At 64.8% G+C, this 59,884-nt stretch overlaps 5 protein-coding genes across 6 annotated transcripts; 3 read left to right on the top strand and 2 right to left on the bottom strand.

Moving 5' to 3' along the window:
- Nucleotides 1-2,434: 2,434 nt before the first annotated feature.
- On the top strand, nt 2,435-27,714 carry COL1A1 (collagen type I alpha 1 chain). The gene is given in 60 exon segments (XM_086631012.1): nt 2,435-2,613; nt 12,682-12,764; nt 14,299-14,493; nt 14,657-14,691; nt 14,782-14,797; nt 14,800-14,816; nt 14,901-14,993; nt 15,080-15,148; nt 16,012-16,056; nt 16,346-16,399; nt 16,605-16,629; nt 16,632-16,657; nt 16,788-16,840; nt 17,033-17,087; nt 17,198-17,260; nt 17,349-17,393; nt 17,639-17,692; nt 17,801-17,829; nt 17,831-17,843; nt 18,017-18,070; nt 18,363-18,461; nt 18,552-18,596; nt 18,677-18,775; nt 19,016-19,069; nt 19,160-19,261; nt 19,529-19,585; nt 19,745-19,843; nt 20,031-20,061; nt 20,064-20,083; nt 20,164-20,262; nt 20,528-20,581; nt 20,931-20,971; nt 21,074-21,140; nt 21,239-21,264; nt 21,266-21,290; nt 21,579-21,623; nt 21,725-21,823; nt 22,069-22,176; nt 22,531-22,638; nt 22,763-22,816; nt 22,924-22,977; nt 23,081-23,192; nt 23,290-23,342; nt 23,698-23,754; nt 23,945-24,106; nt 24,267-24,374; nt 24,505-24,562; nt 24,565-24,611; nt 24,832-24,885; nt 24,979-25,090; nt 25,269-25,321; nt 25,440-25,547; nt 25,648-25,657; nt 25,660-25,700; nt 25,859-25,966; nt 26,053-26,335; nt 26,978-27,125; nt 27,127-27,166; nt 27,248-27,494; nt 27,572-27,714. Coding segments are annotated over 60 exon segments (4,533 nt in total).
- Nucleotides 27,715-31,163: 3,449 nt separating this feature from the next.
- SGCA (sarcoglycan alpha) lies at nt 31,164-34,489 on the bottom strand. The gene is given in 12 exon segments (XM_086631011.1): nt 31,164-31,347; nt 32,064-32,090; nt 32,244-32,343; nt 32,346-32,445; nt 32,523-32,685; nt 32,777-32,849; nt 32,852-32,973; nt 33,057-33,111; nt 33,114-33,129; nt 33,298-33,437; nt 33,864-34,016; nt 34,450-34,489. Coding segments are annotated over 12 exon segments (1,173 nt in total).
- A 2,057-nt stretch (nt 34,490-36,546) lies between these two features.
- PPP1R9B (protein phosphatase 1 regulatory subunit 9B) lies at nt 36,547-45,137 on the top strand. The gene is given in 19 exon segments (XM_086631009.1): nt 36,547-36,574; nt 36,577-36,770; nt 36,772-37,833; nt 40,657-40,789; nt 40,915-40,970; nt 40,973-41,028; nt 41,181-41,305; nt 41,751-41,828; nt 41,831-41,886; nt 42,022-42,082; nt 42,085-42,143; nt 42,145-42,174; nt 42,245-42,298; nt 42,703-42,738; nt 42,740-42,797; nt 42,800-42,932; nt 43,684-43,726; nt 43,728-43,779; nt 45,082-45,137. Coding segments are annotated over 19 exon segments (2,370 nt in total).
- Nucleotides 45,138-48,536: 3,399 nt separating this feature from the next.
- On the top strand, nt 48,537-53,354 carry SAMD14 (sterile alpha motif domain containing 14). The gene is given in 9 exon segments (XM_086631023.1): nt 48,537-48,576; nt 49,988-50,145; nt 50,666-50,752; nt 50,754-50,770; nt 51,154-51,228; nt 51,280-51,460; nt 52,176-52,289; nt 52,362-52,517; nt 53,199-53,354. Coding segments are annotated over 9 exon segments (984 nt in total).
- Nucleotides 53,355-54,715: 1,361 nt separating this feature from the next.
- Nucleotides 54,716-59,605, bottom strand: PDK2 (pyruvate dehydrogenase kinase 2). Of its 2 annotated transcripts, XM_086631008.1 has the most exons (10): nt 59,469-59,605; nt 57,948-58,019; nt 57,506-57,690; nt 56,690-56,779; nt 56,279-56,356; nt 56,106-56,182; nt 55,907-56,005; nt 55,673-55,780; nt 54,970-55,083; nt 54,716-54,883 (listed from the first exon to the last, which is right to left on the bottom strand). In XM_086631008.1, exons 1-10 carry the CDS (start codon nt 59,534-59,536, stop codon nt 54,743-54,745), a joined length of 1,032 nt encoding a protein of 343 aa, XP_086487134.1. In that variant the 5' UTR covers nt 59,537-59,605; the 3' UTR covers nt 54,716-54,742. The 2 variants fall into 2 exon arrangements, with proteins under 2 accessions (XP_086487134.1, XP_086487133.1); XM_086631007.1 differs by lacking the exon at nt 55,673-55,780 and having other exon boundaries at nt 59,469-59,576.
- Between the last annotated feature and the right edge of the window lie 279 nt (nt 59,606-59,884).

The raw sequence follows: 59,884 nt of genomic DNA, 5'->3' as shown, positions 1-59,884 counted from the left end.
GTGGGTGGGGGGGGTTGGCACTGGGCAGCCAGACACCGGTGCCACCCTGGCACAGCCACGCCAGGGTGGGACACGCCACCATCCCCGCCAAAGCCTCACGGTGCCACGAGGCCGAAGGAGCGGGGTTGGCCTCTGGGCCCCCCGCTCGCCTCCCGCGCTCCCCCCGCGCGCTCCGGGTTGACTTGGCGGCGCTGCCGGCGCTCGCAGACACGCAGTTGCGTAAGCGGCTCCGCCGAGGGCCCCCCGAAAACGTGAGAACCGGCTCCGGCCGCGGCGGGAGCCTCCCACCGGGACACGGCCAGGGCCTCGCTCACCACGGCCGGCGGTGGGCACAGCCAGCGTGCCTCAGTTTCCCCAGTGGGGCGGGAGGGGTAGCGAGACGTTGCCGTGAACACGGATGCGCCCGGCCGCGTGTCCCTGTCCCCTCCCTGGGAATTGTCATGCCATCGGGCGTGCGCACACGCCGTGCTCACCAGCCCCGCGCGCCAGCACACGCGGGCACACGCGTGTGCCCGAGATCCCCTGAACGCACCCAGCTGCCGCACCCCAGGGACAGAGCCACTGCAGAGGGGATGGCACGTGTCTCCGGCCCTACCCCTGCACCCCGACCCTCTCCGCACCCCCCGCCTGGCCCCGAGCCCCCCTTCCCCGCCGCGGCCCCTCTCCCCTCCCTCGCCCAGCCGTCTCCCTGCCAGCTCCGCTGTTTGAAGCTATTTTTTCCACAGCTCCTGCCAAGAGCCGCTAATGAGAAACAAACGGGCTCCTCCGACCGCTCCTGCTCCCGGCCCACACACCTCCCGCTGCCCGTCGGACAGGGACGGGGCACCAGCCTCCCTCGGGAACCACTGTCCTGCCCATCTGGCACCGTCCTGGGGCAACGCCAGCCTTCCCAGATGGGGACATCCCAGGGCATCTCCATATAGCCCGTGTGCCACCTGCCCTGGGCATCTCCATCCTTCCCAAACAGCTGTCAGCCCTGGGCATCTGCACGCTGCCCACCTGGCACCATCCCTGGGCATCTCCATTGTGTCCAGCCACCTCTGTCGTGTCCATGTGCCACCAGCCCTGGGCATCTCCATCCTTCTCAACCAGCCACCATCGCTGGGCATCTTCATCCTGCTCATCCAGTATCATCCCTGGGCATCTCCATCCTGCCCACATGTCACCATCCCTGGACATGCCCATCCTGCTCAAGTGCTGCCATCCTGTGTCCAGCCACCATCCTTGGGCATCTCCGTCCAAGTTCCATCACCCCTGGGCATCTCTGTCCTGCTCATCCAGTGTTATCCCTGGGCATCTCCATCCTGCTCATCCAGTGTTATCCCTGGGCATCTCCATCCTGCCCACTTGCCACCATCCCTGGGCATCTCCATCCTGCTCATCCAGCATTATCCCTGGGCATCTCCATGCTGCCCACCTGGTACAATCCCTGGGCATCTCCATTGTGTCCAGCCACCATCCTTGGACATCTCCATCCTGCCCACATGCCACCATCTCCGGGCATCTCCATCCCACTGCAGCACAGAGATGGGCCAAAGAAGGGTCCCACCAGCACCCTGAGCACCCCATGGCCCCACAGCAGCCCCCTCCGCTGGGTCCATCCCCACGGGGCCGTGGCTGTGGGCTGGCACGGGATTGAGCCGGGCACACGAGCGATGCAGGACAGAGCGAAGCAAGAGGGAGTCCCGCGCTGTCCCCCCCGCGCCGGGTCCCCCGGCCCTCCCGGCTGCCGCGGGCTCAGCTGGAGCCGCAGCCAAGCCTGTGCTGTTCCAGTTGGCCCCAGCTCGGCCTCGAGTTATCTGCAGCTCCGCGGCCGGTCACATTTTCCACTGAGCCGTGTTTGTGTTCGGAAGGCGGCGGGAGGAGGGGAGGGAGCGCAGGAGAAGGGCAGGGACCCCCCCGGGCTCATGCCGTGGGGAGGGGGGACGGGAGGGGGAAGGTGCATTTATGGAGACGGGGAAGGGAGCGGGACTGGCACCCAGGGAGGGAGCGTTGTCCGGGGATGGAAGCGGCAACCAGGGATGGGAGCGGTACGGGGGGATGAAGCAGTAGCTGGGATGGGAGTGGTACTCAGGGATGGGAATGGTACCCAGGGATGGGGACATTACCTGGGGAGGGGAGCATGACCTGGGCGTGGGAGGGCAGTCTGGGGGTGGAAGCATTGCTCTGGGATGGGAGAGGTACCCAGGGGTGGGAATGGTACCCAGGGATGGGAGTGGTACCCCTGGATGGGAGGAGTACCCAGGGATGGGAATGATACCCAGGGATGAGAGTGGTACCCTGGGATGGGAGTGGTACCCAGCGATGGGAGCATCACAGAGAGCGCAGGCGTCACGTGAGCTGAGCCCTTCTGCTCCCCTCGGTCACGGCGGAGGCTCCCGGGGCAGCTCTCCTCGAAGCTTCCTCCTCATCCTCAGCCCATCCGAGGACGTAAATGCCCCCGTTCGGGGCTCACCCCACAGCCACGGCCGCGGGGCCGGCACAGTTCCTCGAGCGAGCGAGCGGCGGCCAGGCGCGGGCTCGGCTGGCGCGTGCCGTGCGCGCCGGAGGGGACGTCACCGGGGCCGGATCCTCGCCCCGCTTCCTCGAAGGAGCCGGCCGCCGCCTGCCAGGGTGACGCTGGCGGCTCGGGGCTGACCTGGTTTTTCTCCTCCAGCCTTTTTCTCGCTCCGGAGTCCCTCCGGCCAGGCCTGGCCCTGGCGCAGAGCGAGCGCCGAGCGCGCCGACGGCTTCCTGTGGGGGTGGAGGAATTTGGCACGAGGCCGGCGGGGCTGGGAGCCGGACACCGCGCGCCACCCGCCAGCACGGCCCACCCAGCACCGCCAGCCCCCGGCACCGGCCACGATCGGCTCCGGCACCGCCACTGGGGATGGACCCCGGCGTTGGGTGCCCCCCATGGCGACGGAGATGGCAAGGGGTGGCACATGCGGGGTCTGCTGCATGCGCAGCCTCGAGCGTGCGCGGGCATGACACGGGCGTGTGAATCTGGCTGGTGGTGCCTGGCACACGCGTGTGCAGGCACAGGGGTTGCACACACTGGTTTGCACACAGAGTGGTTGCACGCGCAGGGGTTGCACGCGCAGGGGTTACGTGCACAGGGGTTGCACATGCAGGGATTGCATGCACAAGGGTTGCACGTGGTGGAGTTGCACACGTCGGGGTTGCACACACAGCAGTTGCATGCACAGTGATTGCACACACAGGGATTGCGTGCACAAGGGTTGCATGTGCCGAGGTTGCACACACAGGTTTTGCACGCGCAGGGGTTGCACGTGCAGGGGTTATAGGTGCAGGAGTTGCACACACAGGTCTGCACGTGCAGGGCTCGCATACACAACCCCCCAGCCCCTCTTCATCCCCTTCCCCCAGGCCCTGCGGTGACCGAGACCAAAATGTCCCGCTCAGCCCGGGGGGGTCACAGACATGACACCCCCCCTGCCCCCAGACCTGTGTCCCTTTGGGATGTCACCAGGGGAGTGCACTAATGGATCGGGGCCCTCGCTGGGACCCCGTGGTGCTGGAGCATCCCAGGTAGGGGGGGATGGGGACCCTTGTCCCGCCCCACTGCCCCGGGGACTCCCAGAGAAGCCCCAGAGCTTTGGGAGATGCTTTTCTCCACTCTCAGCTCAGCTGATCCAGCCCCAGCGCCAAGAGCAGCGAGGACCTGGTGTGGCACGGGGCCTGGCGGTGGCACACCTGGGGACCTGGCACCTGTGCCAGGCCCAGGCTGGCCAGTGACAGCACGGAGGAGCAGCAGTGTCCCACCATCGTCACCTGCCATGGTCTCCAGGGAGATCCAGGACATGGCAGTGGCTCCAGCTGCCCCCGCGGCTCCGACTGGGAAGCTCTTGGGAGCAGAGACACTGGCTTTCCCAGTCAGACACGCTCCGTGGCCCATGGGACACGAGATTTGAGGCTGGAGGACTAGGGGGGCCATGGGTGCTCAAGCCCCTATTAGACATCAGAGAATCCCCACATGGCAGCAGGGGCTTCAGTGGGTGCACTGTGGGACCGTCCCCATCCCCCCCAGCCTGGCAGGGTGAACGCTCGGGGAGCTCAGCCCGGGTCAGTGCCCAACCGGCTGCTGGCAGCAAACTGGGACGGGAGCTGGGGGCTGTTCCAGCTGGAAGCACCCAGGGTGCTGCCGGAGGCAGGGCTGGGGTGATGGGGGCCCCGGGGGAGGTGTGAGCGGGGCAAGGTGGGGGGGGTGGCTGTGGAGAGAGGGTGATGGAGGGGATGGATGGAGCCGGTGGTGGAGGCACCGATGGAGGAGAGGGGACGGATGGAGCAGAGAGAGGGAGGGAGGAAGAGTGCGTGGGCATGGGGGGAGGGACGGAGAGAGGAATAAATAAAAAAAGGAATGGACATGCAGTAGGATGGATGGAGGGATGGACGGATGGAGGGATGGTGGACGACAGACGGGCAGCAGCGTCCTGGCCAAGGGGGACATTTAACCACGTGGCATCATCAGACCCGAAAAGCAAAAATCCGCCCTCGGTTTTACCGCAAACTCCTTTTATTCCCCCTCTTCCCCCAACCCCCCTCCCTTCTGCAGGGCACCACTGGTTTGCCCCCCCCACCCTATGGGTGCCTCGGCCAGCAGTGATGTCCCAGGTTTGCAGGGCCTGACATCCCCGGCCGGTGCCCACAGGACACACCCGCTCCCCGCCGTGCCCATGGGCAGGGGAGGGCGATGCTCTTTAATCTCGTCCCGACCTGTGTCGGGGACCCAACAGCACCCGCAGAGCCAGGACCGGCTGCCCCAGCGTGTCCTGCCCTGCAGCTGGTGGCACCATCCTGTGCTGGCACTGGGGATGGGCACAGCCCAGGCAGATGGAGCAGGGGAGTGGGCTCTGCCCATGGCACGACTCAGGGTACAGCCCCAGCGCTGCCCGCGCTGCGTCCCCAAGGGCTGCCCTGGCACCACAGGGCACATCCCAGCCTGTGACACCATGTGGCAAATCCCAGCCTTACCTGTGGCACCATGGGGCACGTCCCCAGCCCATGACACCACAGGACACATCCCAGCCCAGCCCATGGCACTATGTTGCACATCACAGCCTGTGGCACCATGGGGCATGTCCCCAGCCCGTGGCATAGCATGGCAGATCTTGGTCCTGCCCATGGCACCACTGGGAACATCCCAGCCTTGCCCATGGCACCATGGGGCACATTCCAGCCTGTGGCATCACAGGGCACATTCAGCCCTGTCTGTGGCACAGCATGGCACATCCCAGCCCTGCCCGTGGCACATCCCAGCCCAGCCCATGGCACAGTGTGGCACATCCCAGCCCTGCCCATGGCACCACGAGGCACATTCAGCCCTGTCTGTGGCACAGTGTGGCACATCCCAGCCATGCCCATGGCACATCATGGCACATCCCAGCCCTTGGCACAGCGTGGCACATCCCCAGCCCTGTCCAGGCTCCTGCCAGCACCTTGGGGTGATGCCCGGGCGGGTGGGCCCTGTGCAGCCCCCTGCCCAGGGGTGAGCAGGGTGGCGACCAGCCCAGTCTGGGGGCTGGGGGACCCTCCCTGGGCCCCCTCCCCGCTGCTGGCACAGCCGCCGGGCCCCCCCTCTGCCTGCCGACGTGGAGGCTGTGCCGGAGACGTGTCAGCGGTGGGGTGGGAGCCAAGGGCATCGCCTGCGCCTGCCCCCACTTTCGGGGGGGGTGCGGGGTGTGAAGGCCGTCAGCAGCCGCCCCGCCAAGGGAGGAGGCACCGCTCGCTGCGGGCCAAGGGAATGTGCCGGGCACCGGAGCCGCTCGCCGGGTCCCCACCGGCCGTCACCCCCGTCCCCATGTGGGGACACGTCTGGTCCAGTTAGGGCTCGTGGTGCGGGGCCGTGGTGGGTGGGCTGGGGTGGGGGCACCCTCCTGGCACCCCCACTGCTGCCTCTCCCGGGGGTCCGCACCAAAGCGGGGGGATCGCGGCGCTGGGCTCAGCCCGGGACGTGGCACTGGACGGGGATTCCGTGGGCTCGGCCGCGGCCCCTCGCACCCCGCCGTGCCTCAGTTTCCCCTCCCAGGCGGCTGCACACGTGTGCATGGGCAGGGACGGGACGGGGCCGGCGGCGGGGGTTTTTTGGGGGGAGGGGAAGTACTTTTTTTTACTTTTTTTGGCCTTGCCCCATTTTTCGTCCCTTTGAAATACTTTTGTCGGGTGGCCCCGCCCCCTCCCGCGCAGGCCCCGCCCACACGAGACGACCACACCCCTTCCCTTCCCCCCCCTCTTCCCCCCCCCCATGACCCCCCTCTATATTTCCACGATGGCCGGATCCTGCTGCCAAAACGGCCGGGCCCGGCCCCGGCGGCTGGAGATGGGACGTGGCGGGGAGGGACGGGGGGGCCGGGGGATGGGGGGGGGGCAGTGGGGATGCGGGGACACGATGGGAATGGGGGGGACACTGTAGGGATGGGGGACACTGGGGTGTGGGGACACATTATGGAGGTGGGGGGACACTGGAGTGGGGAAGACACTGTGGGGGTTGGGGGGACACCGTGGGGGTGGGCGACACGGCAGGAAGGGACACCTTGGGGAGGGGACGGACAGGACAGGACGGGGGGGCCCATGGGGGGCAGCAGGCTGTGAGGGAAGAGTTAACCCCTCCTTGTCCATCCTGATCCCCGGGCAGGGAACTGGGATGAACTGGGGAGAGCAGGGAGGGAGGGGTTGGGAGGAAGGTGCTGACATGGGGTTGGGTGGGGGGAGGAGGAGGAGGAGGAAGAGCCGAGGCTCGGCTGGAGCATCGGTGCTGCTCGGGCCGACGCCAGCTGGAGGGACTCGTGTGGGGGCGGCAGGGCTGGGGGGAGCGGGCTGGGGGCACCGACCCCGGCCTGAGCCCGGCCTTCCGCGGGGGGCGGACGGATCCTGCCCCCGCAGCCGGGCCAGGCCTCCCCCCTGTACTTCAGGACCCCCAGCTTTGGGGACCCCCCAGCACCTCTAGCACCGTCCTGGAGAGGGGAGTGCCCATGAGTGGGGCTGGGGCGGGGAGTAGAGGGTTGGGGGACCCCCTGGGCTGCGGGACCTCAGAATGCTGATGTCCTGGCACCTCCTGGGGACACCCACTGTCCCCACCCCACCTGCCCAGCTGTTTGCCCCTCCTTCCGTCCATTCTCCACCGTTGCACCTCCTGCCTGTACGGCTGGAGGACCCCAGCCCCAAATCTGAACTGCATCGCTCCAATGAGATAAAGCACCCAACCACACCCCACCAGCCCCCCACCAACCCACCAACCCCCAACCTCAACCACCTGACTACCCCAGCTCGATAACCTCAGCCCAACAAGCTTGACCCAACAGCCTCAACCACCATCCCAATAACCCCAACCCCAACAACCCCAACAACTCCAACCCCAGCCCATCAACCCCAACCCAACAACCCAACAGCCCCAACCTCAACCCAACAGCCTCAACCAGTGCCTGACTCCACACTGGGAATGAGCTCCCCCCCACCCCCAGAACCATCAGCGACGGGGGTCTTGGTGCCAGACATGCCCGATGTCCTTTGGGAACCAGAGACCTGCCATCCCTCCTGCCAGTGGGGACATCCCACAGCTCTGTCCCCCCAAAACCATCCAACCTTCAGCCCCATGAATGCCGGGCCTCCCCCATCCCTCTTGGGGGGCTCCTGGGTCTTCGCAACCCCCCTCCCAAAACATTATGGGCACCCCAGGGTGCCCCCCACATGCCGAGGGTGGCGGAGGGTGCGAGGTGGGTGCCGGCAGCCCCACGTCCCGGCCACGTGGCACCGGAGCCACCGTCGCAGCCAGGCCCCGGGCACCCGCCCAGCCCGCGGTGGATGAGCTCACTCGGAGGAGCCGCACCGGGAGAAATCCCAGCCAGGCTCCGGTGCCGGCCGGGAGTGTGGGGAGCCCCCGACACCCCGTCCCCATCCCTATCCCCATCCCTGTTCCCGTCCCCGTCCCTGTCCTTGTCCCCAGGGAAAATGGACCCAGCAGCCCCTGGGGATGCTTTTCCTGGGGGGTGCAGTGATAAGAGGGATGGGGATCCCCCCAAAAAGGGACTTGGGGGGCTGTGGGGAGGTGGGGTGCCGAGGGTCACCCCCTTTCCCCCCCCTCGAATCCCTCCCAGTCCCAGGGTGCAGCTGGGACAGGTCTGGGGAGCATCTCCCATCCCCAGGCTGTCCTGGGGGGTTGGGGGGGAGCCGTGGGCAGGAGCAGCGAATTCTTCAATGAAACCGAAAAGGAGAAAAAGGGGGAAAAAAAAAAGAATTTAAAAAAAAATAGAGCGAGAAGGGAACTGGCAACGGAAAATGTTCGGTGTGGAGCTCGGCCCTCAGAGTTTCCATCACGGCTCGGCGAGCCCTGGCGGCGGGGGCCCGGGCTGGGCTGCGGCTCCCTGCCTGCGAACCCCCCCAAAAACCCCCAGCCCCCCCAAAGCCCCCCTGATCCTGGGGGTCGTCCATCTCCATCCCCAGCTCCGCTCCGGACCCCAGCCCTGGGATTTGGAGATGCAGATGGGGTGGGATGAGCCCCCCAGGAGGGACCCATCCCTGGATTTGGGGGTGCAGATGGGGTGGGATGAGCCCCCCAGGAGGCACCTGGAATTTGGGGATGCAGATGGAGTGGGATGAGCCCCCTGGGAGGGATCCAGCCCTGGGATTTGGGGGTGCAGATGGGGTGGGATGAGCCCACCAGGAGACACCTGGACCCTGGGGTTTAGGGGTACAGATGGAGTGGGATGAGCCCCCCAGAAGGGACCCATCCCTGGATTTGGGGGCGCAGATGGGGTGGGATGAGTCCCCCAGGAGGCACCTGGGATTTGGGGGTGCAGATGGTGTGTGATGAGCCCCCCAGGAGGGACCCAGCCCTGGGAGGGGGCAAATCCAAAACCCCAATCGCCTTCCCGGTCCCATCCCACACAGCAGAACCCCCACACTGCCGAGTGGGACGTGTTTGTCCGCTCCACGTCCCCCTCTTCAAGCTGGGGGTCCCCACGTCACCCTCCATGGGGACACGAACGTCCCATTCCGGCCCCCCCCAGCAGCCGGTGCCCCCGCCGAGCAGCGGCGTGGCCTTGGCAGCCTGAAGGGCAATTAAACCATTTGCCCCCCCCTCTCCGAGCGGCTGGAAATAGCCGGGGCAGCCGGTGCCCGTGATTACGGGGTGTTTGCCCGGGTTGCCACAATTGAGGGTGCCGAGGGCTGGGTGGCCACCAGGAATAGCCGGGGCGGTGCCGGGCTGCGGGCTGCGGCCAGGGGAAACTGAGGCACTCGGCTCCCACCACGTCCCCATGGAGGTGGGAGGGCGGTGAAAAAGGGGGAGTGGGGTCTTTGGGGTTCGAGGGGGTGTTTGGGGTTCAAACGAGGTGTTTGGGGTTCAAACAAGGAGTTTTGGGTACAAACGGGGTGTTTTGGGGTTCGAACGAGGTGTTTGGGGTTCAAACGAGGAGTTTGGGGAAAAATGGGGTGTTTGGGTTCAAGCATGGTGGGGTGATGGGGAAATCCTCCCCCTCCTCCCCCTCCTCCCCCTAAAGGGGCTTTTTGGTGTTGGGGTGTTGGGTCACAGCTGGGTTTGGGGACACCTGGGTCCCTTGGGAGCAGAGTTGGGGTCTGGGGAGGGTCCTGCAGTGGGGTCAGACCTCTCCGTGGGGTCAAACACCTGCGTGCCACCAGCTGCCACCGGACCCCACCAGCTACTGAGCTGGGGAGAGGGGGCACACAGTGGGGGGACCGATGGGGACTGATGGGACCGGAGCTGGGGGTGCAGAATGGGGGGGAGGAACAGGTTGGGGGGGGATCCCCCCAGTGTGGGGCTGGATCCTGGTGCTGCCGAGTGGAGAATGGGGGAAGGGGGGAGAAAAAAAAGGTGGGGGGGGGAGGAGAGAAAAAACTGGGAATTAATCCGATCCATGTGTCTGCTGCCGAGGGGAGTTAACTCACACCAGATGCCGGCGTCTGCTCCAGCTCCTCTGCAGGCAAACAACCCCCAGCCCCCTCCCCCCCCAGCCCCCCGCCCAGCAGCTCGGGGTTTCAGTAGGTCCTACCTAAATGGGATGGGGGCGGCCAGAGGGTGAGGGGGGGCCTGGCTGCCCTCCCCTGCCCTTATTCCCCCCTCCCCGGTCCCATGGGGTAATCCCTGCCTTGGATGAGATCATTGACTTTTGGGGTATCCACCACCTTTTTGGGGGTGACTACTGAGGTTTTGGGGTGACTACTGAGTTTTTTGGGTGATTACGGAGTATTTTGGGTGATCACTGAGTTTTTGGGGCGATTGCTGATTTTTAGGGGCAATCAGTGAGATTTTGGGGGGTTCCCACCCCACCAGCTGCAGGGCCAGTCGACACCAGTGAAACCAGTCCGGAGGGTGCAGGAAAGGGTGTCAGAGAACCCCCCATCCTAAAAGGCTGGGGCTGGCAGGAGGTGGCTGTGGGGGACAACCCGCCCTGGCCCAACATCTCCGAGGAGCAGGAGGGTCCCAGGAGGGTCCCACCACGCCGGGCAGGACCCACCACCCCGGGCATCCCCTAGCCCGCACCCACAGGAGCTGGCCCAGGCCTACACTTGGCACCTCCCATTATGCTTCCGAGGATCCTAATAACTTTTCCAGGCTTTTTTTTTTAAAAAAAAAAAAAAAAAAAATTACATTATTATTTATATATTTATTTATTTAAAAAGAAAGTGGGATTTCTTCCCTTTCCCCTCCCAGCCCCCAACCCTTGCACCGAACCCTCCTGCATTCCTGGGGCGGGCGCCGGGGCTGATGAGTGGCATCGTCCCGTCCCCCCCCCTCCTTTTTCCTTCTTTTTCCTTCTTTTTTTTTTCCCCTCCCTCTCCATGCATATATAAAAGAAAAAAAAACCCTTAAAAAAAAAAAACTTAAGAAAAAAAAAACCTAAAAAAAAAAAAAAACCCAATGACATTCTTTCTTTTCTGTCATCCTCCAAAAATTAAAGACACATCTTCAGGCTGGAGCCTGGCCAGAGGTTTTCGAGTGGCCGAGGAGGGATTGGAGGAGCCTTCGCCTGCAACGTGTCCTCGGCTGCATGGATACAGCTGCTCCCCCGCGCGCGCACGCGTGTTCTCGGCTGCATGCGTGTGCACGCGTGTGCGTGTGCGCCGACAGCTCCTCCCGGGCTGGGGTTTTTTTTTTGCTTTGCGTTTCATTGCAGGCTGGAAAAAGAAATTAAATATCTTAAAAAAAAAAAAAAGAAATTAAATATCTAAAAAAAAAAAACAAAACCTAAAAAAAAAAAAAAACAAAACCTAAAAAAAAAAAAAAAAAAAAGCCCTGGAGAGGTCACCGGCGCGAAGCAGTTTGGTTTTTTAATTTTTGCTCTATCGACGGTGTCTCTCCCCCCCCCCCCGTTTTTTTCATTGTTAAATTGTATTGATTTAGCTTTTCCTGAAAAAAAAAAAAAAAAAAAAAAGAAGGATCTTGGTGGGAGCTCCCACTCCAACGTGGTTTCCCGCTGCAGCGAAGCCCAGTGCTCCCAGTGCTCCCAGTGCTGAGCCTGCAAGTCCTCAGCGAGGGAGGGGGGCTGCGAGCAGAGGTTGCGAGGGCTTGCACCCAGCTCTTTGCTCCCCCCCATCCCAACAAGCCCCAGTCCCATTTCTCCCTCTTTCCCTAAAAAATCACCCCTGAAAAGAGGGGGTGACCCCCTCTCAGGGGCACAATTACTTTTATGGGGCTCCTTCCCCCTCCCCCACTCCATCCCGGAGCCTCCAGGCGGCCGCCCCGGCCCTGGTAAATACGTCTTATTTTTTTTTTGGCATGTAATTACACCCTCCCCAAATTGCACGGTAGTCGTGGATTATTGTCCAGGAGCTTTTGCTTTTTTCCAACCAACGTGGCTCCTGCAAATGTGGAAACGGTGGTGGAGGAGTGCCAGGGTGGGGAGAGAGGGGAGCGGGACGTCGGGGAGGGAGAGGGCTGGGGGAAAGAAAGGGAAAAGATGGAAAGAAAGGGGGGAAAAAAATAAAAAATAAAAGGAGTGTTTTTTGGGGTGTTTTGGGGGGTGTCTGTGGTTTCGGGGTGGGTGCTCTGGATGGCCTTGACCTTTGCATGGTGCTGGAAGGGTTTGGGCACCAGGGTCTTTAGGGGGAGGTGGGGGGTGTTGGGGAGCTCCGGGTGCAGGGGATAGGTGGGAGGGTCGGGGGTTGCAGGCAGGAGACCCCCGACCCCCCAGCGCGACAACCCAGCGTCGCGTGGCACTGGGGTCCTGAAGCGCCACGTGCCACATCGCCTGTCCCCACCCTGCCCAGCGCATCCAGCCCCCCGACCACCTCAGCATATGCAAATCCCCCCCAAACCCCCCAAAAAACCCCACACATCCCCCCCAAACCCCCATCCCATCCCCACCCCCACCCCTCCCAGCCCCTCAGCGGGACGACACGCGTGTCCGCTGTCGGTGTATGCGTGTACACAAACGGATGGACGAGGGGGGGGGGCGATGGAAGCGGGGGGTGGGGGGTGTTGGGGTGCCCCCGACTCGCTGGGTGCTGCTGATGGCCGAGGGGCCGTCCAAAATTCCCTGCATGCGCCGTGTCCCACCTCTTCGGGCCCGGCGCACGTGTATATAAGGGGAGGCGAAGGATAGGGCAAGGGCAGTAGGAAGTTTCTGCTGGGGTCTGGATTGGAGTTCCAGAGTCGGATCGGCCCGTATGACCCCAACCTAAGACCACAAGAAGACCCAAAGAGTCTACATGTCTAATATTTAGACATGTTAGCTTTGTGGATTCTCGGTTACTGCTGTTGATAGCAGCGACTGTACTACTCACCCACGGGCAAGGAGAAGAAGACAGTAAGTAGCCGCCATCGGTCCATGGTCCTCCGATGGTCCTCACCGCCGGTGGGACGCGGGGTGGGGTGGTGAGGGGGTCTGGGTTGGTGCCAGGGTCTGGGTGGCATCTTGATGCTTCGGTCCTATTAGGGAAGGTAAAGAGGTGGTTGGGTGGTGGAGAAAGGGGGAAAAATATGATATTTAGGGGAAATTAATTAGGGAGGGGGAAGGAAAAAAAAAAAGGGAGGGAAAAAGTTAAGGGTGGGTGGGGGATTTTGGGGGTGAAGGGGGTTTGAGTGGGGTCTAAGCTGGTGTGGAGGGATGGGGACAGTGCCAAGAGCGGGGGAGGGAGGGGAGGGCTAGGAGGAGGCAGTGGGGAAGGGGAGGAGGAGGAGGATGAGGAGGAGGAAGGAAAAGGGGGAAAAGAGCAAGGGAGAGAGTGGAGAAGGGGGGAGAGGAGGGGAGAAGGGGGGAGATCTGCGAAAGCCATCAGGAAAGAATTAGAGAAGTCTCGGATGATTCATAAGGAAAATGTTTCGGCAGCCCGTAAAGTCGGGCTGGGCCAGACGGCCCCCTCGGCCACCCGGGACGGGGACGCTGCCCCACAGCCTCCCCACGGGCTGCGGCGGGGACGGGGCACGGCCGGGTACCCCCCCCCCCAGCACCCCTCTCCCCACCGCCGCGTCCCCCCCTGCACCCCGCTGGGCTGCCCGCAGCCATGGGGACCCGGGGGCCCTGGGACGGAGCCAGGTCTGGGGTCCCCGTTGCGTTTTGCCCCATTTTCTCATTTAGGGGGGGCGGTGTACTTTTTAATGCTTTTTAATTTTTAAAAATTATTTTTCATTATTTTTCATTTTGCGTTTGACGATATCCATTCTGCCTTTTGCATTTCGCCTTTTGCCTTTTTTAGGAGGGGGGCCACAATACACACCCCAGGCCAGGCCATCCCCTTGCTCCCCCTTCCCAGAGACACCCCCCCCGCCCCGGGGCCCTGGCACCCCGCCCTCCCCTCCCCTCCCGTCCGCCAGCCCCCGCCTGCCTCCAGCCTCCGGATTCCCATTCCCAGCCCCATCTGGCCCCATCCAGCCCCGTCCCGCAGCCGCCTGGATCTAATTTCAGTCTCAACACTGGGGCCAAGCCCCCCCTCCGGCTCCTCCATCCCATCCCATCCCATCCTCATCCCATCCCCATCCCCTCCATCCCCATCCCCATCCCCATCCCCATCCCCATTCCGGTCCCCATGCCCCGGTGCCAGCCTGCACCGCTTGCCCCCGTGAGCCCCCTGCCCGCCGCGGGGGTATTTGCCTTGGCCCCATCCGCCGCGGGACGTAGCAAGCGGCTGGAGGGTTTTTTTTTTGTTTAAAAATTCCAGCGTATGTGGGAAGAGTTTATTGTGGTGCTTTTCCCGTGTCACCGCGATGGGTTGATGAGAAACAGATGAAGGGAGAAACGCGAGAGGGGGGATGAAGGAGGGGATGGAGGGGAAGGAGAAGGGCCATGGTTTAGGGGCGGGGGGGGGCGCACCCTGACGCTTCCCCCCGCCCTTCCCTCCCAGTTCAGACTGGAAGCTGCGTCCAGGATGGCTTAACGTACAGCGACAAGGATGTCTGGAAGCCCGAACCGTGCCAGATCTGCGTCTGCGACAGCGGCAACATCCTCTGCGACGAGGTGATCTGCGAGGACACCTCCGACTGCCCCAACGCCGAGATCCCCTTCGGGGAGTGCTGCCCCATCTGTCCCGACACCGACGGTACCGTCTCATCCCGCACCCCCACTTTGCTCGCCCCCCCGGTTCCTCATCCCGGTGTGGGCTGGTGCCCGTCCCCTGGGGGGCGGGGCTGTGGGGTGGGTGCGGGGTCGGGGGCGTGGTGGGTGACGCCCGGCTCCCCTGACCCCCGTCCTTTCTCCCGCAGCCTCCCCTGTCTACCCAGAAAGCGCTGGAGTAGAGGTAAGGGTCCCCCCCAAGCCCCCCTGACATCCCCCCCCTCAATTTTTGGCAAACACCTTTTCTAACCACCCGTTTCGTCTCTCCCGACAGGGTCCTAAGGGTGACACCGCCCCAAAGGAGACAGGGTGGGTATGACCCCCACAGATCCCTCTCCCGCCCTGCCAAGACCCTCACCCTGCTGGGGCTCACCCTCCTCCTCTCTCTCGCAGGGACTCCCCGGCCCCCCTGGCAGAGATGGCATCCCTGGACAGCCTGGCCTCCCGGGACCCCCAGGCCCTCCAGGTCCTCCAGGCCTCGGCGGAGTGAGTACGGGGGGGTCCCCGGTGGTGCAGACCCCCACAAGGGTGCCTGCACTCCGCTTATCCCCCCCTCTCCCTCCTGCCCGCAGAACTTCGCTCCTCAAATGTCTTATGGCTACGACGAGAAAGCTGGTGGGATGGCCGTGCCTGGCCCCATGGTGAGCACTGGGGGGCATGGGTCCCCCGGGGTGGGGGGACACCAGGGGACACAGGTGGGGGGGTGAAGCCAGGCAAGGTACTGGGAGCATTTCCTGTGTGGCGGTGCTGAGGGTGCTGTGGAGTGATGGGAGGTGGGAGGGATGGGGAGGGACATCCTGGGGCAATGGGGACAGGGATGGGGCTGACCCAGTGGCAATGGGGACAGGGATGGGGACAGGGATGGGGTGGTGACCTGGAGGCAATGGGGACAGGAATGAGTGGGGATGGGATGGGGATAGGGATTGGGTGGGGATGGGGTTGGAATGGGACAGGGAATGGGTGGGGATGGTTTGGCTATGGGGACAGGAATGTGGTGGCAGTGGGGACAGGGATAGGGCGGCAATGGGGTAGCAATGGGGACAGGGATAGGGACAGGGACTGGGTGGTGATGGGGTGGGAATGGAGACAAGGATGGGATGGCAATGGGGACAGGGATGTGGTGGCAGTGGGGACAGGGATGGGATGGTGATCGGGTGGCAATGGTATAGTTGTGCATGCAGGGATGGAGTGATGATGGAGACAGGAATGGGGACTGGGATGGGGTGGTGATTGGGTGGCAATGGGGACAGGGAATGGGTGGTGATGGGGAGAAGGATGGGTGGCAATGGTGTAGCAGTGTGGACAGGGATGGAGGGGCAATGGGGACAGGGATGGGGACAGGGACAGGGAATGGTTGGTGACAGGGACAAGGACAGGGTGGTATGGGGACAGCGATGGGATGGAGGTGTCCATGGGGACAGCAGTGGGGACTGGGAATGGTTGGTGATGGTGACAGGGATGGGCACAGCAGCTGTTCTTCACCACTTCCCGTTCTCCTTCCTAGGGCCCAGCCGGTCCCCGTGGTCTCCCCGGCCCCCCTGGCGCTCCCGTGAGTATCTCCCCCTCCCTCCCCTCTTGGTTTGGGGACACGCAGGTCCCAAGGGCCCCTTGGGGTGACGGCAGCTGGGTGGGATGGGACGGGGCGAGGGCAGGACAGGGCATCCCACCCTTCCCGATGGCAACGGAAACACGTGGGGACGCACGTCCTCGTGCCACCGTACGGGGTGTGGGGGGGCTGCCATCGCCAGAGGGTTCTCAGGCCCAATCTTCTTCTCATTTTCTAACCTGTTTTTTCCCTTTTTTTTTTTTTCCCCCTTTTTTCCCCCCTCAACCCACAGGGTCCTCAAGGTTTCCAAGGTCCCCCTGGTGAACCCGGAGAGCCCGGTGCTTCTGTGGTCTTGCCACCAGCCTAATGTCCTGCAGGGATGGGGATGAGGCTGCCCGGTCCCAGCCCCAGCCGTGGCCACGCTGGCCCCGCTCCGGGGCATCCCGGCTAGGGCTATGGGAATGAGGCTGCGTGGATCCCGGTGCTGCAGTGGGTGACAGGGGACAGCCGTCACCCACAGCACCCTCATCCCTTCCTTGCATCTCTCCTAGGGTCCCATGGGTCCCCGTGGTCCAGCCGTCCCCCTGGCAAGAACGGAGATGACGTAAGTGGCCTCAGGATGGGGTCTCCCCCCACCCCATTCCAGTTTGGGGGTTGGTGGCCCTGCCAATCCCCACAAACCCAGAGCCACCTGGCCTGGAGACATGCCACTAACCAGGTGTCCTTCTCCTTAGGGTGAAGCTGGAAAGCCCGGCCGTCCCGGAGAGCGCGGTCCTCCCGGTCCCCAGGTGAGATGCCCTCCACCAAGGTGCCATCCTTGGGGGGCACAGGAGGGGACACCCCACCGTGACCTGCCCGGTGGCAAAGCAAGGATATGACACCAGCCACCTGCCCCCCTGCCCTGGGGACAGGGATAAGGGGGTGTGGGGTCAGCCCCCCCACCCTGAGCATCTCCATCACCTCCCCTCCCTTTTTTCATAGGTGCTCGTGGTCTCCCAGGAACTGCCGGTCTGCCAGGCATGAAGGGGCACAGGGTGAGTCCCTCCGGCTGTGTCTGCAAGATTTAGGGGAAGGGGGACCCCAACTTGGACTGGAGTTGACCTGACCACCCCCACACCTTGCCTTTCTCTCCTCTGCTCCCCAGGGCTTCAGTGGTCTGGATGGTGCCAAGGGTGAGCCAGGTCCCCTGGTCCCAAGGTGAGGAGCAGTGGTGTCACCCCCCCCCCTCTCCCAGTAAGGTCTCAGCTGCTCCCCTCGCTCCGGAGTGGGTCCCTCACCCTTCTCCTTTCTTCTAGGGTGAGCCCGGCAGCCCCGGAGAGAATGGTGCTCCTGGGCAGATGGTGAGTGCTGGAGGCCCCGGGGACCACGGCGGAGACCCCGCCGAAACGGATGTGGGGGGTGAGACGTGTCCTCGATGGCGTCCTCGGGATGCTTCCCCAGGGATGCTCCAGGGAATGGGGTGGGGGGGTTTAATCCCCTGGAAATGTCACTGCGGGCAGGAGGTGGGGGGGCACAGGGATGGGGGAGGCCCCGAAAGGAGAAAGTGTCTCTTGTGGTGACCCAAACGTGTCCTCTCCCCTCCCAGGGTCCTCGTGGGCTTCCCGGCGAGAGAGGTCGTCCTGGCCCGTCTGGCCCCGCTGTGAGTATCTGGTCTGGGGAGGACTGAGCACCCCCTGCCCTGGGGAGGGGTGCTGGGGGCCACCCCTCCTGCCACTGGCATCGCTAAGAGGGATCTCTTTTCCCACAGGGTGCTCGTGGTAACGATGGTGCTCCCGGCTGCCGGTCCTCCTGTAAGTAATCCCTAAACCCACTCCCAACCAGCACCCGGCCTCAGCTACGGCTTCTCCAGAGAGATCCTGGGAAATCCTGGCCGGGGGCCAAAGCTCCACTACCCGGAAAACTCCTCGTGTCAGACATGCGAGGTGGGGTCCCTTGTCTGATGTGTGTCCTCTCCCCTTTCCAGGGTCCAACTGGCCCCGCTGGTCCCCCCGGCTTCCCCGGTGCTGCCGGTGCAAAGGTAGGACCTGCCTGACCATCTCCCCAGAAACTGGTGGAAACTGGGAATATGGGTGGTGGGAAGGAAGGACTGAGCATCGAATGGGGTCCCCATGTGGCCCAAAAATGAGGAAACCCGAAGTGCCATGGGCTCAGGGCTGCTGGGACATCCCCAGCCAAGTCCCATGGGCACCGCTGCCGGCTTTGCCTCCATGGCAAAGGAGCTGTGGATGGGGGGGGAAATCAGCCACGTCGAGGGTTCAGGGCAGCCCTCGTGCTCACGGCTCTTCCTCCTCCATTTTCTTCCTCCCCAGGGTGAAACCGGTCCCCAAGGTGCTCGTGGTAGCGAAGGTCCCCAGGGTGCCCGCGGTGAGCCCGGACCCCCCGGCCCTGCTGGCGCTGCTGGTCCTGCTGTAAGTGGCATTCGACGGCTCCTTGCCCTTCGGCCTCATGTTCTGCCAGCCCTGGTATAACCATCCTCCTCCTCCTCTTTCTCTCCACAGGGCAACCCTGGTGCTGATGGTCAACCTGGTGCCAAGGGCGCAACTGTGAGTGTCCGTCTCCCTCTGGCCTGGCTCTGGGATGAGGGTCCCTACTGCTCCCTCACCCCCTCCTCTGCCTCTCCTAGGGTGCTCCTGGCATTGCTGGCGCTCCTGGCTTCCCCGGTGCCCGTGGTCCCTCCGGACCCCAGGGTCCCAGCGGTGCCCCCGGTCCCAAGGGTAACAGCGTGAGTATCCCCGGACATCTCCATCCTCCTCCTCTCAGGGTTGGATCCCTTCTCCTCCTCCAACAAGCTGCCGTCCTGCCTGGAGATGCCTCCTCTGGCGAGAGCAGGATGGTGCTGGGGGCTGGCAGATGCTGAGCATCCCCCCCTCCTGCTGTGGGACCGGGGATGTGGCTCAGGGCCCCCTTTGCTCATCCATTTGGTGTTCACTGGCTTTTCCCTCTTCTCTCCTTTCCTCTCCAGGGTGAACCCGGTGCTCCAGGCAACAAGGGAGACACTGGTGCCAAAGGCGAACCCGTAAGTGACCCCCCAATGTCTCCTTGGGGGCTCAGTCCTCCTGGCTCCCGCACACCCTGTGGGTGCTCAGCCCTCCACCTCCTCCCCCAGGGTCCTGCTGGTGTCCAAGGTCCCCCCGGCCCAGCCGGGAGGCAAGAGAGGAGCTCGCGGTGAGCCGGTCCCGCTGGCCTTCCCGGCCCCGCTGGCGAACGCGTGAGTAGGAGCAGACCCTGTCCCACCCCTGCCATGTCCCTGTCCCCGTCCTTGTCCTCCTCCTGTCTCCCAGCATCCGGCGCTGAGCCTCATGGGTGCTCGAGGACAGGCACTCGCTGTGGTGCCATCCCCAGCCATTCCGACATCCCACTGAGGTCTCCGGTGGAGCGTCCCGGCACACGTCCCCATTGGCACATCCCTCCCCTGCACCCTCAAACTCCCCAGAGTCCCCCCATGTCTCAGCACTGACCGTCCCGTCCCTCGCAGGGTGCTCCTGGCAGCCGCGGTTTCCCTGGCGCTGATGGCATCGCTGGTCCCAAGTAGGTGCCCACGTCTCCCCCTGCCTGTCCGGGTGACAAAGCCATGTCCTCAGCCAGCCAGGCTGGCTCTGGTGGCACAGCTCTGTGGACCAGCTCCGGTCCCCATCCCTGGCTGCCGTCCTGCAGCTGGAGTGACCCCCTCCCCTCTCCCCCCACTCTGCAGGGTCCCCCTGGCGAGCGTGGCTCCCCCGGCCCCGTTGGCCCCAAAGGATCTCCTGGTGAAGCTGGACGTCCCGGGGAACCCGGCCTCCCCGGTGCCAAGGTGACATGGTGGGATGGTGGGCATGGCAGCAGGGTGGCTACCAGGAGCCATGGCAGCATGGCCACCGTGCCGCCAGCCCTGCTCCAAGGACGGATGCCAGCAGAGAAGCCACTTTCCAGGATGCTCGCCTTGCCAGAGCATCCCTGGGGAGCTCTGAGCCCCCAACCCACCTTGCACTCCCTTGCAGGGTCTGACTGGAAGCCCTGGGAGCCCCGGTCCGATGGCAAGACTGGCCCCCCCGTAAGTTGTACCCGCTGATGCCCCCCCCCCCCATCTTGCCGCTGCCTTGGCTAACGGGGCGCTCACTGCCCCCATAACAGGGTCCCGCTGGTCAAGACGGCCGCCCCGGCCCCCCCGGCCCCCCCGGAGCCAGAGGTCAAGCTGGTGTGATGGGTTTCCCTGGTCCCAAAGGTGCTGCGGTGAGTGGGACGAGAGCTGCACCCCCCGGGGGGGCTGGAGATGCTGCTGCCGGGCAGATGCAGGAGCCGCGGTCCACGGGGGTTTCCCACCCGCTGCCAGCACCCGACACCCGGGCTGCGGGTGGGCACATGGCTCCGGTGGCACCGGCACCCCAGGAGGGTGGCTCAGGGGACGTGTGTCCCCCTGGGTGCCTCTGTGCCCGCGGGCTGGTGCCCATCGGCGTCACGGTGCCGTCGTGGGTCTCATCCCATCTCTTGCTTTTAGGGTGAGCCTGGCAAACCCGGCGAGAGAGGTGCTCCCGGTCCCCCTGGCGCTGTTGTAAGTATTCGCCGGAGCGTGGCCAGCGTGGCCGGGAGCTTCCCCGTGGCATGGGGCTGGGGTGGGACGTGGGACACCGGGGTGGGCCCGGGGCCGGCTCCGTGGCTGAGGATGGCAGCAGGTCCTGGTGGCCGAGCTCCAGCCTGGTGGTTGCCAGTGGCTTTGGAGTTGGGACAAGCAGGAGGTGACGTGGCCACAGGCAGCTCGCGGTGGCTTCTCCCGTCCTTCGAAGGATGCTGTGGCTACGTCCAGCCCCACGCTTTGGGGGGGGGGTACAGAGTCCCACGGGGCATCGGTGGACGGCGGGTGGGGGCTGCGCTCTGAGCACCCTCCTCTCCCTCTTCGGCAGGGTGCTGCTGGCAAAGACGGTGAAGCTGGTGCCCAAGGTCCCCCGGCCCTACCGTGAGTATCGACAAGCCCGTGGCCACCCACGGCCACACTCGGCCACCGGAGAAGGGGCTCGGGAGCCAACTGCCCCCCCCTCACCCTCATCCCCTCTCCCCCGGGTCCCGCTGGAGAAAGAGGTGAACAAGGTCCCGCCGGTGCTCCTGGCTTCCAGGTGAGGGACCCCTTCCCTTGGGAAGGTGGGCATGATGTGACATCCCCTTTGGTCACCCGCCTCCACAACGTCTCATCGTTCCTCTTCTTCCTCCCCAGGGTCTGCCGGGCCCCGCTGGCCCCCCCTGAGGCTGGCAAGCCTGGTGAGCAGGTGAGTGTGGGCGAGCATGGCTACACCATGGCACCATCCCCATCCCCTCGCCATCGTCCCTCTCCCAGCTGGGCTGGGGGCTGCTGATGGGGTCCCCCTCAGTGCATCCCAAAGCAACGTGCTCCGTGTAGCCCCCTCCCTGGGGGCAGCAGAGACCCCAGCCCTGTCCTGGCCGCCCAGGACTCTGGGACCCTCCCCCCACTCCCTCCCCACGCCTGGGGGCATCCCAGGGACTTTTCCACCTGTCACCCCTTCCCACCCTGACTCTGCACCCTCTCCCTCCCACAGGGTGTCCCTGGAGATGCTGGTGCCCCCGGTCCCGCCGGTGCCAGGGTAAGTGGAACCCCCTCGCTCCCTGGCCAGCTCTTGGCACCCCCCCGGTGCCCACCACTCCCCTGACGGCCTCGGCCCCCCCTCCTGCCTCCCCCTTCCAGGGCGAGAGAGGTTTCCCTGGTGAACGTGGTGTCCAAGGCCCCCCCGGTCCCCAAGGTCCTCGTGGTGCTAACGGTGCTCCCGGTAACGACGGTGCTAAGGTAGGTGTGAGATCTCGGTGATGGGTGGTGATGGGTGGTGATGGGTGATGAGTGACCGTCCAAAGCTGGTGGCTCTTGGGGTGCAGATGTAAAGGGGGGTGGGGGTGGGTTTGGCTTCACCCCCTTTTCCTGGGTTGGACCCCTGGGATGGGCTCCCGTGCGGCGGCTGAAGCCAGAAAGGACGTTGCCATGTTGGGGAAGCCCTGGGTTCTGGCTAACATCCGTTTTCTGTCTCTCTTGCCCAGGGTGATGCTGGTGCTCCTGGTGCCCCCGGAAACCAGGGGCCCCCCGGTCTGCAGGGAATGCCCGGAGAACGTGGTGCTGCCGGCCTGCCAGGCGCCAAGGGTGACAGAGTGCGTGTCCCCCCAAAATCCCAATGTTACCCCTTGGTCCTCAGCTCCCGGCCATCCCTGTGCCTCCCCCATCGTCCCCTTGGGGCTGGATGTGCCCCCAAAGCGAAGGCCAGTGGGCAGCAGCCCCCAGGTGAGGGGACGCCTGGTGCCACCTTGGTCCCCACCCGAGTGTGGCCCTTGGGACAATCTCTCCGTGCCAGCTGGGAGCTGAACCCGGCTCTTCCTCCAGAGCCTGGGAGGAGGAGGATGGTCTCAGCCTCTCCTGAGTGGGATGAAGAAGCAGGAGAGGAAAGAGGGGGTGACCCTCCTGGAGGGGACCTGCGCAAGTAACCCACCATCATCTTCCTCTCCCAGGGCGACCCCGGTCCCAAAGGTGCTGATGGTGCTCCTGGCAAAGACGGTCTCCGAGGTCTGACCGGCCCCATCGGCCCCCCCGGCCCTGCTGGTGCTCCCGGTGACAAGGTAGGACTGTCCCCCCCCCCCCAAGCCAGACACTGCACCGGGGACGGATGTGTCCCCGCACCCACCACCACCCCCGCCCAGCTTTGACCTTCTTTTTTTTTTTGCTTTTCCTCCCCTTTTCCAGGGTGAAGCCGGTCCTCCTGGTCCTGCCGGTCCCACTGGTGCCCGTGGTGCTCCCGTGAGTGTCCCCCCACCTGGGTGGCTGTCATCACCCCTCGGTGGCCACCCATGAGGGTCCCCTGTCCCCCACCCGACATGACTCCCCCTCTCGCCATCTCTCCGTAGGGTGACCGTGGTGAGCCTGGCCCTCCCGGTCCTGCTGGATTTGCTGGCCCCCCTGTAAGTGCGATGGTCTCTCTCCACCCTATTCCGAGGGCCTGATCCTGCCCCCTCGGGCTGATTCTGTCCCCCCTCCCCGCTCACCCCGCTCCGCTCTCCGCAGGGTGCCGATGGCCAGCCTGGTGCTAAAGGTGAAACCGGTGATGCCGGAGCCAAGGGTGATGCCGGCCCCCCCGGCCCTGCTGGCCCCACTGGTGCTCCTGGCCCCGCCGTAAGTTACCCCCCCATCACCCCCCACCCGCTCGGGGTCCAGCCCCACAGCGCAGCTCACCCCTTTCTCCTCCTCCTCTTCCTCCTCTTCCTCCTCCACAGGTGCTGTTGGTGCTCCTGGTCCCAAAGGTGCTCGCGGTAGCGCTGGACCCCCTGTAAGTACCAGTCTCATGGTGGGGGGGGCAAACACACCCCCAGGGTGGCTCGGGTCCCCACTGCGCCCCACTGCATGTCCCCCCCTCCCCGTCTCTGAGGTCAGCATGCACCTGGGGCAGCTTCATCCCGCACGGGGGGGGATGGAGCAAAGGGGAAAAGGGGGGGGTGGGGGGCGGTGCCTTTACCCCCCTCCCCAAATCAGCCCCAACTCCCCCCTGGGTGGACACTTTCCTCCTGGCCACCAACCCTGCAGTGACCCCCACCCAGGGGATCGTCCCTGGCCCCGCTCCGCGACGAGGGCAGGTGGCACCTGGATCGGATCCCTGGTGACTCCCAACTTTTCTCCCTTTCCAGGGTGCTACTGGTTTCCCTGGTGCTGCTGGAAGAGTCGGTCCCCCCGGTCCCTCGTGAGTACCCCGGGTGGGGGGTGGGTGCTGGTGGCGGGGGGGAAAGCGGGACGGGAGGTGCTGGGCGCCCATCCAGCCAGCTCCGCGTGGCCGCCCTGTCCCACTTGGCACTGGGACACCCCTGGCTGCCCTTCAGCTGGCAGCTGGGGGATCCCAGGCTGACGGCATCGCCTTCCCCCCCCCCACCCACCCAGGGGAACATCGGTCTCCCCGGTCCTCCCGGCCCCAGCGGGAAGGAAGGTGGCAAAGGTCCCCGTGGTGAAACTGGCCCCGCTGGCCGCCCCGGTGAGCCTGGCCCCGCTGGCCCCCCCGGCCCCCCTGGCGAGAAGGGCTCTCCTGGCGCTGACGGCCCCATCGTAAGTCACCCCCCATCGGACCCCCTCTGCCGAGCCGGGGGTGCGGGGCTGGCAGCACCCTGCACCCCCAGCTTGGCATCCCTCGGCTGTCCCCTCCGTGTAGAGGATGGCCCCCCCGCCGCCTCCACCTCCACCCTGAGGTGCCGGTTGTCCCCCCCAGGGCGCTCCCGGCACCCCCGGACCCCAAGGTATCGCCGGCCAGCGCGGTGTCGTCGGTCTCCCTGGACAGAGAGGAGAGAGGGGCTTCCCTGGGCTGCCCGGCCCCTCTGTGAGTACTTCGGGGGGGTTACATGATGCTGAGACCCCCGCCAGGGTCCGACTCACCCCCATGGCTGCAGCCTCGGTGGGGGGAGATGCCAGCTGGTGCCTGACACCCCCCCATCGTCTCCACTCCGCAGGGTGAACCCGGCAAACAAGGTCCCTCTGGTTCTCCCGGTGAGCGTGGCCCTCCTGGCCCCATGGGCCCCCCGGCCTGGCTGGACCCCCCGGTGAAGCTGGACGTGAGGTGAGCAGCCGTGGGCAACCGTCGGTGTCGGGGTGGGGGGCACAGACCCGCCCCCCAGATGTCGGCCTTGGGTCTGCTGCGCTGAGGACTTGCCAACTCATGGCACCCATGGGTGCTGGCGTGGTCGGCGCAGGGTGGTGCGGAGAACGGAGATGGTGCCGTCCAGGCCCTCGTTAGCCCCCGCCTGCACTAACGAGGGGGGGTCTTTGCTCCTCCGTAGGGTGCTCCCGGTGCTGAAGGTGCTCCCGGTCGCGATGGTGCTGCTGGTCCCAAGGTGAGTGGGGTGGGGACGGTGGTGGGAGGGGGCTCTGCTGGCCCGTACAGACCTGATCTCTCCTCTTCTTCCTCCTCCTCCTCCTCCTCACAGGGTGACCGTGGTGAGACCGGCCCCGCTGGCCCCCCTGGTGCTCCCGGTGCCCCTGGTGCCCCCGGTCCTGTCGGTCCTGCTGGCAAACACGGAGATCGTGGTGAGACTGTAAGTGATGCTCTGCCGGTGTGGGCTCCCCTCCACCACCCATTGCACCCTCCCCAGTCCCGGAGCTCACCCGGAGCTCACGGAGCAACAATCCATCCTGCCAACCCGCGGCTGGTCCTGGCTGGGGTGGGGGGAGCAGAAGGTGGAGGATACTCTAACCTGTCCCCTTCTCTCCCCCCCAGGGTCCCCAGGTCCCGCTGGCCCCCCTGGTCCTGCTGGTGCTCGTGGTCCTGCTGTAAGTTGATGTTGTCCTCCATCCTCCTCGGTGCTTCGGCATCCCCGTGGGCACAGGGGCAGCAGCTGGTCTGGACCCCACTAAACACATCTTCCTCCTCCTCCTCCTCTTCCTCCAGGGTCCACAAGGTCCTCGTGGTGACAAAGGTGAAACCGGTGAACAGGGTGACAGAGGCATGAAGGGTCACAGAGGCTTCTCCGGTCTCCAGGGTCCACCTGGTCCTCCAGTAAGTCCCATGGGGTGACGGTGGCCCCGGGTGCTGCCCTGCATCCTGGGAGCAGAGCAAGATGCTGATGGGGCTCCTTCTTCTTCCTCACTTTGCACAGGGCTCTCCTGGTGACAAGGTCCTTCTGGTGCTTCTGGTCCCGCCGGTCCAAGAGTAAGTCCTCGGTGGAGCCACAATCTCCAGCCTGGGCTGGAGCATCGCCGGGGGAGCGGGGGCAGAGGGTCTCCGATGCCGTTGGGTTTTCTCGTGGATGGAGGGGATGACTCTGCGTGGGCGAGACGGCCACGCTCACCCCTTCTCCTGTCCCACAGGGTCCTCCCGGCTCCGCTGGTGCTGCCGGCAAAGACGGTCTCAACGGGCTGCCCGGCCCCATCGGCCCCCCCGGCCCCCGCGGTCGCACCGGTGACGTCGGCCCCGTCGTACGTATCGGTCCCTCTGCTGCCGCCTGCCTGGAGCCACCCACCCGCCTTCATCTCCTGCTCACCATCCTCCTCCTCCTCCCCAGGGTCCCCCCGGCCCACCCGGCCCCCCTGGTCCTCCCGGCCCCCCCAGCGGCGGCTTCGACTTCAGCTTCCTGCCCCAGCCGCCCCAGGAGAAGGCTCACGACGGCGGCCGCTACTATCGCGCCGATGATGCCAATGTGATGCGTGACCGGGACCTGGAGGTGGACACCACCCTCAAGAGCCTGAGCCAGCAGATCGAGAACATCCGCAGCCCTGAGGGTACCCGCAAAAACCCTGCCCGTACCTGCCGCGACCTGAAGATGTGCCATGGAGACTGGAAGAGCGGTCAGTGTCCCCGCCGGTCCCCGCGTCCCTCTGGGATGCTCTCACCTCTGTCCCTCTGTCCCCTCTACCTGCTCCTCACCTCCATCCTTTCTCCATCCCCCCTGGTTGATCCTCACCTTCCACCCTGTCTCTCATGGCTGCTCCTCACCTCCAACCTTCTTACCTGCTCCTCACCTCCATCCTCCATCCATCCCTTCATCCTCCATTCTTCACAGCTGCTCCTCACACTCCATCCTCTGTCCTCATGACTGTTGCTCAACTTCATGCTTCACCACCTCCTACCTGCTCCTCACCTCCTTCCTCCATCTCTCTTGGCTGCTCCTCACCCCAAACCCTCTTACCTGCTTCTAACCTCCGTCCTTCATCCATCCCTTCATCCTCCATTCTTCACAGCTGCTCCTCACCTCCATCCTCTGATCCTCATGGCTGTTGCTCAACTCCACTCTCCACCACCCCAGATCCCTCCTACCTGTTCCTCACCTCCATCCTCCATCCCTTCGTCCTCCACCTCTCATGGCTGCCCCTCACCTATCCCTCCATCCGTCCATCCCCCATGGCTGCTCCTCACCTCCAGCCTCCATCCAACCGTCGTGGCCACCCGCCTCCCTCCCAGCTCCCTGACCCCCTCCCTCTGCCCCACAGGCGAATACTGGATCGACCCCAACCAAGGCTGCAACCTGGACGCCATCAAGGTCTACTGTAACATGGAGACGGGCGAGACGTGCGTCTACCCCACCCAGGCTGACATCGCCCAGAAGAACTGGTACCTCAGCAAGAACCCCAAGGAGAAGACACATCTGGTTCGGCGAGACGATGAGCGACGGCTTCCAGGTGAGCATGGGAGACCATGATGGGGGGCACAACCGGGATGGACAACCAGCTCCGCGGTGCCTAACGCCTCTTCTCCGGCAGTTCGAGTACGGCGGTGAGGGATCCAACCCGGCCGACGTCGCCATCCAACTGACCTTCCTCCGCCTGATGTCCACCGAAGCCTCCCAGAACATCACCTACTACTGCAAGAACAGCGTCGCCTACATGGACCAAGACACCGGCAACCTGAAGAAGGCCCTTCTCCTCCAAGGCGCCAATGAGATCGAGATCCGGGCCGAAGGCAACAGCCGCTTCACCTACAGCGTCACCGAGGACGGCTGCGCGGTGAGTGGTCCGGGGGCACGGTGGTGGTGGTGGTGGGGACGTGTTATGGGGACGGGGCTGATCCTGACCTCCCCCGTAGAGTCACACGGCACGTGGGCAAGACAGTCATCGAGTACAAGACGACGAAGACCTCTCGCCTGCCCATCATCGATTTGGCTCCCATGGACGTCGGCGCTCCAGACCAGGAATTCGGCATCAAAATCAGCCCCGTCTGCTTCTTGTAAACCGGACGCCCCTACGCGTGACAGGAGAGAGTATATATAATAATAATAATAATAATAAAAAAAAAAAGGACAAAAAAAAAAGACCAAAAAAAAAGGAGAAAATTTCACATGGACTTGAATTTGTGTCGGTTTCTATCCAGCGTCTCTAAAACTATTTGCGTTTCCGTAAAAGAAAAGCTAAAAAAAAACCCAACCCCCCAAAAAAAGAGCATTAAACCCAAAAAAGAAAAATAAAAATAAATGACTTTTCAAACCAAATCACCAGGCAGTGGGTTCGCTTGCTTGCCCTCCCCCCTCGGCCCCGAAACCGCCGCCGCGTCCCCCCTGCGGTGCCGAGCCCCCCCCAAAAATCCCGGGAAGGGCCAAAATCCCCCACGCCCTTTCCCCACCGGCCCCTTCGCTTCTTGCATCTCATTAGCACGTTAATTTTTTCCTGCCAGGAAGATGCTGAACTCTGGGTTATAATTTGCTTTTTATCGTTGTTTTTCCCTCTTTTTCCCCCCTCTCTTTTTTTTTTTTTTTTTGGTGTTATTTTTTTTTGGGCTTTTTTCTTCTTTTATTTTTATTCAGGCGGCAAAATCCGTTCAATCCCAGCGCCGAGCAGACCCGACCCTCCGCTGCATCCTCTCCTTTTCTGGAAGGCTACCTCACCGCTCCACTTTTGATTTTGATTTTGGGGGAGTTATTCTATTTTTTTTCCAATTTTTGGAGTTACTTTCATTTCGTTTTCAAGTAGTTTTAGGTTCGTTGGGGGGTTTTTTTTTCAGCCGTGCCGGGACTTTCCTGCCAGGTTCAGAGCAAAGGTGCTAATTATTTTTCTTAATATCTTCCCTCTCCCCCAACTATTTTGGTGCTTTGGTGATTTTGTTAATTTTTATTTTCTCCCCTTTAAGGTCTCTCGGGAGTCGCTGAGGTTTCTCACCCCCAAGGATTTTTATCCTGGGGGGTTTTCTTTTTATTATCTTTTATTTTGGTCCCGCACCGCCCAAGCCCGGGACCTCCTGGTGCTACACTCTCCAAAGACGCGACTCTGATTTATTTTAATTTCCCTCTATTTTGGTGTTTTTTGGTGTTTTTTGGTTTTTCCTCCCTCCCTCTCCTTCACTGCCCAACTTGTGAATTTTCCAAAGGTGCTATTCCCACCCCCCCGCACCCTTCCTCACCCATCCCGCCAGCAAAGCCCGGAGCGAACGCAAGGTAGAGCCAAAAAAATGGAAAAATAATTTAAATTAAAAGCTTCGAAAGGGGGAAAAAAAGACAACTTGGCTTTCCAGGTTAAGCAGGTGGATCTTCAGCTCCGCTCGCGTCTTCCAGCAGCTTTTTGTCCTTCATCTCTCCATCTCTCCATCCCATTCCTCCATCCCTCCCATCCCATGCCCATCCATCCCATCCCCCCATCCCATCCCTGGAGCGGCACGAGCCCATCCTGTTTGCCGACCCATCTCCTGGCGGATGCTCCGGGCTCTCCCGGACTCTGTACTTAGTTTGTATGTATAATTAATAATAATAATAATAATAATAATTTGAAATGTTTTTTTTTTGGGTGGTGGGTTTTTTTTTTTTTCTTTTTAATGATTAATAATAATAATTTTTTTTTAAATGCCGAAATAAAGCATGTGAAATGATCCACAAACCTGGGGTGCTCTTCAGCGGCGGCTCTCCTCCTCCTCCTCCTCCGGGGCTTTCGAGGGGGGATCTTGGGGTGGGTCAGGGTGGTTGCGGGGTGGGGGGGTCTTCCCAGCTCCCGCTCTCTCGTCCCAGTTGTTCCCGCTCCGCTCCCGTCGCGCTTCTGCGCTCCCGTGGGTCCGTCCTCCCACCAACACAGCCCCCCCCCCGCCCCCTTCCTCCTCCTCCTCCTCGCTCAGCCCTGGGCCAGGGGGAGAAGGAAATGAGGGCACCCCCCCCCAGCAAGGAGGGCTGGGTTTGGGGGAGGCAGAGGTGCGGTGCCCCGTGGTGAAGGGGGGCTTTGTTGTGGTGCCCCCCCGAAAAAAAATTAAGGGAGAAAGGGGAAAATGTAGAGAGCAGCAAGAGGAAAGAAGCGGGTGGGGGGCACTCAGTCCATGCCAGGCTTGGGGGGGGTGTCACCCCTCTAAAAGAAGAGTTAGGGGGCGGGGGGGCACACAGATACTGCAGCTGGGGAGAGCACAGAGAGATGCCCAAAATTGGGGGGGGGGGGGATATGCCCACCACAGTAGGTGCCTCTACACCCCCGCCGTGTGCCAGCAGCAGGCGCGTGTGCCCGGGGCAGCCAGTGCCCACTGTTGGGGGGGGGGGTACGAGAGAGACCCCGGGGGGGGGGGGGAGGTGCTGGGCAGGCAGCAGGATGAGGTCTCAATGCCGCCTTTCTCCTCACCTCCCCCAGCCCATCAATGGGTCCCCTTGTTCCTCCCCGGGCCCCCATGTTTGTGCAACCCCCCCCCGCCTGCCCCGTGTTTGGGGGGGGGATGCTGTGAAAGAGGCTCTTTCTTTGGAGGCGAGAGGCCGGGGATGGGCTGGGGGGACCCCTGAGAGGGGGGGGGGGGGTTGGGGGTTGGGGAGGGGTTCTGGGGGTGCTGAGGGGTGCCCGGCTGTGTGCGGTAGAAGGGGCGAGCGGTTGGAGCAGCCAGGGGCTCCGGGGGGGGAATTCTGCCAGATCCAGGTGAGTTGGGGTACAGTGGGGTGACATGGTGGGTCCCTGGGGGTGGGTGTCCTCCCCTCCTCCACGTGTTGTCCCCTCGCCCATCCCCAACCTGCTCTCCATGAGCCCCTTCCCCTCCGCAGGGCTTGGGGGGATGCAAGGTCAAAGCCCTTGCAGGGGTGCAAGACTTTTGGGGGGGGGTCATGGATGGAGTTTGGGCAGAGCGGGTGCAAGAAGGGCACCCAGAGGGAGCAAAGCAGCTGAAGAAGGGACAGAGAGGAGCAGGGACCCAGAAAGAGTGTCCTAGGAACTCCCCCCCAAACCCCCAGCAGCCCCCCCAGCCTCAAGCCTCACCCAGGGGCAGAGAACTGGCAAACTCAACTCACTGGTAGCAACCAGAAGGAGCCCAACAACAAGCTGCACCCCAAAAAAACCCCAATCCCCTCCCCCCATCCAACAGGACCAGGCAAAGGCATTTGGGGGGGGTGTTTGGGGGTCAAAAATAAAGCAGAAAAGCCACATCTGATCACTAAAAAGCCATTTTATCACCCTACCCACAGCCAAATTAAATGAAAATGAGAAGAAAAGGTTATTTCGCATCCCCCCCCCAAAAAAAAAGATAGCCAGGCAATAGCCCTGCAGCGGGCAGAGCCCAGCCGGACGGGCAGTCACCCGTCCGGCTGGGCTCTGCCTCCTGCCGGGCTGTTGTCCCCTCTAAATTGTCCCCAAAAGCATCATGGACACCATCATCGACCCAATCCCTGGGATTTTGTGTGTCCCCCCGGCATCTCAGCATCGTCCCGGTGCCACCCGGGGTACCCTCAACCCCGGTTCACTGCGGGAGAAGGGGGACGCGGGCACCGTCGGAAGGAGCGGGCATGGGGTTTATGCGTTGACCCGTCCGGACGTTGAACATGGGAAGGGTGGAAAGGGGTCGCGGGACATCCCGGCTGGTGGCCATGTGCCTCAGCTCCTCCGTGTCACCGTGGATGGTGGTGTGGTGGACCAGCTGGATGCTGAGGAGGGAGGGAAAATGGGTGCTGAGTCCTCGTCTTCCCACCCTCATGTCTTTCAGGAGGGGTTTGTGGGGCTGCTTGCCCCATTGGGGTCTGCCTACCCATCGTTGGTGTCCGCATACCCATCGATGGGGTCTGCCCCTCATCACTGAGGTCTGCTCCTCATCATTGGGGCCTGCACCCCATTATTGGGGTCTGCACACCCATTACTGGGGTCTTCACACCCATCATCGGGGTCTGCACCCATCGTTGGGGTCTGCTCCTCATGACTAAGGTTTACTCCCCATCATTGGGGTCTGCACCCCATCACTGGGGTCTGCACCTCATCACTGGTGTCTGCACACCCATTATTAGAGGTCTGCACCCATCACTGGGGTTTGCATCCATCGAGGGTCTGCACCCCATCACTGGGGTCTGCCCTTCCACCATCGGGCTCTGCCCCCATCACTGGGGTCCTCCTTGCTGATGTTGAGCCCAGCCAAGGCTATTGGAGAAGTAAACCAGCTCTTGTTCTCCAGCCCGCATCTGTGGGGGGTTATTGGGGGTGCCAAGATGTGGGGAGAGGGAGAGGGGCTGGGGGGGATCCTTTGGGATGGGGAGACCTTTGGGTTCTACCACCTCCGAAACAACCCCCAGATAGCCCCACCGCTCCCCATCCTCACTGTCCCTCCCCGTCCTTGGCCATGCCAACGCCCCCCACAGCCCCCCAGACTCACTCAGACGTCTCCAAGTCCCGTTTTTGCCTACAAAACAGAGGAAAAAGGGGAAAAAAAAGATGGCAGATGGATTCTCACCACCCCCAGGCCACCACGGGTGGGGAAAGGGCACCCAGCCAGTGTGCCCATACCCTGGTTGGGGTGAGGGGACCCCCACCCTGAGTGTGTCCCCCCACTCACACTCCCTCCCTGCGGCAGCACATGAGGTGGCCCAGGAGCAGGCAGAGCAGTACGGCCACTGCCAGCGGCACCAGCGTCACCAGGTACCCGGGCAGTAGGTCCTGGGGGCGGCCTCAGTGGGGGGCTGGAAATCCCCATCCTCCTCCAGCACCCCGGACCCCCACACTGGCCCTGGCGCCATGGGGCTGGGCTGGACCTGTAGCTGCAATGTGGGATGGTTGGTGGGGGGTGGTATCTCCATGGGGGTTGTGGCATGGGGTTGGTGGGCGAGGGTCTCACCAGGGTGAGGTTACACCAGCGGATGGCGAAGTGAGGGGCAAAGGTGTCGTAGCAGGAGGCGAGGGGCTGCTGACCCAGATGGCAGCGGAAGCGGCTCTGCGGCGAGGCGGCTGACGTCAGGCACGGCGAGAAGGTGCCACGGGAGCCCACCTTCACGTAGACCCTAGTGGGGTGGCACCAGCTGGAGATGACCCCCCAAAAAAAACAACCCCAACAATCCCATGCCCAGAGGCTGGGGGGGGTTCTGCCCGTACCCCTCCTTGCGCCCCTCGATGGGCAGCGGGACGCGGCCACCGCGGTCCAGGGCGGAGGTGATGTTGATGATGGGAGGTCGTCCCGCTCCCAGACGCCAGCCGTGGCCTGGATGAAGGTGTCCCGCGCTGTGGGCGGCAGCAGCTCCTCCACGTCCCTGTTGCCCACCAGGAACTCGCCCTGGAATGGGTTCCCCCCCTGCCAGGGACACGTGGTACCCGTGGGGACACCCTTTGCCTGTCCCCACCAGGGGTCCGGGGTTTTGGGGGTGAAGAGCCCTTACCTGGTGCAGGGATGACGGTGATGACCAGGCGCTGTGCCGCCGTCTCGTAGGTGTGCGGTTGTACGCCAGCACCTGCCAGCCAAGGAGAGATCCCCCAAAGATGCCAACCCCAAAGATGCTGACCTCCGAAGATGCCAACCCCCAAAGATGCCCCAACCCCCCAAAGATGTCCAGACCCCAAAGATGCCAACCTCCGCCCCATGGCATCTCTGGCACAGGGCTGTGAGGATGGGCACCTACCTCAATGACGTGGGTGCCCACCTCGGTGGCTGTGGGGCAGCCGTAGAGGTAGCCGGGCTGGTGGGGGTCTCGCTGGATGTACCGCAGCCACCGCGGCAGGTCGGGGTGGTCCCGCAGGTGGGCTCGGAAGGTGAGGGTGGGTCTGGGTGCCAGGGACACACGGGAGGGTTGGGAACAGCCACAGACGTGGGGACATGGGTGTCACCACGCTGTGCCACCAGCAGACCCCCACCCTGCAGCCCTGCCCATCCCACTGGTCCCAGTAATGAGTGGTCCCTGCCCCGGGGGTCCCACTCTCCTTTTTGGGATGAATGACCCCGAATGGAGGTGACTCCAAGGCCTCAGCGGTGGCTGCTCCTGGGGGTATAATGGGGTGATGGGGATGTGCTCGGGGGTCCCCAAATGGGTGGAGGGGTGGGGTGGGGGAGGGATGGAGGGATGGGCAGATGGCCCAGCCAGGGTCATGCGTGGTGGGGGGTGGGCATCAGCCAGTGCCCCCCATTAACAGCCCCAGTCCCCCCTCCTGACCCAGGCACTGCAGGACACCCCATCGGCTTGCCCCTCACCGCTGTCATCCTCATGCCCGGTGAGGAAGGCCTCCTGGAACAGCCTCTGCTCCAGCTCGTGGACGAAGATGGCTCCGGTCTCGGAGGAGACGCGGTGGTCGGGGAGGACGTGGTGGTCAGGGATGGCGGCCCAGGACCCCCCCAGGGTCACGGCTGTGGCCAGACATGGGGCTCGAGCCGGTGCTGGGGAACATGGCTCCTCCCTGCCTCAGTTTCCCTATTGCCCAGAGCCCCCGGGACAATCCACAGGTGCCCACAGTCCCCCCCTGGGACACCCGGCCGGGGCAGAGCCGTGTCCCTGCAGTGCCAGGGGTCCCAGACAGAGGGGTGGGCTATATTTAGGATGGGGTGGGCATGGCCACAGCACCTCTGCCCTGCACCCCGCACCGAAATCTCCCACTCTGTCCCCTCCCCATCCCCAACCCAGGGACAGGGGGGGCTTTATTTAGCCCTGTGCCCCCCACCCCCTTTCACCAGCACCCTCTATCTCCACCCTGCTCTGGGGGTCCCCCCAAACCCTCCCCGCTGGGGGTACCCCTGGCCCTGCCGTGTGCCCCCCGGGGGGGGGGACGGGGCTCCCACTCGCCTGCCAGCACCCAGACCCGCAGCAGCACGGGGGCCTCCATCTTCGCCGCCGCCCGGGCGCGGGGCCAGGGCTGATTGACGGAGGCAGCGGGGCCGGGCTGGCCGGTGGGGGGGACGCTGGGGGGGTCCCAGGGGGTACATTTTTGGGGGGACACTCCACCACGGCCACCTCCTGCCACTGAGGCTCCGTGGCACCAAGCCCCTCCGGCACGTGGAGGGAGTCGAGGGTGCCGAGGGGCTCCCGTGTCCTCCGGAGGGTCTGGGGGTGTCCCCTGGGTGGGCTCGTCCTGGTGCCCCCACTTGTGGGTGGCAGTTGGGGACATGGCGGGGGGTACAGTGGGGTGGGGGGGGCACTTGGGGACAGTTGACCCCCCCACCACCACCACTGGCAGGCTGCCGGCACCGCCGCCCCCCCCACACGTGTGCCCTTGTGCGGCACATTCATGTGCACACGCGTGTGAGTGCACACGCGTGTGAGTGCACACGCGTGTGTGTGCATGGGGGGGGTGTTGTGCGTGGCAGGACGATGTCCCTTGGCCAGGCCCCGCCGTGAGGTTCGGGAAGACGAGGCCGGGGGGGGGGCAGATGGGCGGCAGCGGAAGGGGAAGAGGGGGGGACGTGGAGGGGGGGGGGGCCACACACACATCGTGCCGCGTCACGTCACGTCACGCCTCGTCACGCCGCGTCACGCACAAAAGGCTGGGAGGCGACACGGGGCATCTGCAGGGTCCTGGCGCCCGCGTGCTATCCGGCCTGGGGGGCCAGGATTGACCCCCCACCCTCAGCCCCTTGGGGGGCTCCTCCTGCAGCAGGGACCCCCAGCACAGCCCCAGGCTGTCGGCTCTGCCCACCCGCTGCCATGGTGCCTGGTGGGATGACAGCAAACCCCCAAACGAGCCCCCCCAAAATGCCACCCGCAGGAGCAGGGGAGCAGCACCGTGGACCCCCGTGCCAGGGTGCTCCTGCCTCAGTTTCCCCTCCTGCCACCCCTCCCAGTTGGGGCTGTCAGGGGGGACGTGCTGCACCCCAGGGGTGGATTTATGGGGACAGAAAGGAAATAGGGGCCCCGAGGGGACACGGTGGACACCTCGAGATGGAGGAGTGTGGGCATGGTGGGGGGGTCCAAAGGGATGGGAGTGGGGGGACACGTGGACAAAAATGGGGGAGGAACAGGGAGAGGAGCAGGGGACATAGGGACGGTCTGGGAAGGGCACGGGGACAGGATGGGGGGGACGGGGGTCCAAACTCAGGGGATACGGGGATGGGATGGGGGGGACGTGGGGACGAATGTGGGGGGGTGCGGGGACAGGATGGGGGGACATGGGTCCGAACCTGGGGGGACACAGGGATGGGGGGACACGGGTCCAAATTTGGGGATAAGGGTCCAGCGTGGGGGGATGTAGGGACAGATGTTGGGCACAAAACCGGGGCGGCGGGGGGGGGGGGGGGGCACAGGACGGGACTGAGGGACGCAGGGACCGGTGTAGGGGCCACGGGGACAACACGGGGGGGCACAGGGGCAGAAGCAGACAGGCTCGGGGGGGACAGAACTTGGGGGGGACACGGGGACAGAGCTGGGGGGGACACGGGGACACAGCTGGGGGGTGGCAACACCGGCCAATCCGGGGGGGGGGGGGGGCGCACGCGTCACAGCACGGATGCTGGGGGGGGGGGGGGGGGGAGCCCGCGCCGCAGGGAGGGGACCCCAGGCGAGAGCGCGGGGCGCCTCGGCGGCGAGCGGGGGGGGGTCGGGGGGGTCCCCCGAGGCGTTAGCGGCGGCGAGGCCGAAGAGCGGCGGCGAGGAAGAGGAAGAGCGAGCGCGCCGCTAAGACCCAGAGGGCTCTGCGGGCAGCGGGGCGGGCGGATCGCGGGCGGCGGCGGCTCCATCAGCAGCCACAGAGAAAGGGGAAGAGGAGGAGAAGGGAGGAAGGAAGAAGGGCCGGGGCGGAGGGGGCCCCTCGGGATGGCCATGGCCTGACCGGGCCCCGCAGGTGCGCCGGTGGCGGCCCCCCCCCCCAGCCCCGGGCTGCGGCCCCCTCCCCGTGCCGCTGTAGCGGCGGCGGCGGCGGGCGATGCGGCGCGGAGGCCCGGTGGCGGAATGCTGAGGACGGAGGCGGGCGGCGGGGGCGGCCGCCGGCGGGGGGGTCCCCCTCCGGCGGGGGGCTGCGGAGCGCGTCCCCGCACCGGAACGCTTACGAGGCCACCATCCAGGCTTTGGCACCCACAAAGGAGGCGGAGGGCGAGGACGGCAAGAAGAGCCGGGGGAAGAAGTATGGCTCCAACGTTCACCGCATCAAGAACATGTTCCTGCAGATGGGGACGGGCGCCCGGCCCCGAGGGCACCTGCGACATGGCCAAGGCCAAGGAGAAGCCCGTCCGTCTCTCCTTGCCCCGCGCCGGCAGCCTCAGTGACACCATGGACCAGGGCAGCCTCCTCAAGCTGGGCACCAGCGTCTCAGAGAGGGTCAGTCGTTTCGACTCCAAACCCGACAAACCCTTCTCCAAGCTGCAGGAGACCCGTAAGATCTTCGAGAGGAGCCCTCAGGAGAAGGCCACCACCACCAAGCTCTTGCTACGGAAGGAACGCGCCGGTTTCCAGGACCGTAAGCTGGACGTGGTGGTGAGGTTCAACGGCAGCACCGAGTCCTTGGACAAGCTGGACACCGAAGCCGTCTCGCCCACCGTCAGCCAGCTCAGCGCCGTCTTCGAGAAAGCCGACCTCCGTAACAACCTCCACAAGGCGCCGGGGCGAGCGGGAGGACCGCTCAATGCCAAGGCGGTGGGCAAGCGACCGCGGGTCTTCTTGCCCGGCCCCGAGGCTGGACGGTCGGGTGATGGCCATGCCACCCCAGCACGGGCCAAGCCGCCAGAGGAGGAGAAGGTGACGGGGAAGAGTGGCCGGCCAGCGGACAAGGAGACGGCCACCCCACGGGTGCAGGAGGTCTGCAAGATCAAGCCGGTGGAGGTGGAGGAGAGCGGCGAGGCCGAGGAGGAGGAGGAGGAAGAGGAGGCAGCGACGGCGGCGGGTGAACCGGTGCCTGCGCCCCAACCGGCCAAGGGGGCCGAGGATCCGGCGCCCACCGCCCCCCGGCTGGAAGGGGGCTCAGGGGTGGCCGTGGGTGAGGAGGGCATCAAGAGTGAGCGGGCGGAGGAGGGCGATGCCTACGAGGAGGCCAAGAAGGAGGACTTCTCCGAGGCGGACCTGGTGGACATAAGTGCCTACAGCGGGCTTGGGGAGGACTCGGGGGGCAGCGGGCTGGAGGAGGAGGAGGAGGCCGAAGGGCTGTACGAGCCTGAGTCGGGCTGTGTGGAGATCCCTGGGCTGTCTGAGGAAGAGGAGCCCGTCCCCAACCGCAAGATCCAGTTCAGCACAGCCCCCATCCAGGTGAGACCGTCCGGGAATGAGGGGGTGGCAGCTGGGAGTGGGGGCACCTCAGGGTGAGGAGCATCCCAGTGTGGTGGGTACCCCAGGGTGAGGAGAACCCCAGGGTGGGGGTAGATTGAGGTGGGGTATGTGCCCAGCCCCCCCAAAACCAGCCCTTCTGGGGAGCTGGTGCCATGGACAGGGACGTGGGGTGGGGTGTCTGTGTGCCGCCCAGCCATGTTGGCCACCATCCTCTTGCGTGGGCATCAGGGTCTGGCTAACGAGCTGGCTAATGAAGGGCCCTGCCGGGGGTGGCCTGAGCACCCCCTCACTGGCCAGGGGGGACCAGTGTGACGGGGAGGGGGTGGCACGGGGACCTGCTGGGGTGGGCCATGCACAGCAGCACCCAGCGCCAACCCCACCGTGCCCAGCACGGGCCAGCACCCACCCCATGTTTTGGGTGGGGATGCCCAGAATACCTGGGTGCTGGGTGCAGCAGCCGTGCTGCCACCCTCTGTCCCTCGGAGCTGGGTCCCTTCCCAAAGCAGGGGGGTCCCCAGGGATGAGGTGGTGGTGCGGGTGGGTATTTGCCCCCCGCCGTGGGGCCCAGGGACCGCTTCGGGAAGTGAAGGAAGGGGAAGTGTCTCGGGCGGTGGGGGCAGCATCGCTCGTCATCCCCCCCGTGCCCTGGTGGGGTTTAGGGTCCCTGTCTCGGATGCTGCCCCGGGATGGGGTGGGGGGGAGAAGGTGAGGTGGGGGGGGGCCGTGCAGCTATTCCGGGGTGTTCTCTCCTGCTCAAATCCCCCCGACCGAAGGAGCAGCCATCGCTTTGTGCCGGAGCTGGGTTATTTTTAGAGCCCCCGGCCTATATTCTGGCTCTGAGTCAGAGGCGGGTGGGTGGCCCCACTGGGGACCGGGGGACAGGGACCGGCCGTGGCCCGGGCAGGGGCAGCGGGGACGGGGTGCTGGGTGGCTGCGCGCTGCGGGTCGTGGGGGCTTGGTCCTGTGGGAACTGGCCAGCCCAGCCCTGGGAAGAGTGTCCCCCCTCCATGGATGGGCAGTTGGGCTTTTGGGATGCTGTGCCCCCCCATTGAGCCTCTCGCTTTTACCTGTGTGCCCCCTCAGGGTGATGGTGGGGGGCCCCACGTGTGCGGGTGCGGAGGGGACCCAGGTATCCGAGCACCCCGGCTCTCTCCTGGGGTGCATGGGTGATGCTGAGCCCCCCACCCAAACCTGCTGGGAGCACTAGGGACCCCACCCAGCCCCAGTATGAGCCCCAAAGCAGGCACCCTGTGCCAAGGGCTGGGGGCACGTACTGCCAACCCCTTCCCCATGGCATGGCTGGCTGCTTTTCCCTTGGAACACGCTCCAGGCCCCCAGCACGTCCCCAGATGATGGGGACAGGAGTCGGGGGGCACAGTGGGGCCAGCCGGGACCCGTGGCTGTGGCTGTGGGCTTGGGTGCCCGCAGCGCCCCAGGCACCGCATGTGGATGGAGCCGTGTCCCCTGCCCTGCTGGTCCTTGGCCCCCCTGGGTGCCAGCTGAGTGGGGCGCTGCCTCTCTGCAGGTGTCACCAGGGCTTTGTGCCACGGCCCTGGACACGTCCCTAATGCCCTTTGTTGGGAGCTTTAGTGCTGCGCCCTTATCCCTAATCCACCCGTCTCGGTGGCACTGCCGGACCGGGGCCCCTCCAGGGACATCTGCCAGGCTCAGCGCCCGGCCAGCTTGTCCCCATCCAGAGAGGGGTGCTGGCAGCCTCCCGGGGTGCAGGGACATGGCACCCCACTCCCTCTGCCTCTGGGCTGGGGACATTGTCCTGGTGGCACGTCCGACCTCTGTGTCCCTGGACCCGCAGGAGGACAGGGCAGCCCCAGCCCCGAGGGTGACCCCCCCTTGGTGCCTAAGCACCCTGCAAGTGGAGCCCGATGGGGAAAGATGGGCACGGGGGGATGGAAACCTGGGGACAAGGGTGCCATGTGGACCTCCAAGGCCCGCAGAGCCCTGGTGCTCCTGGTGCGCAGGCATCCCTCCAGACAAGTACACGGAGGTGGAGGTTGAACCTGCTGGGTGGAAACCCAGGGGAATAAACCAGCCCCAAACCTACCGTGGGATTTACCCTCTCCCAGGCACAACAGTGGCTTTGGGTCCTCAGGCTCTGGGCTGGCAGTCATCCATCCGTCCATCCGTCCATCCATCCATCCATCCATCCTTCCCTTCATCCATCCATCCATCCACCTTCTATCCATCCTTCTGTCCATCCTTCCATCCCTCCATCCATTCTTCTATCCATTCATCCATCCATCCATCCATTTATCCGTCCATCCATCTGTCCATTCATCCTTCTGTCCATTGTTTCATCCATCCTTCTATCCGTTGTTCCATTCGTCCATCCATCCATCCTTCTATCCATTGTTCCATTCGTCCGTCCATCCATCCATCCATCCATCCATCCATCCATCCATCCTTCTATCCATTGTTTCATTCATCCATCCATTCTTCTATCCATTGTTCTGTCCATCCTTCCATCGGTCTGTCCATCCATCCCTCCCTCCGTCCATCCATCTCTCTGTCCATCCACCCCCCTCTCCCATCTGTGGGGTGCAGGACCCGGCACCATTTCTGCTCCCAGGGCCACCCCAACCCCTCTGTGCTTCCTCAATCTCCCCCTCACCTCATGACATGACTTGGGGCGGGGTGGGGGAGATTCTCCACTGTCTCGTAGGCTCAGTAACACTCCTCCATCCCCCATCCCGGGATGTCCCCTTGGCCGTGGGTCCTTTCTGGGATGGTGGACGTTTCCCACCCCATCCTGCTGCCACGCTGAGCAGCTCCCTCCACCCGCAGGTCTTCAGCACTTACTCCAACGAGGACTACGACCGCCGCAATGAAGACGTCGACCCCATGGCTGCGTCGGCCGAGTACGAGCTGGAGAAGCGAGTGGAGCGGCTCGACCTCTTCCCGGTGGAGCTGGAGAAAGGTGGGTCCTCGCCCCATCCTGCACCGTGGGGCTCCACTGGCACCTTGGGGATGGGTTGGAGGTGACTCTGTCGGCGTCGGGTGGCCGCTGCCACCCCGCCAGGACACGGTTCTCTGTCTCCGCAGACTCTGAAGGGCTGGGGATCAGCATCATCGGCATGGGGCGCGGGGGCCGACATGGGCCCTGGAGAAGCTGGGCATCTTCGTCAAGACGGTGACGGAGGGGGGGGCAGCCCACCGGATGGCAGGTAAGGGCTGCCCAGCTTGGAACGCCCACCGGCTCCCCGCTGCCGCGCACCCATGGCTTGGGTGATGATGGAGGAGCTGGCAGATGTGCCAGATGTTCCCTGGGGTGGGAGATGCCGGGGAGGTGAGCAGGGGTGGCCCCGCCATGACGGTGCCCGTGTCCCCAGGATCCAGGTGAACGATCTCATCGTGGAGGTGGATGGCACCAGCCTGGTCGGGGTGACGCAGAGCTTCGCCGCCTCCGTTCTCAGGAACACCAAGGCCGTGTCCGGTAGGGCCCGGGTCTGGGGGGCTCCGGGGGTGGCAGCAGACCCCCCACAGCCATGCTGGGCCCCCCATGGCACCCTGCCCCATCGCCTGTCCCCTGAGCAACCCCAGCTCCCTGGCTGGGCTGTCCCCCCCAGCCCCAAAATACCCCTGCCCCCCCCCAGCCCTGTGCCCACTGCCTGCCCTCTGCCACCCTAGTGCCTGTGCCCCCCCAAATGCCCCCACATCAGCCCAGGAGCCCCCCAACTCATCCCAGGCCCTATAACATCCCCTCCCTTCAAATTCACCACCCCCAGGAGCACCTTCTGTTCCAGCCGGGATGGATGTCCCCTGGCTGTGGCCACCTGGGTGTCCCCTGGCTGTGCCACCTGGGTGTCCCCCACCCCAGACCCCCTGTGGTCTGAGCCCCCCCGTCCCTGTTCTGTGGTTGAGCCTCTCTGTCCCCGCAGGTTCCTCATCGGGCGGGGAGAAGCCGGGGGAGCAGAGCGAGGTGGCACAGCTGATCCAGCAGACGCTGGAGCAGGAGCGGGGCAGCGGGAGATGATCGAGCAGCGCTACACCCAGTACACCGAGGATGATGAGGAGGTGAGGGAGGGGACAGCGCCTACTCAGGAGGGGCTGGACATGGTCCCCCTACCCGATACGGGGCCGGCGACTCGGTTTCCCCAGGTAGGATGGGGTGAGGGTGCCAGGCTGGTCACTGCTCCGTGCCCTCCGCAGACGGGCGAGTACGCCACGGACGAGGAGGAGGAGATGAGCCCCATGTTCCCCAGCGGCGAGATGGCATCGAGGTGTTCGAGCTGGCCGAGAACGAGGACACGCTCTCCCCCGTGGAGATGGACCCCCGAAAAGCTGGTGCACAAGTTCAAGGAGGTGAGGAGGGGGACAGGGAGTGGCACGGGGGATGTGCCCACCCCGTGCCAATGCCTGGCTCCTCTCACAGCTCCAGATCAAGCACGCCGTCACTGAGGCTGAGATCCAGCAGCTGAAGAGGAAGGTGAGTGGGTGCCCAGCTTCCCGCGGGGCAGGGGGGACCCCCCTCCGTCTCCCCCAGCCCCTCCCAGCTCCCTACATCTCCCCACCCTAGCCCACTCACCGTGCTGTGCGTGCCATGCCATGGCACGCCTACTCCATGGCCGTGCCATTCCATGCTGTGCTGTGCCATGCTTTGCCGTGCCATGCTGTGCCATGCTGTGCCGTGCCATGTCATGCCTACTCCCTGGCCGTGCCGTGCCATGCCATGCCGTGCTGTGCCCTTCCATGTCACACCTGCTTCCCGGCTGTGCCGTGCCATGCATGCCGTGCCATGCTGTGCCGTGCCATGCAAGTCATGCCTGCTCCCTGGCCATGCCTTGCCATGCCATACTGTGCCGTGCCATGCCTGACCCCCCTGTCCCACAGCTGCAGTGCCTGGAGCAGGAGAAGGCACGCTGGCGGGGCCGAGAAGGCCCAGCTGGAGCAGAGCGTGGAGGAGAACAAGGAGCGGATGGAGAAGCTGGAGGGTACTGGATGGAGGCGCAGAACCTCTGCCAAGCCGTGGACGAGCACCTCAAGGAGACGCAGGCCCAGTACCAGACCCTGGAGCGCAAGTACAGCAAGGCCAAGAGGCTCATCAAGGAGTACCAGCAAAAGTGAGGGCAGCGCCGGGACCCGGGCACTCATCTTGCTCCTGGGCATGGACCCATCCCTGAGGGCACCAACTCCTTCCTGGGCACGGACCGTCCCTTGGGCACAAACCATCCCCTGGACGTGGACCATGCCCTTGGTGTGGACCCACCCATGGGGCACCAACCTCTTCCAGGGCATCCTTTGTCCTTGGGCATGGACCATCCCTTGGGTATGAACCGTTCCCTGGGCACGGACCGTTCCCTGGGCAGAAAACCATCCCTGGGGCACCAAATCCTTCCTGGATTTGGTTCTTGGATGACTCCCTCATCCCCTGGGCAGGGACCATGCCTTGGCCAGGGACCATCCTCTGGGACAGGGACCATTCCCCATGCAGGGACCTTCCCCTTCATGTGGACCAATCCCTGGGGCACCATCTTCTTCCTGGCATCCCTGATCCCCTGGGAGGGACCATCCCTGGTATGGACCATCCTCTGGGCAGGGGATCTTCCCCTGAGCACAGACAATCCCTTGGGCTGGGACCCATCCCTTGATGTAGACCCATCCCTGGGGACCAGCTTCTTCCCGGGCATCCCTCATCCCTGGGCATGGACCATCCCTTGGGAGATCCCTGGGCACCCACCACCCCACCGAGCACCATCCCTCCCTGACCCCCAAGTCCCGGGGTCCCCCCTGACCTACCCCACCTCCCCGGGGTCTCCCTGGTCGCTGGTGGGGGAGACGTGCACCCATGCACCCATGCACCGGCTCCCGCAGGGAGATCGAGTTCCTGAAGAAGGAGACGGCGCAGCGGCGGGTTGCTGGAGGAGTCGGAGCTGGCGCACAAGGAGGAGATGGAGAAGCTGCAGGAGAAAGGTGGGCACTGGACGCCGGGACGCGGCTGCCCCTGAGCCCTGCGGGCACGGCCGGCCCCGGCCCTCGGCCCCACCATCGCCCAGTCCCGCTCCGCCACGTCCGCTCCGGCCACGCCGTGGCCCACGGCTTCCCGTCGCCGCTGGATCCCAGGACGGATCGCAGCAGATCTCTCGGGCACCGGCTGGATCCCACGCCGGGCGGTAGCAGAGCTTGCGTGGGGCACTGGCTCCCCTCCGGACTGAGCTCCGGCGCTGGATCCCACGCCGGATCACGGTGAATCTACTTTGGCCGCCGGCTCCCACCGGATCGTGCTCCCGCCACCGCACCCTGCGCCAGGTGGCGGCGGATTCTGCTGGCGCGTTGCCCGCTCCTCCTCCTGGCGCTGGATCCCACTCTGGATCGCGGGGGATCTGCCTGGGGTTTGGGCGGTGGTGGATCCTGCTTCGGGCTCTGACATCCCGTAACGGATCAAAAGGGATCTTTGGGCGCTGGATCCCAGGCTGCTGGCGCGGGATCCCACCGCGGGAGATTGGCGTGAGGCGCGGGGTCGCGCTCGATCCGCTGTTGGGAGTGGGATCCCATGCTGGTCATGCGGATCCCACTGGAGATCCCACTGGATTTCCATGCTGGCTACACTGGAATCCCACCCAGCGGGTGGGGCTGGAGCTGTGCTGGGTCACAGCAGATCCTCCGCAGGGTCACTGAGATCCCCGGGATCCCGAAGCGCCCGGGAGGCTGCTGTGGGTCCGCAGTGGGGGCTGGCACCCGCCAGGCTGGGGGCACCAGGGCGCAGACGGGCAGTGGCAGGGGGGTCCCCTGGCACCCAGCAGAGCCTCCCCCCACCATACACCCTCCTCTGGTCACCCCCAAACATCCCCCTGACAGCCCCCAGAAACTTGCCCACCGCCTGCAAGCAGGCCCCCGCCCCTCCCCATGCCCCCAGCCTGCCCCCATCCCTGTGCTCCCACCCCTGTGCCCCCGTCCTGTACCCACCACCCCTGTGCCTCCCACCCCTGTGCCCCCAGCCCCACGCTGGCCCTGCCCGTGCTGTCCCCCCTGTCCCCCCCCAGCCCCGTGTCTCCCCCCACCCCAGCACCCCCATGTCCTGCCCCTCCCGTCCTGTATCCCCCCATCGTATCCTCATTCTGTCCCTCCCCCCAGCCCCGTTTCCCCACCCCCCGCCACATGTTCACATCCGTGTCTTTGTGTCCCCCCCCAGTCCCTGTGTCCCCGTCCCCCCCACTCTAAGCCCCCGCCCCCCCCCCCCCCAGCTGAGACCTCTCCCCTTTCCTGTTTTTCAGATCTCCGAACTGGAGGCCAAGCTGCAGACTTTGAAAAATTCCAACCCGACTTAAACCACCCTCAAACCGCAGCGATTTTTGGGGGGGGGCCCTGTTCCCCCCCCCCGCCAAGCCCTGTCCCTCCCCCCTGCCCCCCTCCCCACTGGGAGGAGGCGAGACCCCCCCCAAGGCCTCCTGGTGCCCCCACTTCCCCCCTGGGGGCACAGACAGCGGCGGGGGGGGGCCGGGTGCATCTCAGGGGGGGTTTTTTTTGGGGGGGCGGACACCCCGCGTTCGTGTCTGTGTCCAGTGGAGTCTCGTGGTGACGTGATGGACCGATGGGGGGTGGGCACGGGCCCCCCCAGGCCTCCCCCCCTCCCCAAGTGCACCCTCCCCTCAGTGTGATCCCCCCCCCCCCCCCCCGACACAGAGCTGGCACCCCGGTGGACACTGGGGGGGCAGGCAGAAATGCCCTCCTGCCCCAAATGTGAGCCATACTGGGGGGCAAAGGGGGGGATATGCTGGAAGCCCCCCCAGCGCTCCTCTTGGGACTCTCCTGGACACCACAGACCTTTGCCATGGGGGGGCCCCCCCCCCACCCAGTGCCACCACCCGGGCAGAGGGACCCCCTTAACCTGTGCCAACCCCTGCAGCAGGCATTGGGGGGGCATCAGCCCCACCACGGCCCCCAAGGGATGGGGAGCTGCCCAGCACCCCCCCACTGTAGGGGCACGGCCAAGGGGTGCTCCCAGTGCCCCCCCCAGCACCTGCCACTGCCCTCCCTGAGCCCAGGCTTTCGCCTCCCTGGGCAAGAGAGGGAACACATGGGGGTCCCCCTGCAGGGTGGGGGTGATGCTTTCACCCGCCCCCCCCCCCCCCCCAAACTGTAAATACCCCCAATAAATCACAGTATTCCTCTGGGGCTGGGACACCCCCACCACTGGCCACCCCCAGCCGGGTCGGAGGGGGGCCAGGGATAACCCTTCGGTTTTGTTTCTGTTTGCCCCCCCGCCCCCCCCCTCGAAGTACCGAGTCTCCGACAGTAACTGGATGTGGGGGCAACTGGGAGCCAGCACTGGTTGTACTTGGGGGGGGGAGGAGAGGGGCACACGGTGGGGGGGAACACGGGGAAGGGCGGGGGGGTCCGACTGGATTGGAGCCACGGGGGAGGGGGGAGTATTTAAGGGGGGGTCGGGGAGCGAGAGCCCCGGGGGGGCCGGGGTGCTGCGCCCCCCCCCCGCGCCCCGTGGGTGTATATACTCTATATATATGTACGTATGTATGTACCGGGCCTCGCTTTGTAACGCAGCGTCCGCGCGTCCCCATAAACACCCGCCGCGTCCCCGCAGCCTCCGCGTCCCGGGGGGGCTGGGATGGATGGGGGGCTAGGGGGAGTGGGGTGGGTGGGGGGGGCTGCGGGGAGGGGAGCGTGAGGGGCACTGGGAGGACCGGGGCAGATGGGGCACTGGAAGGAGGTGGGAATAGAGGGGCACTGGGAGGTGGGATGGATGAGGGGGCTGGGGGAGTGGGGTGGATGAGGGGGCTGGGGAGATTGGGGTGGATGGGGGGACAGTGAGAGGGATTGGGGGGCACTGGAAGGCGTGGGATAGATGGGGGCACTGGGAGGAGTGGGATGGACTGGGGGGCACTGGGAGGAGTGGGATGAATTGGGGTACTGGGATGGATTGGGGCGCACTGGGAGGACCGGGACACATGGGACACTGGGGGGACGGGGATGGATGAGGGGTCTGGGGGGGAGTGGGGTGGAGGGGGGGAGTGGGGTGGATGAGGGGGACTCTGGGAGGGATTGCGGGGCACTGGGAGGAGTGGGATGGGTTGGGGGGCATTGGGATGGATTGGGGGGCAGTAGGATGGATGGGGGGGCACTGGGAGGAGTGGGATGGACTGGGGGGCACTGGGAGGAGTAGAATGGATTGGACGGTACTGGGATGGATTGGAGGGCACTGGGATGGATTGGGGGGCACTGGGCGGAGTGGGATGAATTGGGGGGCAGTGGGATGGATTGGGGGGCACTGGGAGGAGTGGGATGGAAGGGAGGGGGGGGCACTGGGAGGTCCATGTCTGTATGGGGGTACGGGAGGGCGGGGGATGTTTGTGCGCGCGCCCCGCGGGCCCCCCCGCCCCGCCCCGCCCCCCGCGGCGCTGTCCGTTCAGCACCGCCGCCGCGCGCCGGGACCGGGACCGGGACCGGGACCGGCGGGGCGGGGCGGGGCGGCTGATCCCGGCCCCCCCCTCCCCCCATCCCCGGCCGCTTCCGGGTTCCTGTCACCCCCCCCCGCGGCCCCCGGCCCGGCGGGGCGGCCCGGCTCCGCAGCGCCCTCCCTCCGCCCGGCCCGGCCCGGCCCGACCCTCCGGCGCTTCCCCGGCCCGGCTCGGCCGCGGGCCCGGCGGCGGGAGGGGCCCAGGATGCCCGAGGAGCGCGGGTGAGTTGGGGGGGGGGGACGGACAACCAGGGCGTAACCCCCGGGCGGCCCAATCCACCGGACAGCGTCGCCGGTACAGCCCCGTCCCTCGGCTACAGCATCCCCCGGTCCCACCCCCACCCCCGTACAGCATCCCCTGTACAGCCCCCCCCCGCCCCCGTACAGTATCTCCCATCCAACCCTCTCCCCCGGTACAGCATCCCCGGTCTAACCCCCCTCCGCGGTACAGCATCCCGGTACAGCCCCCCACCCCCGTTACAGCATCCCCGGTCCAACCCCCCCTCCCCGTTACAGCATCCCCGGTACAGCCCCCCACCCCCGTACAGCCATCCCCCGGTCCAACCCCCCTCCCCGTTACAGCATCCCGGTACAGCCCCCCACCCCGTACAGCATTCCCGTCCAACCCCCCTCCCACGTACAGCCTCCCCCAGTACAGCATCCCGGGTACAGCCCCCGTCATTCCCCCCCTCCGGTATGTTCCCTCCCGGTAACGTCCCCGCTCCCGGCACTGTCCCCAACATCCCCCCCCGCCCAGCCCCCTCCCCGGACCGCGCGGTACGGTTCCCCGGGGGGAGGGAGGGGCCGGGGGGAGCAGGCTGGGCTAGACCTGCCCCCCCCACATGGTGCTGCAATGCATTAGGAGTTCCCCCCGGAGAGACCCCCCTCAATACCGGGGGGAAGGGGAGATTTAACCCCTTCCTTCTGCCCTGCAAAGGGTGTCCCCAGTACCCAACCCCCCCGCCTGCTCCTACCCCACCGCCCCCCATACCCCGGCGGGGTGCGTGTCTGCCTCTCCCAAAGTGGGGGACTGTGGGCTGTGTCCTGCGCCCCACCCCAAGTCCCTGTGCCCCCCAGTACTGTGAGGCTGAGGGCATGGGGACACTGGGGGGAGGGCGCACCCTTCCCTCCCCATTGCTAGAGGGTCTGGGTGCATGGAATCTGGGTTCCCTACCCCACCCATCCTCACCCCCCCCCCAGCGCGGTGTCCCCCCTCCCTGAGTGTCCCCTCTGTCCCCAGCTCTGTCCCACCATGTCAGTCTCCAAACTGCAGGATGCGGATGACGTTTTTGGTGAGTCCGGGGGGGCCCATGGGGTGCAGAGGCACCCATGGGTGCTGCCCCCCCTGGGTTCCCACCCACCCTCGGTGTCCTCCTGCCAGCAGCGAGTTGGGGGGACCCCAGAGCTGGGCTTGGGGACAACATGGGCTTGGGGACATGGGGACAGGCGTGGGGCGTGCAGCCCCCACAGAGGGACACGTGTGGGACAGGGTGGCATGGGGACATGTGTGGGGGGGGGACATGGACACGTATAGGGCATACAACACGTGGGTATGGGCACCCAGAGGGTGACACGGGCACGGGACACTGCTCGGGTGGGGTTGGGGTGCAGGTGGCCACAGCAGGGCAGGGACAGCGGGGTGAGCCCTGGTCAGACCTTGGGCAAAGCTTCCTCCCCCCTCATGGGTGACGGGGACCCCTTGTCCTCGGGGACCCCCCCGCTGCTCCTCTCCACCATGCCGGGGCATCTCTTTGAACACTTCTCTCTGTCCCCCTGTCCCGCCCCACTGGGGTGCCCCATCCATCCACGTCCCCAATGCCTCCCTCTCCTATCCCCACTGGGATCCCCAACCCGTCCTTCGACTCTCCCACCTGTCCCTGTGCTCTTTTGTCCCTCTGTCCCCTCTCCACCGGGCTGGCCCTTCTCCTGACCATCTGTCCACCTCTCCCTCCAATGCTCTCCCAACCCCTTCTCCCTGCCCCTACCTGGCCCTCCATCCCTGTCTTCCTGTGCTCACTCATCCATCTGTCCCTCCATCTCCTCTACCTGGCCTTATCCCTCCTGTTCCTCTGGTCATCCATCCATCCATCCATCCATCCATCCATCCATCCATCCATCCAATCCATTCGCCCTCATCTTCCCTCTCCCTACCTGTCCATCTGTCTTTCCATCCCTCTCTTGCATCTCCTGTCCCTACTTCTCCATTTGTCCATCCATCTCCTCCCTGTTTCCATCCCTCCCTCCATCCATCCCTCCCTCCATCCCCACCTCTTGTCCCTACCCATCCTTCTGTCCACCATCTCCTTTTCCTTACCTATCTGTCCATCCATCCATCCAACCATCCTTCCAACCAGTCTTCACTGGTATCTCCTTGTCCCTACCCTCTCCATTGTCCATCCATCTCCTCCTCCCCATCTCCATCCATCCATCCATCCATCCATCCATCCATCCATCCATCCATCCATCCATCCATCCATCCATCTCCACCTCCTTGTCCCTACCCATCCTTCTGTCCACCATCTCCTTTTCCTTACCTATCCATCCATCCATCCATCCATCCATCCATCCATCCATCCATCCATCCATCCATCCATCCTTCACTGGTATCTCCTTGTCCCTTCCTCTCCATTTGTCCATCCCATCTGTCCGTCCCTCTGTCCGTCTCTCTCTCTCTCTCTGCCCCGGTCTCTCTTTCACCCCCAGATTTTACCGCTGTGGTTCCAGAGACCCCCCGCCTGGACAGCAGCCTGCAGAAGGCCCGTGCCCGGCTCCTGGCCAAGGGCCGTCGCCACCGGCCCTCCCGCTCCCGCCTGCGAGACAGCGCCAGCTCCACCGAGGGCGATGAGGGGCCCGAGGCGGCGGTGAGCCCGGGGGGCTGCGGGGTGGGGGCGACACCATGCACCCCGGGAAAGGGGGCGGGGACACCCCATGGCTGGGGGTAGGGAGGGGATGGAGGACACCCCAGGGAGGTGGGGGGATGGGGAGGGGGGGCACTGCAGGGGTTTGATGCCCCCCAATGCCACGTGCCCTCCCCAGGGAGCCGAGGGTGACGGTGGCCCCCCAGCCCCCTTGCCCTTCTCCCTTGGTGCTGAGTTCTCCTTTGAGGCGGGGCGGTGAGGCGGGTGCTGGGGGACCCCCTGGCTCCTTGCCCCCCCTCAGCTGCTACCGGCCCCTCACCACCGCCTTGTCGCAGGAGGGGCTGGCGGGCACCCCCTCGCCCAAATCCTGCCACAGCTCCGACAGGCTCGCCTGGCTTTGCCCGCCGTGACGCCCGGCCCAGCGGCACAGTGAAGGTTGAGACCCTCCCCACACACCCCCACCATCGCCCTGGGGGCACACAGGGACCCCAGCACCCATGCAGGGGGCAGTGGGTGACATCCCCGTCCTCATTTGGCAGACGACAGCCGGGATATGAGCCCCCCTGAGCTGGCCAGCCCCACCGTGGGGCTGGATAAGAAAACACGGAGGAAAGTTCTTGGATTTGGGGTGAGAAATGGTCCTGGGGGGGATGGAGGGGGAGGATGGAGGAATGGATGGGTGGAGATGCCATGGAAAGATGAATAGATGGAGATGCCTGGAGGGATGGAAAGATGGAGGGATGGAAAGATGGAGGAGACTCTATAGGTGATGGAAGGGTCTCTGAGGATGGATGGATGGATGGATGGATGGATGGATGGATGGATGGATGGATGGATGGATGGAGAGGTTCAACGGTAAGATGGAGATGCCTGGAGGGATGGAAAGATGAAGGAGGAGGTGGTGGAGGGGTCTCTGAGATGGATGGAGGGATTGATGGCTGGATGGATGGCTGGATGGGAGGGGGCACTGGGAGCACAGCCATCAGGGACACCCCACTCCCTCTCACCCAGGGTGACCCTGCGCCGGGTGTCCTCCAGCAAGAGTCGGAAGGAGAAGGGCAGCAACCGCCTGTCCATGGGCAGCAGGTGAGGGACCCCACCCCGGGGCAGGTAGGGGGCTGCGGGGTCCGGCCCCAGGGCCCTAACACGGCTCTGTCCCCAGGAGGTGGCGGAGGGTCCTGGCCGCCCCTCGGGGTCACCCTTCCTGCCTTCTCCTGGTTCTTCGGATGGAGCACGGGGCTCAGCCTCCCCCGGCTCCGCGTCGCCCGCTGGCTCCCCCCGGCACGAGCGGCTCAGCCCCGCCAAATCCGCCTCCCAGGTCAGTGCCCGGGAACAGGGGGTCTGGCCCTGGGGGAGGGTATGGGAGCCCTATAGTGTGGGGGGTATAGGGGAGGGTATGGAGCTCTATAGGGCCAGGGTGCTGTAGAGAAGGAGGTTGGTGCTCCTCTGAGATAGCTATAGGGGAAGGGGTCGAACCCCCTTATGTTTGGGTAACTCTAGGGGAGGGGGTCAGAGCCCTATAGGGTCAGATAGCTATAGGGGAGGGAGACAAAGCTCTATAGAATCGAGATAGCCATGAGGGGGATCAAAGCCCCATAGGGTTGAGTAACTACAGGGAGAAGGATCAAAGCCCCATAGGGCCAAGATGGCCACAGAGGACAACGTCAAAGCCCCATAGGTCAAGATATCTATAGGGGAGGGTATCAAGACCCCATAAGGTTAATATAGCTATAGGGGAGGGGGTCAAAGCTCTATAGAATCAAGACAGCTATAGAGGGGTTCAAAGCCCCATAGGATCAAGACAGCTATAGAGGGGTTCAAAGCCCCATAGGGTTGAGTAACTATAGGGAGAGGGATCGAAGCCCCATAGGGTCAAGATGGCTTTAGGTGGGATCAAAGCCCCACAGGGTCTGGCAGTACTATAGGAGGTCAAAGCCCTATGGGGAGGTCAGCTCTAGGGAGGGTGCAGGGGGCTGCAGGCTCCTTTGGGGGCAGGGGGCCAGCCCTGCCCTCACCCCTCCCACTGCCCCCAGGACTCGACGTTGAGCGAGGACTCGCCGCCACCCAGCGCCAGCCCGCGCCTGCCCGCCCCCGTCCCCACCAAGTGCTCCTACCCCTACCACACCCTGTCCCAGTCCTCAGACGAGGTGAGCCCCACTCCTCCCCCCCCACCAGGGCCACGGGGACCCCCCGTTAACAACCCAGCCCCCTGCACCCAGTTCCTGGATGAGCCCCCCGGCGCGGCCGCGGGCTGGACGTGCCGGCAGGTGGGACAGTGGCTGGAGAGCCTCAACCTGGAGCAGTACGTGGAGGAGTTCTCGGCCCATGGCGTCGATGGGCCACGGCTGCTGCACCTCGACGGCGCCAAGCTCAAGGTAAGGGGCTGGGGGGGCCTCTTCTGCTGGGGTGCAGGGGGTTCCAGGTACTCCAATGAGGTGCTCCATGGGGTAGGAGGTCTGGGTGGGTTCCAGGCACCCCAACGGATGTATCACAGGACAACAGGCACTAGATACCTCAACGGGCAGCTCCATGGGGCAGAAGAGCTGGGAGGGTTCTAGGTACCTCAATGGGCTCATCACAGGACAACAGGCTCTAGATACCCCAAAAGGCAGCTGATCTGGGAGGGTTCTGGGTACTCCAACGGGGTGCTCCACGAAGCAGGAGGTCTGGGAAGGTTCTAGATATCCCAGTGGACTCATCACAGGACCAACAGGGTCTAGTACTCCAACAGGCTGCTCCACGGGTCGATACAGGTAGGTTCTAGGTACCCCAATGGGCTCACCACAGGGTACATAAAACTTCTTGTCCTAACTGGTTCCATGAGGCAGGAGGTGGAGGAGAGGTTCCAGGTAGCCCAATGGACGAATCAAGGAGGCAGATGGGAGGTTCTAGGTAACCCAAGGGGCTGATGCAGGTAGCTCAGCAGGATGGTCCTGGGGACAGGCAGCACAGGGGGACTCCGAGTACTCCAAGACAATTGGGCAGGGGGGTGCCAGCACCCCAAGGCCAGGGGAGAGTGGCATGGCTGTGCCACCAGTGCCCGGCTGTGCCGGCAGGCGCTGGGCGTGGGCAGCTCGCAGGACCGGGCAGTGCTGAAGAGGAAGCTGAAGGAGCTGAGCACGGCCGTGGAGAAGGAGCGCAAGGCCCAGGAGAAGGCGGAGAAGCAGCGGGAGAAGCAGAAGAAGAGGGACCAGGAGCAGCGGCGGAGCTAAGCGGGGGGCCAGGAGCGCCCCTGCACCCCCTCCCCACCCACAGCCCCCGGGACAGCCCGGGGGGAAGCACCCAGTTCCGGCGCGGGACATGCCGCCGCGGCCAAGGGACAGCGGTGCCAGGCTGAGACGGGCACAGAGCGGCAAGTGCCCCCCCGCCCCAAACTCCAGCTGCCCCCTTCCCACCTGCACCCCACGGGCACAGTCCGGGCCCCCCCATGGGCCCCTTTTCCAGATGCAAATGGCACGTTGGACCCCCCTGCCCTGTCCCGTCCCCCCCTCCACCCCGAGGGGGTCACAGCCACCCCCCGGCCCCCCCGGCATGGTGTGGCACCGGCCGAGGACAGTGCATGGCCTGACCCCCCCCAGACACGCACACACCCCCGTCGGGGTGCGGGGAGTGAATGCTGACCCCCCCACACACACCCCCAGCCCCAAATATTGTGCCCCGGGGGACACCCCAGGAAATAAAAGGGTATCAAGGGCCAGTGCAAACCAGTGTGAGCCTGACTGGGACAGGGCTGGGGGACAAGAGGGGGTGGGGGGAGCTCTGTGCCAGGCCCGGGGGGCAAACGGAGGTGGGGGGACAGAGTGTGGCCCCCACCTCAGGACCCAGCTCTCCATCCCTGAGCCACCCCAGGTGCCACCCTGTGACTGCGGCCAGGCTGGTGCCACACACCCCACAGCATGCCTGGGTGAGCCCAGGGTGGGTAAACTGAGGCACGGGGGGGGTGCAAAGAGGGAGGGGGCGCAAAGAGGGAGGGGGCATTCCCAGGACCCCAAAACGCCACACCAGGAGCTCAGTCAACATCCAATTTACTGACAGCAGGGGAGGGGGAAGGGGGATCTGGGGGGGCGGGGGCAGGTTCCGGAGCATGTGTGGGGAACCCACCCCAGGGTGCAGGGACGGGGGGGACACACACGCGGGTGAGAAGACCTCAGTAGTGCAATACCAGGGATGGTGCAGGGAGCTGCGAGGGGGACCCTCAGGCTTGGTGCCCCCACCCCCCCACCCATCAGGGCTGGAGAGGCAGGGAAGTGCTACTGGTCACACTGGGAAAGGACCAGTCCCCTGTGACTCCCTTTTGAGGAGGGCGGGGGGGGGGCAACTCCAACGCCACCCCCAGCTACGTACCTAAGTGCCACCAAGGCCGGGGTGGGGGGGTGGTTTTGTGTGTGCAGGGACCCCCCCCTACCCCACAAGGACCCCCCCACCATTTCACACGCTTCCCAGTGAGCCGTAGTGGCGGCAGGAGGCAGAACTGGGATGCTAAAACACCAAACCGCCGTAAACCACCACACTGGGGTGATGGGGGACACCCTGGGGGGGGGCCCCCAGGGGCTATCGAGAGCCTGGGGGGGCAGTGAGCCCCCCGGGGTGCGGGGGGGCCCTAGGGGACGCGGTAGGTAGAAGTGTTCTTGGGCTCGGTGCTGGGGACGCACCAGTCCCCCCCATCCTGGCTGGCCTGGTAGTGCCGCCACGCCGACTTGTTGTAGACGGGCAGTCGCTCCACCGAGTCCGTGGACAGGGCCTGCAGGAGACATGGGGGGGTTTGGGAGGGCTCTGAGCACCCCCCCCCCAGGCCACGGACCCCCAGTCCCACGGGGAAGGACCCACCTTTAGGTAGATGACGGCGTCGGTGCCAAAGCCCTCCATGGAGAAGAGCTGCAGGTCTCCCTGGAAGTACTTGGCGTAGAGGCGGGAGATGGGCAAGCCGTAGCCAAAGCCAGCCTGAGGGGGCAAAGAGATGGGGTGGGGGGGGGGTCTGTGGTGCTGAAGTCAGCACCCCCTGGGGACACCAAGCCTCCCCATGCCACCCCAAGTAGCATCACGTGCGCCCACAAGTGTCCACAAGTCACCTCCTGGCAGCTCCAGTGGTCACCACACTGCTCTCAAACCTCCCCAGGTACCCCTCCAAGTGTCCCCATGTCACCTCAGAACCCCAGGCACCCCCAAAACTCCTCATGCCACCCCCTAATGTACCCATGTCACATCCAAGCACCCCCAAGTGTCCCCACGCCACTCCCAGGCACATGGCATGCCACCTCCAGGTACCCCAAAATGTCCTCATGCCACCTCCAAACGTCCCCATGCCACCTCCAGGCACCCCCAACATGTCCCTGTGCCACCTCCAAATGTCCCCAAAAGTCCCCATGCCAACCCCAAATCTCCACATGCCACCCCAGGCATCTCCAAAACCCCCCATGGCACCCCCAAAGCCCCCACGCCACCCCTAGCTGCAGCCCTGCGCTCCGTCCCCCCACCCCCAGGGTGACGCAGAGCCCCCACAGCACCTCCTGGGGTGGGGGCAGACACCTACCAGGGGGGCCCCCCCGGTGCCCAGCTGCGGGGTGGGGGCAGTGGAGTACATGTAGCTGAAGAGACGCTCGATCTTCCGCAGCGGGACCCCCAGACCCCGGTCACTCATCTGCAAGACACGGTGTGGTGGGAGGGGTGATAACCTCACTCCTGGACAACCTCCACCCCCCCCAACCCCAAGAGGCATCCCCCATGCTGAGACCCCCCAGCACAGAGTGGGTGGTCCCTCACACACCTTGATGGAGAGGTCCTCCTGGCCCAGGGCCACCATCACCTTGATGGGTGGCAGCCGCGGGCTGTTCTCGTGGCTCTCCACGGTGGCTCGCATGGCGTTCTGTGGGCACAGAGCCCCTTTTAGGGGAGACCCCCCCAACCCCGCAATCTCCCTCCCATCCCCACTGCCCCCCCCCAACCCAAAAGAGGGCTGGGGTTACCTTGAAGAGCTCGAAGAGCATGTGGTAGAGATGTGATGGGACGTAGACGATGCTGATGGGCTGCTGGGAGTTGCTGGCTGCAGGGAGGAGGAAGGCAGCCATCAGCATCATCATCCTCCCCACCCCCAAAGGAGCCACCCGAGAACCACCCCCCCTCCCCAGCCCAACCTCACCGTTCACCTCCTCGATCTCCAGGTCGGGTGAGGACATGTAGTACTTGTCGCAGAGGAGCTTGGCCATGTTGTAGGCATCTGGGGGGGGTTGGAGGCAGAGGGGTCAGCACCCCTGGAACAAAGGCATGAGGGGTCTCCTTCACCCCCCCCCACCCCCAAATATTTTCCATCCCTACAGATCCAGCAAGTTTTTGGGGTCCTCTGGAGTGACCCCAAAGCACACGGAGGACTGTGGACAGGCTGAGGCCGGCCCAAACTCATAACACAAATGGCTCCCAAACAAGCAGATCCCAGGTTAGCGGGGGGAAGATCGGGAGGACCTTCAGCTACCTGTTCCCCTGCCACTCCCCCAAATTCATGCCCCCCTCCTCCCCCCCCATGGGGGCGGAAGCCCCCCTCATCCCCACAGACCTCTCACCACGTTGGCCACGCTGCAGTGGGGGTCGATGCTCCCGATGTGTTTGGGGTGCGCGGGGTTGGTGCTGCCGTCGAAAAGCAGCGCTGGGGGGGACACACACACACACGAGGGGGACGGTGAGCAGTGGGGACCCCACCCCAGAGGCACCCAGGGCCACCCTCATGGCCCCCCAGGACACATGGGGCTGACGGGGGGGACACATAGGGGCAGAGACGTGTGCGGGAGCGGGGGGCACCTGAGGGCAGGGAGGTGCCTGGAGGAGGCAGGGCATGGGGGCGATGGCTGGGGCTGGCATGGCTGGTGGAGGTGCTCAGGGCTGGGACATGCCCAGAGGCCAGCTGGGGCTGGGGGGGGGGGACACTTGGGGCAGGAGCCCTGGGGCTGGGGGAGGTGGATATTCGGGGCAGAGGGGGTGATCAGGACAAATCCCTGGGGCTGGGGGGGATGCTGAGGGCAGGATCTGTGGGGCTGGGGAGGGCACTCAGGGCAGGATCCTTGGGGCTGGGGGGGGGACACTCAGGCAGGATCCTTGGGGGCTGGGAGGGGGGACACCTGGGGTGGGATCCTTGGGGCTGGGAGGGGGGACACCTGGGGTGGGATCCTTGGGGCTGGGGGACAACTGGGGCAGGGAGATGCTCAGGGCAGATCCCTGGAGCTGGGGGGGTACCCACAGGGAATGGGGATGCTGGGGGCTGGGGTCGGGGGGGATGCCCTGGGAAGGCTGGGGGCTGCCCAGGATGCTCAGGGGCTGACGGGGACACTCGGGGCAGGGGGATACCCAGGGCAGGGGACCCCCCGGGGCCGCTCACTGTGCTGGTTGAGCAGCATGCGGATGGAGATGCGGCTCAGGTAGAAGCGGTCGAGGAAATACTGGATGTTCTGGTTGGAGACGGGGTCGTCCCCGTAGGTCTCCTTGTACTCGATGACCCCCTGCGCCATGGTGGGCACCACGTCGTTGTGCCGGTTGCGGATGGTGACCAGCGCGTCCGTGAACCTGAGGGAGGGGACGGGATGGAGTGGGGTGGGGGCAATGAGTCCCCCCCATCCAGGCTGGGTGTCCCCAGGGGCAAAAAGCGAAGCAGAGTCCGGTGGCACCGGAACGCTGTGGGCACAGCGGCGTGGGTGGGGGGCAGTCTGGGTGCCAGGACCCATTGGTGACATCGTCTCTCAGCAGGGCGAGTCCAAGAGGAGGTGACGCTGCGGGATCGGGGACGAGGGGTGTCACGGACACGCTGACACCCCAAAACTTACTGTCCCAGGGTGGCCTGGTCCTCGGGGTCCCTGTCGAGGAACTCCATGATGTCCAACAGGCTCTGGACATACCTGGAGAAAGAGCCAGTTACCCCCCACCCACTGTGCCCCCAAGAGAGGGGACACCCTGGGGACCCCACGCCAGCGAGAGGGGCTCAGCACCCCCCTCAAGCAGGATCCACCCCCCCACCCCAAAAGCTGCCGCCCCATGAAACCACCCTGTCCCCCACCAAGCTGGGGACACTTGGGGACACAGGCCCTCCAAAGGGGTGGGGGGCACGAGGGACGCCACAAGTTGGGGTCCCTGTGGGAGGGGGGCATGGCCGGATCCTGCTGCCCGGCGGCGCTGGCAGGGCTGGCAGTGCTGGCAGGGGCTGAGGACGCTGCACAAACAACTCGTCACGTGGCGGCACTGGGAGAAGGTTCATGTTGCCGGAGCTGGCGGGGGGACACAGCGCTTAAAGGGACACACAAACCCCCCCCCCCCCACCCTGAGGACACAGACCCCCCCAGCCATCGGGGCTGTGCTTAGCCTTTTTGGGGACAGGAGGTTGAAGCAGGACACGGAGGTGGCACCGGTGACTCCCCGATGGTTGGGGACATGCCGCTGGCATGGGGGTGTCCCCAAAAGGGCCCGCAGCTGTCACCTAAGGGCATGGCGTGGCACCAGCTGGGCACTGCCCGGCCACCCAACCACCCCTGTACCCCCCCGGCAGCTCCCTCCTGCTGGGGAGGGCAGTTGGATGCGCAGTGGTGGTGGGACCTGTGGTGACAGTGGGACCCCCCTGGGTGACTGCGGTGGCGGGAGCCACAGTGGCAATGGGAGCTGTGCAGGTGGCAGCGGTGGGACCCACCACGTCGCCCAGGTGGGTGACAGTACTGGGATCCCCCTGGGTGACAACGGCAGGACCTGCAGTAGTGGGACACGTGGCAGCAGGACCATGCAAGTGCCAGTGGTGGGACCTCCATGAGCAATAACAGTGGGACCTGTGGTGGCAGCAGGAACCACACAAGTGCCAGTGGTGGGACCCCCATGAGCTCTAACGGTGGGACCCTCAGCAGCAGGACCCATGGTAGCAGCAGGACCCACGCAAGTGCCAGTGGTGGGACCCCCACGAGCTACAATGGTGGAACCCTCATGAGCAACAACAGTGGGACCCACAGTGGCAGAAGGACCTGTGGTGACAGTAGGACACACACAAGCGCCAGCGATGGGACCCCCGTGAGCTGTAACAGCGGGACCTCTGGCAGCAGGACCTGTGGTGGCAGCAGGACGCACACAAGTGCCAGTGGTGGGACCTCCACGAGCTATGATGGTGGAACATTCATGACCAATACCGGTGGGACCCGTGGTGGCAACAGGACCCACAGTGGCAGCAAGACCCACAAAAGTGCCAGTGGTGAGACCCCCATGAGCTACAACGGCAGGACCCCTGGTGGCAGCATGACCCATACAGATGATGGCGGTGGCACCTCCATACCCAACGAGATGCGGGTCCCAGCCCAGCCCCCCCATCTCACCAGCTCTGCACCAGCTGGACGGAGGGGGTGCGCAGGACGCGGTCGGGCAGCAGGTTGATCTCCTTCATGATGTTGGAGAGGCGGACGGGCAGCTCCTGTCGCAGGAAGGCGAAGGAGGTCTTCTCACAGGCGTTGCTGGAGCCTGGAGGGGGGGGGACACACACACAGGCTGAGCCCTGGCTTGACACCCCCAGCCCCAGCGCTGCCTTCGCTCCTGCTCATCTATTGGTGGAGACTGGGGGATACTGGGAGGACTGGAGCAGCAGGGGCAGGAGCAGGACCCTGTCCTTGGCTGGAGGGAGACCCTGGGGGACCTGGGCTACAGCTCAGCCCACCGCGGAGCACTACACTGGGCACCCAGCCTGCCCAGGAAGGAACTGGAAGCCCCCCAAGGGCAGTTTGGTGAGGGGAAGGAC

Source organism: Tauraco erythrolophus, unplaced genomic scaffold (assembly GCF_009769465.1).
Source record: "Tauraco erythrolophus isolate bTauEry1 unplaced genomic scaffold, bTauEry1.pri scaffold_71_arrow_ctg1, whole genome shotgun sequence".
NCBI classification, from domain to species: domain Eukaryota; kingdom Metazoa; phylum Chordata; class Aves; order Musophagiformes; family Musophagidae; genus Tauraco; species Tauraco erythrolophus.
Note: the sequence above shows the minus strand (reverse complement) of the source record. Positions and strands in the feature narration are given on the sequence as shown.

Excerpts from the sequence above, each read along its gene's own strand:
- PDK2 (XM_086631008.1), bottom strand. The coding sequence starts at position 59,536 with ATGAAGGAGATCAACCTGCTGCCCGACCGCGTCCTGCGCACCCCCTCC. Across the intron at positions 56,357-56,689 it reads CGTGGCCAACGTGGTGAGAG|ATGCCTACAACATGGCCAAG; the intron begins GTCTGTGGGGAT and ends AACCCCCCCCAG. Across the intron at positions 56,006-56,105 it reads TGCTCTTCGAGCTCTTCAAG|AACGCCATGCGAGCCACCGT; the intron begins GTAACCCCAGCC and ends CTGTGCCCACAG.